This window comes from Martes martes (assembly GCF_963455335.1).
Source record: "Martes martes genome assembly, chromosome: 9".
Classification (NCBI taxonomy): domain Eukaryota; kingdom Metazoa; phylum Chordata; class Mammalia; order Carnivora; family Mustelidae; genus Martes; species Martes martes.
The window spans coordinates 138585758-138655308 of NC_137896.1; the positions used below are offsets into that span (position 1 = coordinate 138585758).

At 63.3% G+C, this 69551-nt stretch overlaps 1 protein-coding gene across 1 annotated transcript; it reads right to left on the reverse strand.

The window, feature by feature from the left end:
- Positions 1–3051: 3051 nt before the first annotated feature.
- TPO (thyroid peroxidase) lies at positions 3052–51781 on the reverse strand (the record flags this gene model as incomplete). Its single annotated transcript, XM_080813702.1, has 20 exons — positions 3052–3102; positions 3228–3485; positions 7001–7647; positions 7954–8072; positions 10972–11165; positions 12686–12818; positions 16675–16774; positions 17095–17226; positions 20110–20277; positions 21559–21767; positions 22219–22456; positions 23295–23465; positions 24058–24316; positions 27520–28029; positions 28767–28973; positions 30658–30787; positions 36356–36488; positions 38381–38550; positions 45649–45733; positions 51652–51781. The coding sequence occupies 20 exons, from the start codon at positions 51779–51781 to the stop codon at positions 3052–3054; spliced, it is 4044 nt and encodes a 1347-aa protein (XP_080669828.1).
- Positions 51782–69551: the final 17770 nt, after the last annotated feature.

Sequence of the window (69551 nt, forward strand, 5' to 3'; positions counted from 1 at the left end):
GCATTTTGTGCAGGAACGCCCTCGCCAACGTTATTCCTCCCTCTGGAAGGTCCACAGGCCGGGGAAGGGGGTGACGCTGAGAGCAGGAGGTGGGGACCCAGTTCTTGAGCGAGTGTCCACCCCGGGTGTGGTCCAGGAACCGCGGGCCCTTCTCTGGCTGGTCTGGGCCGGAAGCGCGCCCTCCCACTCCAAGAGCCCCTCTGTCTGGGACCATTCATCCTCCAACTTCCCCGCCGCCTCCGAGGTCAGGTTGTGACGTGGACGGTGGCGCTCTGTACTTGTGGGCATTTGGGTTGGCTGGTGGGGAGGGGTTGGCTGGTTGGGGGGAGGCTGGCTGTGGGGGAGGGGGCGGGCTGGGGGGAGGGCCTGGTGGGCTGGTGGGAGACCCACACTCCCTTCTGACATGCACTGATGGCCATTTGCTGCTTGCACATTTGGTCAACCAGAGTGACCACCAGCACCTGGTGACCAGTGCACGGTCGTCCTCCTCTCCTCCCTCACCTTCCGTCTCAAGGAAAAGAACACTCTGGAACCACGAAGTGATGCTCAGTCTTCTGTTAAGTCCCTTGTTTCCATCTTATTATGAAATGTCCCAGGTTCTTAGGGACACCCAGGGGCAGTCCCCGAGCTGGAGCTCACCAGGGACGGGGGCGGTGTCCGTCGTTCCCAGGTCCCAGTGGTCTCTCCACGGCATGTTTCCCTTGGTGACCCCTCGCGCCGTGGGCGGCTGCTTCACGCTCACACAGATGCCGACAGCCTGCGTGTCCGAACGCGCACCGGCGAGGACCCCGTGGAGATGCTGGGGGCTCTGCGACCCTTCTCCCCGGTCCTGGCTGCTGGTTTTGGTCTATTTCCTAGTTTAAGAGTCTCAGACTCGATGTGTCTTCTAGTTTGACAGTCCTCCACGTTTGCATTATTTTAATCCTTTTTCTACTGGTTTTAATCATACTTATCAGAAAATTGAGCCTTGATTTTGGGCAGAAGTGGTTTTCCTGGTAATTTATTTCCCCGGGAACGCATGTTGGCTATGCCCCGTTGGAGATGTCATGTCCATCATCTTCCCGGCAAATAGCAAAAGTCCCACGTAGAATTTCCTGTCACCGTGACTCTCTCCCCGTGTGTCCCCGGAGTTTGGGGACGCTTCTCTCTCGGGGGCCTGTGCTTTTCCTCTGCCCGTCCCCGGGTTTTCCTGTGATTCTGTCACCCTGGAATTTAGAGTCACCTCAGCTGCATCTCATTTCGTCTCAGGGACTTTTCTAGGACAGGTGAGCTCGCGGACACCACATCTGTCTTGGGTACCAGGGTCCCAGTGGGTTAGAATTGTGACCGGTGATGCCGCCCGCGTGTTTCGAGGGAAGCAGTGGGGAACGGTTCCTGCCCCTCCCTCCGGCCCGCGTCTGGGGGGCTCTGCACGTCCGCCTCCCACACGTCCCGCACACTCTTCCCTTTCTCACGCTCTAGCTCTGCGTCCGCCTTCCTGCCCGTCCGGGGCTGCGTCTCTGCTGTGGTTCTACTCATTCTCTTTCTCAGAATTTCCAGGAACCTGTGCCAGTTGTCCGCTTCTCGGTATCAATTCCACACGCCGTCCGCAGAATTAAACCGAGCCTTCCCCGGGTCTTGTAAGTGAAGCCCGTAAGAGCGAGCAACCCAGAGAGCTTGGAAAGCATGTTGTTCCCGGGGTCGTGGCCACCCCTCGCGGGGACAGTCATGGCGTCACGCTCCGATGAGGATGCCATGCCCAGGCCCTGGCCCACCCCGTGCACACTGAGCGGAGAAACTGGAGATTTCCTCTTCCTTTGGGTGACTAAGGTCATGGTGTCCTTGTCCCCAGGACCTCACTCTCCTGAGCTCCATCGGGGTTTGTCCATCAAGGGTGCAGCCTGCAGGGTGTGGTGGGCCGGGCCGGGGCGCTTCCCCGCTGGTTTCCCGCAGCCCCCGCTGGGCTGGTGGAAGGGGCGCTTGCGTGCCCATCCGTGAATAGACTCGGGGCCGCACGGCCCGTCACCCACAGCTTCACCGCGGGCGCACTGCGAGCCCGCGTTCTAGAACCTTCTGAGGGCGGGCCAGCCTCACCCCGGGGACGAAGGCCCGTGAGCTCTGGCCACACTCTCGCCCACAGGTTAACACAGCACCTGCCTGACGCGTGTCCCGTTTGAGGCCCCCATCCAGTGCAGACCGCCACTCGTTCACGCGGACTCACGGCCGACGGCGCCCGCACCGGGAGGAGGCACGTCTGACGCGCAGGTTTCTCCTGAGGTACCGCACGGCCGTCCTGCCCGGACCTGCCAGCCGGGACCTCAGCCCTGGGACGCGGGGCCAGTTTAACCCGAGAACGCCCCGCCAGCGGCCACAGCGCTCTCCGCCCGCTCTGCGGTTCCCAGGAGGCGGCTGCCCGCGTCCTGAAGCAAAATGACGTTTGTTCACGTGGGTCGTCTTCTCTCGTCAGGTGTGACACGCCAGAGCTTCACCTGCGGCCGCCCGGCCCTCCTGCCTCTCCCAGGTCCGAGCAGGGCACGGGCGAGCGGGCGGGTCCCGGGAGGCCCCCTGCCGCCGGCCGCCGCTCACCTCCCACGCAGCGTGTGGGTTCCTCGTGCGTTCAGTGACACACGCGCCGCTCCAGACCCTGTGGGGACACGGGCGTTTGTACACCCGGCGTCCACGCTCCTGTCCGCCCCGGCCCCGTGTTTCCGGCTGCAAACCCGCACCCTTACCTCCTCACCGTCCCTCAATTTTTGGGCTCGTGCTCACTGTTGCTTTTTAAGGAACATTTTTCCACCAAAATAAATAGCCTTTTTTCCCTAACAATTAGACACCCAAATGCCTGAGTCAGGGGGCGTCACCGTGGACACGGGGCTCGGTCCACACAGGGTGTCAGTGGGCACAGGTGGTGGGAGGTGGGGTCACCAGTAGGGCCGTGACAGCTGATGGGCAGGTGACCCTGGCGGGCAGGTGACCTGAGGAAAAGCACCACGATCAGCATCTCCTTCCAGGTGAACGCGCGCTGACGGACACGCACGCTCTCTCCGCGGCTGGACCTTGGGATGTCCTGTCTCACGTTGCAAAGCCCCCGTCCTCTCCGACTGCCTCGGACACGCTGGGACCCTGCGGGGGACACCAGCTTCGTGGCTCACCCGAGTGCTCCCCTCTGTTCTGGGCCGGCGGAGACGCTTCTGCCGAGGACGGAGCTGTCCTGGTCCCCGCCGCAGGCCCCGCGCCCTGGGCCCCACCTGGCCGCTCAGAGGTCGGCGCGTGGCCAGTGCAGCCACAGTCCCGGGGGGCGGGGCCCGCTCGGGATGAAGGCCGCGGGCTCCCGGCACGCCCTGGGGCGAGCTCCAGAGGCGGCCAGACCGATTCCCGGAGGTCTGTGGACACCTCGCGGAGCGCTCCCCGCCCTCTGAGAAGACAGCTTTTCCAGCTCCTGTCTTCAGTTTCAGCAGGGCCAGGTCGTGGGCCGGCTCTGGCTGCCGCAGGCCAGTGCGGGGTGCCTGTGAGAGGCCGCAGCAGGGCCGCTGGGCGACGCCGGCTGGACGGACCTGCCCCGAGCCCCGGCCAATACTCCACAGGCACCGCGCTCGGCCCCACGCACCCCTGCACTGCGGCTCCGCACCTGGATTTTGCAGACGAGCGAACCACACCCAGAAAAGCAAAGCGTCCTGCCCGAGGTCCAGGGCTGGGCGGTGGCCGCCCCCCAGAGGCGGTGCTGGTCAGTGCTCGCAGCCGGCTCTCAGATGGGGTCCCGATCTGTGGCGGCTTCCGATGTCACTCGGACCGACCAGCTCACAGATCTAGAAATTCAGCTCCAGCTCACCTTGCAGGCCGGAACCCCAGCCCCGGGAACGCAGGCCTCTGCGACCCCGGGCTCAGCCCTGGGGACTCCCAGCGGAGGCCCAGGTGGGCGCAGACGCAGGCTCGCTGCCCTGCCCCTGACCTCTCCAGCCCGAAGACCTCCCGGCATGCAGGTGGATTTTCATCACCCTCTGCTGTGGGGTAGCCGCGGCCACAGCGGGGGAACCGGGGGGGACATCATGTTTCTTGGGGACAGGGCGTGGGCTCAGTTCCAGCTGCTTCGGCTTGCCAGCGATCGGTGGGCCTGGCGGCCGGGAAGCGGTGGGAGTCGGGGCCGGGGAGGGAGGGAAAGAGCCCGGGGTCTGTACCCCACGCTCCATCCAAAGCCCAGAATAGCACCAAGCAGGCCCGCCCCAGAGGGGACACCTTGCCGGCTCTGGAAAGCGGTGGTGGCACACTCTGCCCTCTGCCAGCAGCACATCTGAGTGCCCACCGCGGCCACACTCTGGACACAGGACTCCGAAGTGCCCGGTGGGTGACCACGCGTGCCGGAGGACTGACCGTCTGGGCAGCAAGGGAGACATGCGAATACCGGACCTGCGATGCCTCAGGGAGACACAAAGCATCTGGAGGAAACAGAGAAACAGCCTGGGGCAGAGGTCACAACGGAGAGGGTGTGACGGGAGGCTTCCAGGCCGTCCCAGACCCCATGGGAGGAAGGGAAGGAGTATATGCTGGACAGAGGGGTCCGGAGAAAAACCCTTGGCGTCGGGACCAGAAAGGCACTCAGTCCTGGGACCCCTCCTCCGTGTGCGAGTGCTCCCGCCCCTGACCAGGACCCTCTTCGAGCAGTGGTGCGTGCTGGTGGGCGTGACTGGCCCCTGGGAGAACGGTTCCCGAGCTCGGGAAAGGCCATCCAGGTTGGGCGGTGAGGGCCCAGAGCAGCCGCCAGCAGTGCCGGGAGCTCTTCCTCCCACAGCAAAGAGGTCTCCACGGGGCCAGCCTTGGGGACCCCACACTTCCCGTCTCAGCAAATGTGAATTCAAGGCCACTCTGGGTTCCCCGTACACTCCCCGGAGTGGGCAGGACTCAGCGTTGATTGCAGAACCTTCCAGAAGGGAGGGTGTCGAGAGCAGGGTCTGGGGGTTTGGGATTCATGTGTCTTTCCGTGCCTCAGTCTCCTCTTGTGCCAACGGGGAGGAAGCGGCTCCTGCCTCTGTGTGCATCTCCCGTCCGGAGAGCGGGATCTCTGCAGCAGCAGGGATCATGCGGACGCCACACTTCGCCCTCCTGCCGTGAGCAGGGGGGACGGTGAGGACCAGGCTGAGTGCTGGGCGCCCCGCCCCCACCTGCCCGCTCATGTTAAAGCCCCTGTGGGAGCGGGAGCCCCACTCAGCGACCCGGCCCCCGTGCAGCAGGAAGCATGGGGTGCCCCCCCCCCACCCGCCTCGGCACCTTCCTTCCGGGGTCCCTCCCGAGGGCCACCAGCGGCAGAGGCCCTGACTCCAGAACAAAGCCCCCCCTTGCAGTGGGTGCAACGGTGTTTGCAGCGGCCCCCCTACCTCTGTGTCCGGAGGAGCTGCCGAGGCGTGCTCCCCTCGGGCCTCGCCCAGTGGGGAGGGTCAAGAGAGGAGAGGAGGCGAGCCCCGGGGAGGTCAAGGCCCCTGTGGCGGGCGTGGTGGGAGCTTGGCCTCTCGCCCTGCGGCAGCTCTGCAGACAGACCTGAGCGCCTCGCCCCGCGTCAGGGACTCTCCCCGGCCGAGCGGGCGGAAGATGACGGATCACACAAGGCCCGGCCGTGGGGCACAGGGGCCCTGGCTGACCCAGCCCGTCCTGACGGCCTCGCCTGCCCCTCCCACCTTCCCTGTGGCTTGAATCTGAGCCTCAACCCCTGGGAAGTGCTCATTTCCCAGGCATCCCCTGGGTGGGCAGGAGGCCGACGTGCTGATGAAGGTCCCCTGCCCTGTCCCTGTGTTCACCTGCCTGTTCCCGCAGGGGCCCCGCCCGAGAACCCGGGAGGGCAGGGGAACAGCAAACCGTTGCTTCGATGGGGACGTCCTCACTGGCAGGACACATGCATACCGGTCACGGCCGGATGCTGGCCATCCTGCGGTCAGGACAGGGACGGCCAGATGCTGGGCAGGCTCTGCCTGAACAGGTGCGGCCTCACCTGTTGGGTCTGTGCCTGGCAGGGCGGACGTGGTAGAGGACTGGCCGGCGTCCTGGGCCCCGATGAAAGTGATCGAACCCCTGCTTACTGGCCTGGGCAGCTCCTCGTGGTGGAGCCGGAACAGGTCATTTCCTCTCTTCTCGGGGGAGAGGCCAGTTCACGGGGACAGTGGTGGGTGACCTCACATCTGGGCTTGCGGCTGGGCTCTGCTCAGACTCCCCGGCCAGGTCCACCTTCTGGTCCCGCCTGGAGCGTGGAGGGACCTGCCCCGGCTCAGCAGCAGGTGGCCCGGGGAGGGCCCCGCGACCGCACCGCCCGCGGACACTGGTCTGCCCGCGCGCTGCCGCTTCCCTGGTTAGCACAGCCGCCCGGGGACCACCTCCGGAGCGGCCGGCCGGCGCCTGCCCCCGCCCGCAGCCTCGCCCACGGGCCGTGCTCTGGGGCCACCGGCACAAACCCCAGATCAAACCACACCGGAAAGTCCGGCCAAACCGGTGAACACACGCCCGCGCCCCAGAGAGTCCGCGCTCCTCCGGGACCCGAAACCGCACCAAGAAAACGGCCACAAGCCCGCTGCCGGGGCCTGGGGATCCCCCTCCGCGCCCCTTCCCCCTCCTTGGGGCGTGGCCTACCCGCCCCGTCCCCGTCCCCGCCCCGCCCCTCCGGGCGTGGCCTCCAAGCCCCGCCCCTCGCCCGGGCGTGGCCTCCCCTACCCCGCCCCTCCGGGCGTGACCTCCAATCCCCGCCCCCCGCCCGGGCGTGGCCTCCCCTACCCCGCCCCCGCCCCGCCCCTCCGGGCGTGACCTCCAAGCCCCGCCCCCGCCCGGGCGTGGCCTCCCCTACCCCGCCCCCGCCCCGCCCCTCCGGGCGTGACCTCCAAGCCCCGCCCCCGCCCGGGCGTGGCCTCCCCTACCCCGCCCTGCCCCACCCCGGCCCACGCCCCCGGCCCCGCCCCCCGCCGGGCGTGACCTCCCAGCCCCGCCCCCCAGAGGCCGCGGGTCCCTCCCGCAGAGCCGGCGTGCGCGGGGCCCCTGGTCGCCCGACCGCGGCCCCGCGGGGGCACCGGAGCTCCTGTTGGCGCGGACTTGCTGCGCGGGGCAGAGGCCTCAGGCGCAGCGGGAGCTCGAGCTCTGGGCAGCGGCGGAGACCGCGGAGCCTCCCGCGGGGCCTGCCCCGGGCGTCCCGGGGGCAGGGGGCGTGCGGAGGTCGGGGTGCCCGGCGGTCAGGGGACCTGGAGGTCAGGCCAGGGTCCGCGTGCGCTGAGTCTCCGTCCCCGCCTGGTCTGCCCGGGGAGGCGGCGGCGTCGCCCGCGGGTCCCCAGCACACGCGGCTGTGTCCACGCGTCCGGCCCCCCAGCTGCAGACTGGCCACCTGCGCCGGCTTCCCGTGGAGGCTGTCCTGGCTGCGGGGGGGCAGGCCGGGCCGGGGAGGGGACGCTGGACCAGGGCCGGGTCCCACCCTTGCAGGCGGCCCCACCGGAAGGTCCCACCGACACCGCGTCCTCAGTGCTGCCGCTGCGGGCGCGCGGTCCAGCCCCGCGGCTAGAAACCGCTGTCTGTGCCTCAGTGTCTCCCTGGTCAGATGGGGAAGGAGTGAGCTGGGAGGCTCTGCCCAGACCACGTTGTCCGGTTGTTTCAGCCGGAGGTTTGGAGCCTTGTTCCCGCGGTGGGTGCGGCCATGGGTGGTGGGTGCTGGAGGTCGGGTGGGGTGACCAGTGCGATGTTGGACGTCCGGGGTCGGCCCAGAGACCACACGCTGACCTCAGGGGCTGGGGTCTGGTCCTGCCCAGGAGGCACACTGGTCACCAGGTGCCCCCCGACCTGGTCACGCTGAGCTCTCCAGGGGCAGCTCTGCTAAGTGCCTCAGGCCTCCGGCTAGAGCCCTGAGTGAGCCTGGAGAAAAGGTGAGTCCGTTACCGCACTAGGGACATCTAGGGACAAATCTGTCCCATGTCCTGGCGGACCCGGGAGGTTTAGAGAGGCGGGGGGACTTGGTACCTTGCACGGCGACAGGTTTGATCAACTCGTGCTTCCCTCGCACTCCCGTGACGGGCGAGCTGCTGTTCTCAGAGGTAACGTCCGAACCAGGCTTTGCTCGAGAAGAGCAGCGCACACATCTAGGACCGTGTCGGCCTCAAGAGTCAGTCCAGTAGGGGCGCCTGGGTTAAGCCTCTGCCTTCGTCTCAGGTCATGGTCCCGGGATCCTGGGATCGAGCCTCACGTCGGGCTCTCTGCTCAGCGGGGAGCCTGCTTCCTCCTCTCTCTCTGCCTGCCTCTCTGCCTACTTGTGGTCTCTGTCTGTCAAATAAATAATAAAATCTTAAAAAAAAAAAAAAAGTCAGTCAATTACTGAGATTGGCAGCTGGAGCTGGCCTGCCCCAGACGTCCCGCTCAGTCCCGAGGCCCAGCTCGGAGCATGCTGGTGTGGAATGCGCCGTCCCGTGGACCGTGGGCTGGGTGACTCCTTTCTTAGGGGCTTCCAGGTGTCGTGGGGGTGAGGACCTTCCTTGGGGGGGGTCTCCGTCACCCAGGCTCGCTGCTGAACCTGGGAAACACACTCTGCACCTTCAGAGACCCGGGCCGGTCTCTGGCTCAGCCAGGAGCAGGCGCGTCCACAAGGGCCAGGTGGGCGGGCTCCTGCCCAAGCCCCAGCTGGCTGTCATAGAGAGACGAGTTTGGGGCGGGGTGGGCGGGGGAGGGCGTGGGGAGGTTGAGCGGAGGCACCTGCCTGTGCTGGTTCTTCGGTTTCCAGATTCCGAGAAGTCCCAGCCCCGCCAGGCTCTGCCCCCCGGCTGGGGGAGGGTGGCCGCGTGGGTTCATTCTCTTTTGCTTTTGCACCAAAAGCAGCCGCGACAAAAGTCCAAACATGTCGATGCTGGAAACCAAACCCTTTATCGGCCCGGACCTCTGGAAATAGGTCTGTAATAGGACATGATTTCGTTCCTCTAATTTATAAAAAATGCACGTTAATAAAAGCAAAACTTGCCCAGAATCACATTTTGTAAAGAAATGGGTGTCAACACCGAGTCGTACATATTTGCTCTGCTGGGTGGGTAAAATCGAAGCTGATTCGCGCTTCGCGCTTCACGCTACACGGTACGTGGCCTCCGTGGGGCCCGCCCAGGCCCCGGGCAGACGCTGTCCTCAGGGCGGCTGGACCCCACCGCTCAGGGCACGCGGCCTCGGCCGGAAGCCGCTACACAGTGAACTTCAAATAAGAAGGGGCAGATGTACTTCGTGGTGAATGAACACTTTACACGATGTTTTTGGTAAGTCCTTTCTTTCTCTTTCTGACGGTTTTTGTCATTGTCCCCCGGGGTCGCCTGCGGGGTGAGGGTTGCCACAGTCCGTCCCTCCCGGGGCACTTCACCCCCTAACAAAGCAGGTCCAGGAAGCGGCTGCCCTGCGCTGGGCGCTGTCCTGCTCGGGAGGCACCCGCGCCGCGTCCCAGAAAAACAAGGGGGATGGGTTGTGCTTCCCGCTGTGCCCAGCAGGTGGTGCTGTCGGCCAAGGAAAACGGGACATTCCCGGGCCTGCCGCCGGCCTTTGTCCTAAAGGAGAGGTCCAAGCAGGGGTCGTGCCCCACCCACAACCCTGGGCTCGCGCTGGGGCGCTCACGGGGTGAGGCTCACGCGATGGGCATGCCCAGCGAGGGGGACCTGGCTCCCACCGCGTGATCCAGTCTGATGGCCCCAAACAGCTCCGGCTCCATCGGGAGTCCGGCTTTGGTGGAGAGGCTGGGGCGGTCGGTTCCAGGTGGACGGGCGAGTAGATGGGCAAAGAGCCACGGGGACGGCGTTGCCAGCCGTCCTCGTGACGCAGAGCAGTTCCCAGCTCGCACCCGGGACTGAGCTCTCTGCTGCGAAATGAAGGGGCCCCACAAAGTGACCTTGGCGGGGACGTCTGGGGCTAACGTTGTGTGAGGCTGACTATCCCAAGGAGGCCCCCAGTTTGCACGGTCACCCTCCTGGGAACAGCCAAGGAGGAAGGGAAACGAGCCGGGGACAGTGACGCAGGGGCCTGGGAAGGGAGCGGATGGACCCCTGCATACTCAGTCCAAGTGCTTCGATCACAACGAAACTGTCGCCAGTCCTGACGGCGCGTCCCCCAGAACTCTGCCGGCAAAGTTACCAATACCCCAAACGATCGGACTGCACGAGAGTGAAGATTCCCTACAAGCGACAAGAGGGGAGCACATAAGGCCCAGCTCAGGGTCCCTGGGGTCGTGGCCCGTCGGTACTTAATTATCCCGGGACCCTCACGATCCGGGACGGTCCCTTCTGGCTCCCTGGTTGTTCGTCAGGAGCTTATGAGGCGACACGAAGCACACGGCACCACGACACGGAAGACCAGCTCCCGGCGCAGCCGCGCAGGGACGCGCAGCCTGATGCCTGATGCCGCTGGGAGTCGGAGCGGCCGCGGAGGAAGACGGACCTTCAGGGCTCTCTCCATTCCCAGCTTTCCTCCGGAAATCCCGCGGAGTCCGAGCCCGGGATGCCTCGCGTCCCAGGCCCGGGAGCGCGTGCCCCGCGATGTTTGCGGGCTCCGAGGGGGACGTGGGCTCCTCGCGGTGAGGGGACCCGTGGGCTTTCCCCGGGGGGCCTCCGGCAGCAGTTTAGTCGCTGTGACTGTCATACTGACAGCAGTAAGATCTGGGTCCCCAGCTCCTGTGCGAAGCAGCGCCGTGGGCAGGTCCCGAGCAGTGGGACCGTGTCACAGATGTTCCCGTTCCCTCCGCCACGTCCCCCTCCTGGCGCGTCAGGAAGAGCTGCCCCGGCCTGAGCGGGTCTGTCGCTAACTACGCTCCACGATCCGGGGCAGGGCAGGCTTCCCAGCTCCCATCTTCCCATCTCCCAGCCGGGCTGGCAGGGAAGGGCCACCGGGGCAGGGGACTCAGCCGGCCACTCGGTCATTAGTGTAGAAAACTAGGGCCAGGACGATCGCTGCTTTGTGGGGGTTCCCAGCCCCTCGATGCCGCTGAGGCCAGGAACCCTCCGAGGGGCGTCGGGCTGTTACCTGCATGCAGGGAGCGGGGTGAGTGCCAGGTGTCCGGAGCGGGGCCTGGCCGTCCCCTCGGGGCGACACAGATCTGAAGAGCCAACCTCCTCCCACTGCTGCCAGTGGGGAGGGCCGCCGGGGGGGACGCCGCCAGGAGAGGAAGCTGCCCGCAAGGAGGACGGCCGGTAGGGGACGCCGCCAGGAGGGGACACCTCCAGGAGGGGATGCAGCAGGGAGGGGACGCAGGCGTGGAGCGTCCGTGGCTCACAGGTGGCCGAGACGCAGGACGCAGGGAAGGGGGTGGGTCGGCAGGAAGCGGAGGAAGGAGGAGGAGCGGCGAAGGGACCCCGGGGAAGACAGACGTGAGTACAGGGAAGACGGCGTGTCCCGGCATGTCGGGTGGGACGGAGCGGCTTGTGAGCATGTGGACGTGTGTGGAGGCCGCCCCGGGAGGAGTGGGTCAGGCGGGTGCGCACAGCCCGTGGCCGCGTGGCCTAGGATTTACTCGCCCGCGCCGGGTCGTGACTTCAGCAGGCGCTAGGTCAGCCTCGATTTGGGAAACGGCCTCAGTGGTGATTTTGGAAACACGGAACTGTTGTCACGCAGTGACCCGGGTCAGGGTGTCCTGCTTGGCGTCCGACAACGGGCAGGGCCGCCATCGTCCACCCTGTCACCCACCCGTGAGAGCGAACATGGAGGACACGTGACTCTGGCTCGGGGAGCAGCGCACACTTTATTCAGGACGGAAATGCCAGGATCGAGGTTGTGTCCGGAGCGAACCTCCTCCCCCTTGTCATGCGGGAAGGGGGTTCTCGTCCCAAGAAGGACCATCCGCTCCCAGGAATCAGCCTGCGGCCGCCCTCTCACACCCGGCTTCCAAGCGTGTCACTGCGGTTCCTACTGGCAGAGAAGGATTTGGGATCCGCAGGCCGGGTCCTGGGGGAGAAAACTGGCTCTGAGCATGTGGACAGACCGGGCACCCGCCGGGGCCCCAGGGTCTCAGTCAGCTGCTCGGGGCCTGGGGACACGCGGGGTCCCAGGGTGCCTGGAAGGGTCCTCATGTGTGTGTTCCAATGGGGCGTTTCAGTTCCCTGCTTCGGGGTGGACGCGGGTCTGGCTCTGTGGCGGGACGCTTCAGGGGCAGGGCCAGCCAGCTCCGAGTGTCCCAGGGCCGGCCGCCCACCTAGGTCTCGGACAGGTGTGCGCACGCCCGACTTCAGTGTCACCCGTCCTGCGGCCACGCACACAAAGTAAAAATAGCCGCACGCGAGTCTAGACCAGCTGTCTCCACACTACTTGGGATGACTCCGTTTTTTTGTTGTTGTTTTTTTTTTAATAAAAAGTGCTTTCTGGAAGTCAACATTTCCTTTCCGTTTCTGGCTGTCATGTTCGGCCGAGACGTGGGGTGACACGGAGGCAAGCGCCTGCCGTGGGAGTCAGTTCGGACCCAGTTTGCACAAACGGGAAGCAATGCCCCAGCTCCCACCCCAGCTTACTCGTTCTAGAATGTCTGCACTTTTGAAACAAAGTAGGTTATACTCGTCACAAATCATCCTCCTGGAAGAGCGCGGCTCGCACGAGCCGTGAGCGCACAGCGAGCGTGTGCACACAGGACCGGACCGGCGTGGGCAGCCACGCGGGGTCAGGGGACCAGGGTCTCCGTGACGGCCTCCTGGTCTGAACGGGAATGTGGACGAGCGGGGCCCCTGCGCCCACCCAGGCGTGCACCCACCTGCCCTGCGTCCCGAGTGGCGGCAGCAGGTTGTGACACGCTCATGTCCCGGTGCGTGCCGAGACCCGGCTGGCATGCTCCTCTTCCCCCCGAGTCCGCGATGCACAGCGAGGCTTTCCGGCCGGCGTGTGCCCTGCAGAGAAGCACACACCTGCTGACAGAGGTCATGACTCAGGCGAACGCCCGGGGCCCGTCCCACACATTGTCATGCTGTCTCTGTGACTGGTGGGGGTGCTGGGACCCTGGGCGCCTCCTGATCCATCTGGGGAGGAGCCCAGGGCCGCTGTTAGCTGGAAGACAGCACCAGGTGCAGCGCGGCCTGCACCGTTTTCCAGTGGACGAGGGGTGTCAGGAGGCCACGCAAGCCGTCCCGCACCAGGAGCCCCGGCCGCAGCCCGCGAACGCCCTGCCCAGAGACACCCCCAGCCCCAGTCCCGCCAAACTCGTCTGATCCCACTTCTGACTTGTGCAGGTGGGTTCGGAAAATCGCCGTCCCCGGGAGGAGAAGCTGAACTGGGGGCAGGCCTCCGTGCCCGCTTGCTGTGTTCTGTTTTCCAGGCGACTGCACGCACGTGGCGTCTGGACACATGTCCTGAGCTGGGACAGTCTGGGAAGCGCGCTGTGCTCCTCTCCGGCTGGAGCCGGTCCTGGCTGCAGCTCTTGTCAGACCCTCCCAAAGCGGGGGGCCCCCAGGGTGAGAGCAGCACCCCCAGGGCGACCCGTGGCACCAGAGGGGTCACAGGGAAGTCAGGAAACGTGACGGGAGGAATGGACGTGGACAGGGCGCACTGGGACCCCCGGGCGCACTGAATGCCACACGCAGAGAGGGGATGAGCCAGCGACACGCGTCTGCGTGGAAAAGAAAGACTTCGGCTAAACCACATAACGTGGCGGCCGTGGGAGCCGGAGCCGGAGCAGCTGAGCCCGAGCTGCAGAGGGAAGCACAGGGACGCCAGAGCAGAGGTGACTTGGGGGTGCGGCTCGACCTCGCCCCCACCTCCACCCCCGCCCGCGGCCGTGAGCGGGGGACACCCAGATCTCTGTGGGGTCGGCGCCCCGGGGGAGCGGGAGCGGGCGCGTCCGCCACGGAGCCAGGACAGCGGGCCGCGCGCGTGGCACCATCCTCCCGGAAGCCCACCAGGCTGCGGGAGCTTTGGATGAAGCCATGCGGGCTCTCGGTGAAGGGCTGGGCGGGAGCGGGTGTCCCGATGCCAGGGCGTTTGTGGATTGCGGGTGCGGAGTCCCTGGTGTGGACACAGGGGGCCTAGGGGCCGGGGGAGCCCCACCCATGGGCTGTCCCGCAAGAGCTCCCGCAGACGGCAGCCCCTCGGGGCGGCCACCAGGGCCGGGGCCCCTCCCACTGCACCCTGTGCCCTTCCAATCCCTGCGGACAAATTCCTTCCCTTTCCGAGCTTCCCTCTCCCTGGGACGACCCACAACCAGGAAGCTTCAAGCTCTCGACCAAATTCAAGACCAAAGGCCTTCTGTTGTGGGGAGGGGAGCGGATCCCGGGCGGGGCGCGTAGGGGGACTTCCGGGCGTGGCCGCAGGTTCGCCTCCCTGAGGGCTTAGGTGCTGTCTGTCTGTCCCCACAGGGGCCTCGGGCCAGCAAGTCAGTGTCCGCCTGTCCGTGCCGCTCTGAGCGCCTCTGCGGCCCAAAGGCTCTGCTCTCCGCCGCCACAGGTGATCAGTGATCGAGCTGAGCTTCGGGGCGGGTATGAAGGCTCCAGAGTCCAGACTCCAGGGCAGTGGACACTCTCTTCCCAAGTGCCCATTTGACGGATGGCTGTCCGTCTTAACAAGAACCCCTTTTCCTTGCGTGGGGCCTGCGGCATCTTTGCATCACGGTATGGCGGCCGAGGTCTGACGGAGACGTCACGTGAACTTAAGTCATGGTGATGTTGGATTTTCACAGCGGACGTTCAGTCCACGGGATCGCAGCTCCCAGCCCCTTTGCAGGTGCGTGCCATGGCCTGGCTTGTTTTCACCACTTTGTTCTTTGGGTGGCCGGCTACGGGTTTCAGTTACTGCCCGTGTCGGAGCTTCTAAGACCAGGCGGTCTGTAAAACGGGCTCCTTCCTGCCACCAGCCCCGCCAGAAACTAGGGACGCCGCTCAGCAGTTGATGTGACAGCCAGCAGTCGGCAGGGCTGCCCCGAAGAGGACGTTGCTGCTGACCAGCCGGTGGTCTGTTGGAATGACAGCCTGACGGTCTCGGCTCTGACGGCGACGGTCCAGACGGTCATGGTCCGGATGGTGATAGTCCTGGCGGTCCAGACGGTGACGGTCCTGACGATGTAGTCACACTCAGGGCCAAAGCAACCCGGGAGGACGCCGGGGACGCCGTGGCCAAGGCCAGGCCGCGGACCCGACAGAGCGTGGGTCTCGACGCTGCTGTATCTCTTCCCGGCGCAGGCAAGTGACACCTTCCACCAGCAGACGCCTCAGCACTGCGGTATGCGATTCCTGGGGCATCTGTAACACCATGCCATGGCCCCATGGGCTTGGCCACGGAAACCTGTTCTCTCCCCGTCCTGCAGTGTGGACGTGTGGGGTCATAACGTCAGCAGGGCAACTCCTGCTGAGGTTTGGGGGGGTTTGTGGGGGACCTTTGGCCTGCAGACACGTCCCCGGTCTCTAACCTGATCTTCACCCGGTCGTCGCTCTGTGTGTGTCCCCGTCTGTCCCTACTCCCCCTTCCTGCGAGGACAGCCGTCCTTTTGGACCGGGGATACCTACTCTGACACAACCTCATGTCAACTCACTATGTCCCCAACGACACTGCTTCCAAAGACGGCCACATGGCAGGGTCCCAGAAGTCGGGTCTCCAACATGTGAATTTGGAGGACGTGTTTCACCTGTAACAAAGGCCTCATATGATCGAAGGGAGAGTTCAACGACATCACGGCTGGATTCACCAGGCCCGTGAGACACACGGCCGTCGCACGTCCCCCTTAGCTGGTAGAGTGAAGGAATTCCCGTCTGAACTGTGGTGTTTGTTGGTTCTGCCGGAAGTCACGAGTCTGTTAAAGGAGTGTCACTTAAATACCATCTACCAGGAGAGGTGAACCCACGTGCCGGGTGAAGAAGTGAGGACAGGGTGGTCTTGGAGCGTAAAGGAAGTGGGTGTTGGCTTTACTCCTGCGGCGGGATGCCTGGCCAGGAGGAGCACAGCCGTCCCGTCCCAGAGCCGCTGCTCCCAGGGGCTTGGAGAGGGGCCAGGCTGTGGCCGGCAGTGGTTGGGGACACCTCGGAATGTGATGGTGACCTCCTGGTGGTGACAGCTGACCACCAGGGCTCTGGGTTTGCGTGCAGCCATCTTGCTGCTGCAGAGGGGCGGGGGGACGGGGCCGTGGGTGAGGGCACCGCTGAGCTCCGTGGCGTGTCCCGGTAGGTGCAGGGCGGTGGGGTGTGGGCCGGCCCTGGCCAGACGAGGCCGTGCAGGTCATGAAGCCGGGAAGGTTGAACAAGACTCCGAGCTCGCGTCCTCGGAGCTGCTGGTCAGGAAGCAGGAGGACAGGTGAAGACCCACGTCCCGCAGAGACTCCCAGGTCCGCTCCGAAGGCCCCACCACGTGGCTGGTTTTGACGTAAAGGTCCAGCTTTACGTCAATCCAAGTTCCCGATTTGCAGGAGTCTGCGCCGGGGGCGGGGCCGCTGACAGCCGGTTTTATCCCGGGGGGACCTTTACTCTCCGAGACACCTGGGGACGATCTCGGCTCCTAACGGGAGCATCCCCGGCAACCCACTGCCACTGCCAAGCCCCCGCCCCGAGGCTCCAGCCACAGGCCGCGGACACCCCGAGGTGTACGGGTTGCATTTCCACCTTCACTGCTGAAGTCATAAGAAAGAGCCAGAAATCTGAGCTTTGTACAAAGTCGCTCTGGGGCTGCAGGGGTTCGGGGTGCCGAGCGTCTGCACCGGCTTCTGGAGCACATTAGCCTTGCCACAGGGGAGGAGATCGCCTCTGCAGCTGTGGGGGGAGGACTTACCACCTGCAAACCACCGTCCAGGTGAGACCTGCCAGGCCGCCGACCAGTAGGGCGCCCAAGGCAATGGAGACCCAGGATGCCTTCGGGAGTCTCCCAGAGTCTGGGGAGAGGGAGCGGGTTAGCGCGCCCCCCTGCCGAGGGCTGCGGCCGGCGTGCCCCGCGAGCCCTGGGCCAGCCTGGTCCCGAGGGGCTTGCCTCTGCCCGCGACTACCCAGAGAAGCCATTTCTCAGATGAGCTCTCACGGGCGCGAGGCGTCAGGAGAGCTGCCGGAAAGCACAGCCCGCCGCGCGGGACGGTGGCGGGACACACGTGGTCATGGGCGCAGTGCCGCTGGGAGGACGACCCCGCTGCCCCCCGTAAGGTGTACGGCCGCCCCGCCCTCCCCTCCCGCTGAGGGCGCGCGAGGAGTGTGCTCTCACCTACGCACGTCGTCCCGTCCTCCCCCAGCACGTAGGGGTCTGTGCACTCACAGCTGAAGCCGCCCTTGGTGTTCCTGCACCGGGCCGATGGGTGGCAGGGAGGGGCTGTCACGTCTTCACACTCGTTGACGTCTGCACAGACCACACGGAGGTCAGGCCGTGTCCCTGTCCTCCCTGTCCCCCGCTGCAGCCCTCACCCTGGAGGCGCCTGTCCACTCCCTGCTCCGTGGGCAAGAGAATCGAGAACCCCTGGTACCCTGGCAGCCATGTCCCTCTTGGGCCACGTCCGTCCCTGAGCACCCGCTTTCTTGCCGCCAGCGGGTGCCCTCCGAGGTCAGCTCGGCAGGCAGTCAGCCACGTCGTGACCATGCTGCACGGTGTGGCCGTGATCCTGTGGGGAGCCCCGCCCACACTGAGGCTGCTCCCGTCCCCCCCGGGCTGCTGCTCCCGTCCGCTCAAGCTCTGTGCCAAGTGCTCCTGCGTGAGCGGAGGTGACTGGGGCGCGGGCGGGTTGCGCCGCGGGGTCACCAGCAGCTCGCGGCAAGCTGGGCTCACTGGGCAGCTGGGCCCCGTTCTATGTGGGGCCAGAGCCTCTCCAGGAGGTTGGCACCTTCCCCCCCGAGTGGGATGTGGCCTGCTGTGGGACAGGGGTGGGTGAGAGGGGGGTGGCCAGGGCAGGGCTGGGTCTGTGCGTCCACGCGGACTCTTCCAACTGGACGGCTCACCCTCGGAGAGCGTGTGAGGCCTCAGGCCACGAGCCTCTGACCCTCGACCCTGGCCCACAGAAGAGCACAGGCTGCCCAGTGCGGAGTTGGAGCTGAGGCTCCCAGGCCCGGTGAGCCGGTGCCCATGGGTGGGCCGCCGCTGGTGAGGAAGGGGTGCTGCCCTCACGTCTCCTTCTGCCTGGAACCTGGGACCCCTCACTGGATTCCTGAGGCCTGTTTCCTGGTGACTCGCCAAGTCCGTTTTCCTTCAGATTAAACGTTTCTCTTCCGCCCAATTCCAGGAAACACAGGGGGGCTTAGTGTCAACAGACGCCGTACGTAACCGATCCCTGAGCCCGTGTTGGATGACACGACCATCACGCCCTCTTGGGCCGTCCTGTGTCCGAGGAACGAGGCGGAGTCACAGAGGCCGTGGGTTTGGGAGGCAGACTGGGAAGCCGCTGAGGGGGTCCAGGCCAGGCGCGCGGGGTCACGGACCGGGTCACGGCCAGTGGGGAGCGAGGTCCAGCGAGAGCGGGTCGGCCGGCCTTCTCAGACCCGACCCGCCCAACCAGGTCTTGGGAGCCTCGCGGGTCCCGACTTGGGCTGGGGATCCCGGAGCTGCTCCTCTGTTGCCAGAACCCCCACAAGCCAGGAACCATGCCCACGCGGCGGGCTGCACCCCAGCCGTCCGCCAGCATCACCCTGTCACCCCCAGGAGCAGCCGTCGGGCTCAGGAGGCTCACGGCTAGCGGTCAGTACGAGCCAGGCACGGGCCAGGCACCTGGTCATTTGCGGCCCACTTGAGGGGGGCAGTGGTTGTTGGTTTGCGGGGTAAGGAAGAGGAACGGCGTGACGGGTGGGCGGAGAGGGGACGTGAGGCATAGAGCTCTGGGGTCACAAATACTGAAAACAGCCCAAATCAACATGTCAAATGTGTTTAGGCAAAAAGGGTGTGAGGCACATGGCACGTAGGGTCCTGCGCGGTGAACTTTCTGGAAGGCGAGTCTGCGGGAGCTCTCTGGGCGGTCTCCCTGTCCTCATGGCTGAGGTGGCGCAGGTGCTCACCGGCCCAGCCGCTCATGGCCTGCTGGTGCAAATCCGGGAGCAAAGGTTTCCGCGTGTGGTCGTGCGTTTGGCATCGTGTCCCCGGCACTGGCAGGCTCTGACCCCGCTCTTCCTGGGCCAGCGGCTACCATCGGGCACTCCCTGGACCCGGTTCTGCAGCCGGAGACCCGGGCCGCCGTGGGGCCGCCGTGAGACGCTGCCGCGAGCCTGGCAGGTGCACGGGACTCGCGGGCCTGGGTGCTCACGGTCTCCTCCACCTTCCTGCAGAACTGAGCCAGAAGCAGGGGGCGCGGCCGCCCTCCCAGGACAGGACAGTCCCAACATCCGAAACTGAGACGCGACTCTTGTTCCGGAGGAGAAACTGCCTGTCGGAACCGTCTAACTGGGTGTGTTGCGACGTCCGTGCAGCTGTTACCAGCGCCCGTCCCCAGACCGTCGTCATCGTCCTCCGCGGGAACCCCGGCGTGAGCTCGTCTCTCTCCCTTGTGCCCGGCCGCACGCGGCTCCCCGCCGGGCACCAGGCTCTGCCGCAGACAGCCGTGGCCGTGGCCCGTGGGCCCGCGAGTGGGGCGCGCTCCCCAGGCCTCCACCTCCCGCCCGCTCTCGGGGTCACGCATTCCGGTCCTGGGTCCTTCCTGCGGGGGTCCCGGCCGCTCTCACCAGGGACCCCAACCTCAGGGTCTGGCGCCCAGAAGGCCCCCGGGAGGGGTCCCTCTGCCCGCCTCGCAGGGGGAGCGGCCGGGGGACCCAGGCCCGTCACCCGAGCGCCCCCCGCCTCCGACACCGTTCTGACCAGCCGAGCGGGGCACGGGGCCCCCGGGGCGGACCCGGGGGCTCCCACTCGCGCTCGCGCCGGCCGCATGGCCACCCTCAGACGCGTGCGGGGATGAGGACGCGGCCAGGACAAGCCTGTTCCGGGCCGTCCCGAGCGGAAGCCGTTCTCTTGGGCTTCATCGAGGAGGCTCGGGAAGCTCTTCCCGTGAGTCACTAACGCGTCCCCTTCCCGCCGGCGTCAGCCCGATGGCCGCGCTGGGACGCGACTGTCTCAGGGCTTCGTTATCCGGCACGCGGCGTGCAGGGCGCGTCAGCCTGGGGGGACGCCGGGCTCGGAGCCGGCAGGGCTCCGCGGAAGAGGACGACGCGCCCGGCCCCTTCTCCCGGCGACACCCGCTCTGACTTCCTGTTTGCAAACCGCAGATCTGGGGGGAAAGTCAGTAAAGCCGGCGTCTGCGGAGCCACTGACCTCGGCACACGGGCGGCCGGAGCAGGCCGCGGGGGGCGCAGGCCACCTGCTCCTGTCCCTGCAGCTGGAAGCCGTGGCGGCAGGAGAACACGAGCACGCGCCGTCCGGTCTCGCCGCAGAGCGCCAGGTCCCCGTTGTCCACGCCGTCGGGGAGGCCGCACGCGTCACCTGCACCAGACGGCGACAGACCCCACCCAGCCTTCGCTCCCGGGCCCCTCCCCGTCTCCGTGGCCTCCGGCCGCAGGGGCCCCACGTCCCGTGGTTCCGTCCGGGCTGCGCACGACGGGCGGCGGCGGCAGTGAGGGGGGCCCCCGCCGCGTCCGTCCCTGCCCTGAGCCGACCCTGCAGCGCGTCCTCGCCCAGCACGGCGCCCGGCCCCACGCGCCTTCCTCCTGCTCCGAGCCCTCTGCCCACCTAGCCCTCAGGGCCCTCACCCCCTCACCCCTTCACTCCTCACCCCTTCACCCCTTCACCTCCTCACCCCTGCACTCCTCACCCCTTCACCCCTCACCCGCTCACCTCCTCACCCCCTCACATCCTCACCCCTCACATCCTCACCTCCTCACCCCTTCACCCCTCACCCCTTCACCCCCTCACCTCCTCACCCCTTCACCCCCTCACCCCTTCACCCCCTCACCCCTTCACCCCCTCACCTCCTCACCCCCTCACCCCCTCACTTCCTCACCCCCTCACTTCCTCACCCCTTCACCCCTCACCTCCTCATCCCTCACCCCTTCACCCCCTCACCTCCTCAACCCCTCACCCCCTCACCTCCTTACCCTCCACCCCCTCACCCCCTCACCCCTTCACCCCCTCACCCTTCACCTCTTCACCCCTTCACCCCCTCACCCCTTCACCCCCTCACCCCTTTACCCCCTTACCCCCTCACCTCCTCACCCCCTCACTTCCTCACCCCCTCAGCCCCTCACCTCCTCCCCTGTCACCTCCCTCACACCCTCACCCACTCACCTCCCTACTTCTCTGATCTTCACCTTCCCCACCTCACCTCCCCCACCTCCTCACGTCCCTCACCCCTCACCTCTCTCACTTCCCTCACCTCCTCGTCGCCCCCACCCTCTCTCCCCCTTTTTAACCCACCACCTCCTCCCCCTCACCTCCCCACCTCCCTCACTTCCTTGACCTCTCCCACTTACTTGCCTCCCCCCACTCCCTGCCTTCCAGCCAGAGCCGTCTCGCCCGCAGCCTAGTGGGCACACGGCTTCTCGGCACCAGGTGTGTCTCTGCGGACAGCGTCACGGAGGCCTGGGGAAGCCCTGTGCCCCGACAGCCAGGTGCTCATCCACACACCTGCCCACCCCCCCTCGGGGGTCCCGGCCGCAGCGCAGACGTGGGGGGCTCACCTCCCCCTTTGGGCATGCCTTGTGGCACACGACAGTCTTGAAAACGCCCCACATGCTACAACCTAATCTCAAAAGTGCTTCACGTCACCTCGAGGAGGGGGCTCCCTCCACACGTCCAGGTTCAAACCCGGAATGTTCTCACACGCCTCAAAGTCGCGCGGGAATCTCCCGGTTTGGAAGGCATCAGCAGGCACGCTGGGGAGGCCCGTGTTGTCACAGATGAGCCGGGACAGGGAATGCCTCGCCAGCTCGCGCCGCTGGGCCTCGGTGAACACCCCGGGGCTCTCCCACCAGAACCTGCACAGGAGAGGAGAGCCCGCGGCTGAGGGCGCCTCCCGTCGGGCCGGACGGCGTGTCCTGCGCCGTCGTCCCCGTCCGAGTGCCCCCAGACCCCTCCGTCCTGACCCACCGGGCCGGGAATGAGGGGCTGGCTTCCTGACTCCCCCGGGGGCCTTCGCGGGACAGCGGCCCCGGGCACGCCGACAGAGGGGCGGCAAACCCGCCCCGCGCTCGGACGCCGTCCCTGGGCCTGGGCCTCCTTCCTCGGCCAGCGCCCCTGCCCGACTTGGCAGACCCGTGAAAGAACACGCGGAGAGGCTTTCTGGGCGTCACCACGCGATGGCTGCTCAGGCGCGAGACCCGGGCTCACGGCCCCACGGAGACAGCCGGGCCGCGTGAGGGCCCACGACCGCTGTGCTGGGGCCTGCGCGGGCTGGGGGCCGCAGACGTGCCCAGCTGAGGCACCTACCGGTCTCCGTCCCTCAGGGCCTTCATCTGTCTCCCAATGAGGCACGCGAACAGCGGACCCGTGCGCGCCTGGGGCAGGAAGGTCTCGGCCAGGCCGCCCAGCCAGACGTCGATGTTGTCGGGGTGCCCGTACAGGTCCATTATCCGGCCCGCGATGCTGGCGTTGGCGAGGGCGGCGTGCAGGTCGGCCCGCGTCTGCAGTCTGGGCAGGCCGCAGAACGCCCGCCATGCATTGTAGCCTGCAGAAACCACCCCACTACCTCGTGCCCCGCAGAACGGAACGTGCCGGAATGTTCCAGCACCACGGTTGGGGTCTTACTGGAGGGCATGCTCGCAGACACAGTAGGAAGACACCGTATTGTGCAGTGGTCAGGATTCAACCTCCTGGGGCTTTGAGGGGGAGGCCAGAGCAGCATGTGTCCTGACCGATCACCTGGCTCCCCGGGTGGGTCCGTGAGGGACGTGTGCGGGTGTGCCCTGACCTGGAGCAGCGCCCCAGGAGACAGGCAGGGGTGCACTCGTGGACCAGCCGGCTGGGGGCCTCGCACGGCTGCAGAGCGGACCAGAGAGCTGAACCACGGGGGCCCCGGGAGGAAAGGCCACGGGGGCAGGGTGTGAGGGCCGGCCTCCGGGAGCGGTGGGGAGTGTTGGGACAGATGTAGGGGATCGGGTTGGAGTGGGCACAGCAGGTGGGAGGAGGAGCGGGGACCGGCCTGAGAAGAAGGTTCCCGCTCCTGGAGTGGCCAAGGGATGGGACCACTGGTGAGAGACCGCCTGGAGGCAGCCGGAGGAGCGCAGGGGCCTGGGGTGGTGAGAGGGGCAGATGGGCGGGACAGGGGGCCTTCTAACTTCCCAACGTGCGCCAGGCCAGACCACCGCCTCTCCTGTTCGGGAACCGCTCCCGCCCGCCCCACGGGTCCCTGCCCTCCAAGCAACACTGGTCAGGCTCCCCGGGGACAGACCAGAGCTCTGGAAGGTGGCCGGGGACTGGAGACGCCGCTTCTGATAGAAGAGGCTCGGAGGGGGCCGCCCGCAGCCCCCGCGGGACGGGAGCAGGGAGGAGCGGGGCGGGCGCACCTGGCAGGCCGTGGTCCCGGCCCCGCTGCAGGTTGATGGACGCCAGGTCCAGCCCGCCCGAGCTGCCCAGCACGAACAGCCTCTCCGTCAGCTCCTCGTTCATCAGCTGCTCCGGCACCTGCCGCTTGGCTGGTCTCGCCAGGAGGCCCCTCACCAGGGGGTCCAAGCCGCCTGGAAAACAGCAGGGGCGAGAGGCGGTCATCCCACGAGTCCTGGTGGAACTCTGCTTGTTCTTAATGGGAAACCCTTCAAGATCGCGAATGTGAGGTCACGACTTCACTTTACGCGATTCTGAGGGTTTCTGAGTACTGCTTGGGTTCTGCCGTGGGGGTGGGTGAGCACCTGTCTGGGTTCCCGGGGACTGACCAGCAGGTGCAGGGGGCAGGCCTCGGGTCCGAAGGGAACCCCGAGAAGGAGCGCGGCAGTCCTGAAGCTTCCGTGTCGTTTCCCGCAGTGGGATGCCTGCAGGAGGGGAAGCTGGAGTCTAACGGGCAGGGGGGCCGGACAGAGGGGTGTCGGTCGGGGCACCTGCTCCCCTCACCTCTAAGGACCAGCCTGCCCCACGGGACCCTTTATGGAGAAGCCCACCTCTCGGTTCCCTGCCACCCTGATCACATGGGTCCTTTATCACGACTGTCTGGCCTCTGGGGACCCCCAGAGCAAAAACAGGGGTGGCCCAGGGCCATCGATAAACAGGGTCGGGGGGCGTGGTCCAGGGCAGCCACCCGAGGGAGGCCGAGCCCCGGCGTGAAGGGAGACGCACCTTCCTTGAGGAGCCTCCAGGGACTGAAGAAGGCGTCCTGCAGCCGCAGTGGGGGGAGGCCCGGAGGCTCCTGGAAGTGGGCGTCCAGCCGCCTCACCAGGGGGTGCACGGTGGCATGGCCAAAGCGGAAGGCAGCCGTGGAAAACACATTGGACACGGTGGGGTCCACAGCAGGGTCATAGCCCTCATAAGGGCCCACGTGCTTCTGGAAGGCCTCGGGGCCCAGGATTTTGGGGACATAATCCCTCATGGTGATGATCTACGGAGAGAGGAAAACAGGAGAGCTTCTGAGCAGGGGTGACCGGCAGCAGGGCCCATGTTCCAGACTTGGGCCACATCCAGCAACAGGGAAGGACTTTCTCCTGCACATCCGCGGGGGCCAGAGTTGTCCCAGGAAGGACACACCGTCCCGTTCAGGGAACAGGTGAACAGGTGAATGGATCCCAAGAGCCCCCTCACAGCTCTGAGACTTATGGGGTTTGGGGGGCATGTCAGTGACACCCCCAAACACCCCCAGGGCAGGGCAGGGCACGTAAAGCTTGGGGCACACCACACAGACTGGCTGCCACGCCGCACCCCTCCCCCAACCTCCTCGCCCCCTTCACCGCGGGCACCAGCAGTGCTGAGCTCAGGAGGCAGGGATCCGGGCGCTTCAAGGAGCCTGAACCGAGGAGGCCCAGGTCCCGACCCAGGAGGTCCAAGCCCCAGCCCCGACTCCGTGCCTGTGCGACTCTGGTGCGTGCGGAGGTGGGTGGCCTTCGGATGTGGCTTCCTTTTCCGGAAAAGCCTTTTTCACGCAGTTTTTGTGAGAGTAGAAAACATACACGGTTTTCTCTGTTGGGTCTGTTGTGTGGTCTCCGTACGGCAGATGGATTTTTACCCGGTGGGTCCGTGCGTGCTGAGGACGCCTCCCCAGAAGCTGTACGGAAGCGCCCCCCCCCACTGCCCCGTTGAAGGGCACCCGCCCTCTGCCTGGCTCTGGAAGACTGAAAGTGACGTCGGGACCCTGTGCCGCTCCTTCCTCCCCGATGCGTGTCTGCCAGCTTGGGAGCTCGTCACAACAGACACAGGAGGAAGGGGGCTGGTGGGGGCCTCACGGGAGCCCAGACCGGGCCTGGGTTTTGTGAACGAGGTCTTGTCCCGGTTTGGTCTCAGCCTGGAAGATACAGCGTGTTCTCTAAAGGGACAGGACGGGTGTGGCCCACGGGCCGTAGCGGGCATCTTTCATGACAGCAGGACCCCGAGGTCCGCTGACGGGATCGGCTCTCTGTCGTCGACCCGCCCTGCGCTAGGGCCTCCGAGTGACTTCCCAGAAAGGTGCCGGTCCGTTTGTTCTGGTCCTCGGGAGTTCTGCGAGCCAGATGCTGGCCCTTCGAGGGACCTGGGTGGGGCTGTGGCCGCCCGGGAGGCTGCTCGAGCCTGAGCACCCCGGGGGCACGACTGTGGGCGGCCTGGGTCTCTGATTCCGGTGCCCATGCCTCTGAGGAGCCCCATCAGCGGCAACAAGGCCACCCACCCTCGTCCTGTGGTTTCTGTTCGGTGCCCCCCGCAGGGTCAGGGACAAGGGCTCTGCTGGGAGCTCTACCAGTCATTCTCTTTGCCGTAAAAATCAGCATCAAATTCTTCCAGGATTAAAGGGATTTGGGTCAATAAGTGGCGTCCGATGAGGTAGAAGCCGAAAGGAACAGTTCTGTCGAGAACGTAAAGGTCTTTGGTTGTAGCTTCTCCGTGCAGCGGGCAAGCTACTCCTTCTCCGGTCGTTGGAAGAAAGCTCCCACCTGCACCCTCAGAACAGGTCCCCTCCGAGCAGGACGTGTTTTCTGATTTGCACTTCGCGGGCGCGCACCGGGGAGCAGCTGGTGTGCAGCCTAGAGCCGGCAGAAGGGTGGACGCACAGAGCCCCAGGCTGCCGCTGAGCCCGCTTTCAGCTCCGGGGTCTGGAGGCTGGTCCAGTGCTCCTTGTCTGATGGGTCATCCCAGAGCTGGTTCGGGGATGAGTGAGAAGCACCTGGGCCACTGATGGGTACGGAGTAGGGACGACTTAGTCACGCAGAACCCGGCCCTCAGTCCAGACCCCAGACGTGTCCGCAGCCTTCCCTGTACGAGAGCTCAGTGTGGACCTTGCTGCCCGGCGTGGGCAGGGCTCCACATCTGCTTCTTGTCCCCACAAGGAAAACGGTCTTCCTCTCCCCCGCCAGGAACACGAGGCAGCTTTAAATTCCAGTGGAAGAGATTCTAATGACCTCTGCTTCCCTCTCCCCTTCTCTGAAGCTTGACTTGAGGTCCCAGGGGTCATAGGGCCCATTGTCCTGACCCGCAGGGGCACCAGTGGAGACAGAGACCTTGGGGACATGCCCATATAGGGCTGTCTGTCCAGGGCAGGGGGTACCCGGGGGAATGAGCTGCTGAAGTTGGGGTAAATGCCTTGGTGGGGAGCACCATGGGGCTCTGTCAGACAGATTGGGGCTGTCGTGGGACTTTGCGGGTCAGGAGGCAGAGGCTTGCCTCTGCTTCGGGTGCGGGGGCGCGGGGGACGGGAGCTAAGGCCAGGCCACGTGTCCCTGGGCCTGGCTGCTCAGAGCTGAGTCATCGGCCGTGGGACTGAGCGTGCTCTCTGTCTTCTGACCTGCGGATGTTTCTTTCAAGGACATGAGGCTTTCCAGGAAGGGAAAGATCCAGACCACAGAAGCAGGAAAGACGGATGGCCTTGCGAGAACCCCTCCGACGCAGCCCACCTCCTGGCAAGGGTTTATCAACGCTAAACACAACCTCTTGTCGTTTTGGAGTTCCCGAGATATTTGCAAAAAACACCGAAGAGAAGCTATTGACTGAAAAATCACTCCAGGGAATCTGAAAGTGAACAGTGAAGCTGAGAAATGTGGCCCGGTCCTGGGCAGACGGGGGCGGGGCTCCTGGGTCACGGGACTGGGCTGCACACGCAACCTCCGTACACATTGCCAAGCGTCCACTGTGCGCGGTCCGGTCCAGCGGCTGGAGCGCAGTGCGAGGTTAGACAGCGTGTGCCACGGAGCCCTCGTTCGGGGAAGGGGCATGGGCACAACCAAGCCAAGCACACCGCTGTCAGGGGGACACAGCCGGGAGCCCCCCACGGCGAGGGAGGGGAAAGACCCCCCACCGGGAACCCCGGGAGCCCCCCGCCCCGCCCCCGGGGCCCCCGGCCACTTGTTGGAGTTTGGAGTGGGTCTGACAGGCTGTCTGACATACGACAGGTTTCCCGCCCTCCAGCTCTACCGAATCCCGTTCGCACGTCCGTGTGGTCCCCCGGTTCGCTTCACCGGCTCCGCGTGTGCTCACCTGCGATGCGAGGTCGTGACTCGCAGGGGCGCGTCCGACTGTGGCGTGTGTCCCGGAAGCCCCCCCCCCACCCTGTCTGCGTGCTGGGATCCCTCTCTCTGCTCCAACCCCGCCTCCGCGCCCCCAGCACCCCCGGGGACCTCGCACCTGGTGCAGGGCGCCCACCACCTTTCGCGCCTCCTGGTAGGCCGTGTGGGCGCTCCAGTGCGCGTTCAGAGCCTTGAGCGCCGAGGCCAGCCGGTTGTGCTCACGCAGCCACAGCGTGTGCAGGGCCGTCAGAGTGGGCACCTCGCTGGCTCGGCTGTCCCCCGCCAGGAAGCAGGGCGCCGCGGCCGTCCCGCGGGGGCCAGGCTCAGGTGCGCAGGCGGCGGGCCGTGTGAAGGGCAGGTAGGCGCGGCCGGCGTCCCAGTGGCGCGTGTTGACCCGGAGCAGCCCCTCGGGGCTCGTCCAGTTGCGCAGCTGTTTCTCCGAGGCCGGGGAGCTGCCGTACACCGTGGACGCGTCCAGGAAAGACGTCAGCCCGTTCATCTGCTGCCGCGGGTTGGCCGAGCTCAGGTTCCCGAAGAAGGCGCCTTGCATCCCGGTGCCACAGGCGGCAGAGGACCGGTAGAACGGCAAACAGGAGCCGCCCCCGCTCCCTGAGGTGTTGCCGGGCAGCTGCGGGAAAGGGAGACGCCGTCACAGCCTCTGCGGGCACCGGGGAGGCTCCAGGCTGGCCACGGTCATCGGCCTGGGGGGCGCTGTCTGACCCGTCCACTCCTGTCCCCTGCCCTCAGTCCTAGCCTGTCACGGGCTCCTGCCGGGGTCAGCGTGGTGAGAGGGAAAATGAGAACCGTATTTAGGAAGACCTGTTCTGCGGGATTCATAGCAACCACCATGGGCGCCGCCCTCTAGCTCTGCAGCCGAACCCCGGGCAGCTTGCCCGACAGACGGACACAGGGGCATGGCGGCTCGTGTCCGGAGGGGCACACTTCACTGCGCTATTTGTGTTGGCGTGAAAACAGCAAAGCTTGAAACATAAATGCTCGTGAGCAAGCAAATAGGTGAATGCGTTACCGTGCAGACTTTAGGAAGTCGAATGTCTGTCCACTTAACAATACGGTGCGATGTCGGCTAATTACAACAGGTTCTGAATGACACACACAGCAGGGCCCGTCCGCTGTAGGGGTCAGAGCACGCACACATGTGCACACGTGTGCACACACACACACGTGCTTGCATACGTGCACACACACACGAGGACAATTTCTGGACAGATGCACAGGATACTCCTCACAGGTGTTACCTCCCTGCCCCCTGCACGGGACGCATGGGGATGTGGACCTTCCCTGTTTGATTTCTAAAATGACATCTGTTTCTTTCATAGTAAATAGTCAAACAGTTTAAAATTCTACCTGTATGGGAAAACATGGGTTTTGGTTTTCACACGTCAGCTCGCAGTCAGCTCCTCCCCCAAACGCAGCCTTGCTGGTGCTCTGGGGGGTGAACGCAATGTCGTGGTCAATGTATTGTCCCCACGCTGCCAGGAGGTCGGAGTACTGCTCGTCCTCAGTGACGGCCTCGTTGGGGACCTGAATGACTTGTCTTGTCACCTCCCGGACCTGTGACAGAGACCAGCGTGTCACGCGGGATGGGAATCCGCAAAGAGGACACAGGGGGAGCCGCGGGTCGGGCGTCCGCTCACGGACGGGGAGCCGTTGGTGTGATAAGGGCCGTGACCCAGAGGGCGGGGCCGGGGGCGTGGGGCTGTTCTCAGGCCTCTACAGGTTTGCAGATGTGATTAGTGTCGGGACCTTGACACAGGGGCTCTTCTGAGGTTCCAAGTGGTCCAATGCAATCACATGGTTTTTAAAATCTGAGAGTCTCTCTGCCTGTCGTTGGAGGGGACGTGGACCTGGGGGCCCGGGAAGAGGATCCCCCACAGCCTTGCCCACGCCTGGCGGCAGCCCGGTGAGCCCGTCTCCTCCGGAACTGGAGGGTGGTGACGTGGAGTAGTCTGTGCAGGAACCCAGCAGCCCATGTTAACGATGTCTGAGCACCAGTCGTTGCAAGTAGCCACGTGATTCTGGGAAACACGGGTTTACAGAATCCTAGTCCCTTCACACTGAGCCCCGAGAGCCTTGGGGCATCGAACAGGATGGGGAAAGTGTGACTACATCTGTTAGGGACAGTCAAACGGAGGCCGAGAGTATCCTGCAGAAAGGGACAGGGACGAGTGCAGCCGGGGGGCCCATGCCCTCCCCCAGGGCCCAGCCACCAGCTCCGACGTTGCTCCCAGCTTGAGGGGCACCGGTCATCCTGCCTGGCGGCCATCCACGAGAACGGCCCAGGGAAGCTGGTCACCTCAGATGTCATTTATAAATCAAACAGGGGAGTGTAAGGGAAAGGTCCACATCCCTATTCATCCTGTGTGGGGGGCGGGGAGGTAACACCTGTGAGGAGTATCTTGTGCATCTGTCCAGAGATTGTCCTCGTGTGTGTGCACGAGGTCGGGGTCTGGGGACAGAGTACCAGTCTCCGAGCGTGCTCACACCGAACAGACTGTCACTATCATATTTCTGGAGCATTCCATCGTCATACGTAGTATAAGACCGGACAGACTGATTTATTCATGAAAGCAAATAAGCAAATTGAGGGCAAAATATCCACTTTTTAGCCAAATTGATCAGTGGATTGTATATGAGTTTTCTTAGCAAGTAATTTGCCTCCGGGAGTAAAGCAGCAACCATCATTTTGCACAAATGAGTGAATTACTTAACTTTTAAGTATCTTTGGTTAGACCTCCTCCTCTGCCTACGGGTAAAGGAATTTATATCAAAACGCAAAATAAGGGGCACCTGGGTGCCTCAGTGATCAAGCAACCGAGCCTTGGTTTCGGCTCAGGTCGTGATCTCAGGGTTGTGATGTCAAAGGTCACGCTGGGCTCTGGGACCAGCGGGGAGTCTGCGTGGGATCCTCTCCCTCTACTCTTACCCCCCAAATGAATAAATCTTTAACAAAAACAAACCCCCAAATACCGAAATGACTATGAAGAGCCGAGAGTCAGCTGAGCCTCAGTCTAAGTCTGCATTGTCCCCGTCACTGCTGGTGACGCTCATCTCTCCACCCCTCAGCCCCCGAGGTGGGAAGTGGGGTGCAAAGCCGCCGGGTGCAGGTCTGTGGGGACGGAGAGCACAGTGCGCGGGGCACACGCCCGGAGCCTGGGCGCAGCCGCGGGCGTCCTCCTGGGTGGGGGCGGTCTGGCAGCGTCACGGGGACCAGGTCCCGGGGCGGGGGGACACCTACCGGGGGCAGCGGGAAGCCTCTGTACAGGAAGTGAGGGTTCCACCCCCGGGGCTCACTGATGCCGTCTTCGTAGGCCGGCGGCAGCCATCTCGCCAGCGCCGTGTTGGACGCTCCCCACCGGGGGTGGTCTCTGCGGAAACAGACGTGAGACTTTCAAGCGTAAGAGCCTACATTCGGGAAACAATAGAATGGAAATATCCGTTTAAAGAGCAAAAAGAAATGAGAATCTTCTGTTGGGGATTTTTTTTTAACGGATAATTTGGGCGTAAAATCCTGACGGTGTTCGTGTTCCCTCGGCATTTGTGCGCCGCATCCACGTGGGCACCGGCCGCGGGGTGTCCGCGCGGTCACTGCAGGGTCTTTGCAAAGTGCGTGAGGCCGGTTTGGAGGTTTGCCGTGGACAAGCGTCAGAGTTGGAGAAGGTCACGTCTAGACTCTCCAACAAGCCCCCATACAGCCCTAGTGTTGACACTTGGAACATCTAAGTCGCAAAATCCAAGAGATTTGTGACAGGTCGCATGACTTTGTGAAGTTTTGGGAGTGTTCAAAAATATAAATGTTTAAAGATCCGTGGCTTTGTTTTGACACGTTGTCATCACGATTGAGGACGCCGCTGACGTGGACCCGTCCCCCGTCCGCGAGGCTGCTTGAGAAGCTCTGCCTGGGCGTGAAAGGCGCCGGGAGCTGCCGAGACCGCGGCCACACTCACGACACATGCACACATCGGAGGGCGAGACGCCGTGTTGGCGTCGGGCAGTTGGAACAGACGCGCTGGTCCAGGCGGGGCCGCAGGCTCCGGACACGGGGAGACGCGGTCACTCACGTCACCGCTGCCCCAGCCAGGAGCCCCGGGGGACTTGCCAGCGGGATGCGGGGTGGGGACACGGGAGCATCCGCAGGGCCGGGGTGGGGGACGATCCCGTTATCCATCGTTCCCGGAGCTCCCGCACTCCAGCCTGGCCCCGTCTGTGGAGTAACGCGCGACGGCGACGCGTCTCGTTAGCGGCAGGAAGTCCGCGTGGGGAGACCGCGTGCGCTCCCCGACGGCCGGAATCGTTACAGTCGGTTTATGTCTGTGGAAATTCCGCTGCTTGGGGGAGGTGCAAATTCACTCCGTTAAAAATAACGGAATGTTCATTCAACTGCATAGGCGATGATTTTTCTGCTGATTGACTTGCATTTCAGTAGCTTGTAGGCTGTCCTGAGAGCCCAGGGGCTCGCCGGTCCTTGTGGGCACTGGGAAAGGGTGTGCAGTCAGGCCTTCCTGGCGGGAGTCCTGGAGGGACAGGGCCGGTGCCGGGGCTGGTGTTTGGTGCCGTTGGGGGGTCTGTGCGCGGCGTCCCCACCAGGCACCCGGCACACAGTCGTGTCAGAAGACCCTCGGCCCAACGTGGGACCGACATCAAGGTCCACACCACCTGTCCATCGCGTTCTTGGCTGCGGGGAGGACATGGTCAGGAGCTGACGGGGTGAGCGGATGGAAACCTTCCCGGACAAGAGGTCACGGGGCACAGCCATCTCTGCCGGAAGCACGGGCTCTCCTCTCCGAGGCTCCAGTCCCCGGATGCTGAGAGAGGCAGGTCCAACGTCCAGCCTGAGGGGAGTGTGGATGGAAGTCCATGGTGGAGGCTGGGTGGCTCCCGTGGGTGTCCTCCTGGCTGCGGGTGGGTGTGGGCACGCGGGAGCTGTGTGTGGGGTCTGCTCGAGGAGCCACGGCGTCACCAAGAATGAGCTCGGAGCTCCGTGGTAGCGCATCCTTCCCCCACCCCATCCACGGGAGGTCCCCACGTGGCCCCAGGACCGGGGGCTGCACCTGTGGGCAGCGGGGCTGGGGATGGCTTGCAGACCCACACGGTCCCCACGTGGCCCCGGGACCTGGTGTGGCTCCTACCGTGCCCGACGCCCCATCCGCCGGCCGGAAGCGTGAGGACGCTCAGCCCCTGGCGTGCAGTCGCGGGCTGGAGCTCCCCGACGGCAGGCAGTGCAGACCCGGGTGGACGTGGTTTGACCAATGCTGTGCTTTTCCATCATGGGCCTGGACGCCATGAGCTCCAAGAACTCTGGAAACTTCCCTGTTCTGGCGTCATTTGTGCCCGTGTTATGGTCCCTGTGTCTCATGCAGGAGACACACCCCAGCAGCATCTAGGTTTCCTCAGACGCACGAGCGTCCTGGGGCCTCGGGGGCTGCGTGCACCCGTCAGAGGCTCCCGTTTGTCTCTGTCCAGGGGTCAGAATTGTGAACGACCTTCATGCTGCCCGGACTCTGCACGGCCCCTATCTGTGGTCTGGAGGCGACAGTTCGAAGCAGGTTAAACGCGGGCCTCCCTACGGGAGCCGCCGTGCAGAGGACGTCCCCTCCAGTGAGATCTGCAGGGTCACCTCTGCCGGACGGCTTCCCTCGCTCCGTCAAAACACAAATGAGAAGATGCGGTGAGAGTGGACGCGGTCACACGGCGGGTGTCCCGACGGAACAGGAGCTGAGAGTGAGCCTGCGGGAGCCGGTGTTCACACGGCTTTGGAAGACTGACCCCACATTTAGTTGGGGTTTGGGCAAGTGTTTTGACAAATTATGCAGGGAATTTTATGCACAGCAAGTTACACACTAAACCCAGGGAGGTCAGGGGCTCTGCGGGCACATCACATGCATGAACCAGATTTCGCCGGCAGAGGGCGTCGCCTCCTCTGGGAACTGACGGGTTCTGAGGTCAGAGACTCTCCAAGGGCGAGGAGGCTCCGCGCAGGATCACGCCGTGGTGCGGACGGGCCGCGTCCTGCAGCCCGCAAGGCCATGCCCAGCCTGCCTGTGTCCACGCGGGACGCCTGCTCGGCGACCCCGCGGTCCTTTCCCTCTGCTGAGAACGTGCCGCGTGCCGGACGCCGTCGGCGACAGGAGCTGACAGAAGTGTGGAAGGATTTCCGCGACCTTCGGGCTTTCCTGTCGGGGGACGGTTTTGCCGCCACAAGCGCGGCGCCTGCGTGGGGGCGGGTGGGGTGTGCGTTTCCGCCCGACCCCGCTCTCGAGTCGGTGGCTTCTCCTGAAGCCGGTGAACCCGTCCCTACGTGGGTGCAAACGTCGTCTGCATCTCGCTCCGTCTGGTGGGGGTCAGAGACGCCCAGGGCCAGGCTGGCGAGCAGCTGTCTGAGCCGGGAAAACTCTGCCGCGATCTCGAGAGCCGGCGTCGCCCCACGGGAGTCCCTGCGCTGCCTGAGCTGGGAGCCTTGCTCGGGGGAGGAGGCGCCTGGAGCCGTGTTCACGGTCCTCTGTGGCCAAGGCCTCAGGCGAGTCCCAACAGGTCAGATGCTGTCCGGTCATCCGTGGTGACGACCACGGCGTTGCACACCACACGCAAAGACCTTCAGAAATCCTCCCAAAAGGCAGGAACAGCTCTGTCAGGGGAGAGTCCTTCCTTCTCGCCGAGGCAGAAACAGGGCCCAGAATGCCGAAGACAGTCGTCCGATGGTCACCGCCCCATCCAGCAGCCCCCGCCGAGATCCGAACGTGCCGTGACGGATGAGAGCAGCACGCACGCCCACACGCTCACGCCCAGGATCACGGGCAGACGTGGGAACCTGAGGACCATCGAGGGCAACGCTCCCGAGAGCGGCGTCGGCCCGGAACCAGGCCCCGCCTGGCAGCGCCGATCCCGTCCTCCCGACAGGAAGGACTGTGGGTCGCGGAAATCCTTCTCCGCTCCTGTTACCTGATTTTGCGGGCCGTGTCCCAGCACTCGGCATCCTCTCCGCGAAGGGGCAAGGGCCGTGAGGACATCCTACAGCCGCGATGCCCACCCGTCACCCACCCGCCACCCCGCACGCAGGGAAACCGGCAGACGCGGAGTCTCCTTCCGATCCACCATTTGGAAATTCAGACGTTACACAGTCAAATTCCAAAACACATTTGCTTAAAGACAGAACGTCGGCCGACACGCAGCCCACGGGCGAGCCCAGACCCCGCCGTTCGCGCCAGGAAGCAGCAACGGGCTGAGACGTGACGCGGTTAAGGACAGAAAAGGAAGCAGAAGCCGGCCGCGGCGCATCCACGTCAGAGTCGCCGAGAAAGACGCCAACGGACAAACCCCCAAGAGATGAGAAGGAAGCGCTGGTGGACGTGCGGCGAAACGTAGGAAGCAACACGGTGGTAAAGACCAACGTGCTGGAGCCTGAATCCTGCGAAACCTCGCAAAGAAGTTTGACCACGGCGCGACTCGGACGAGCGGCAACCCCGGCGTCCTGCCCATGACAGACCTTCAAAACGGGAGCAGAAGGTGACCCTCTGACCGGCGGCAGATGCTCAGCTCCACGACCAGAACCATCCGGAAGGAAAGTGCTCTTCCTCAGGTAGAAAATACGTATCCGGAAGAAACCCCCGTCCTGTCTCTACCCCTCGATCTGAACAAACCGGGGTCAAACGTGCCGGGGGGCATCGCACAGAGTCTGCGAGTGGGCGGGCCCCAGGCCACGAGAGCACACACGTGTGGCGTGTGTCGCACAGACACGGCGCAGGGGCAGCCCCGAGCGGGCTGTCCGTGTGCACAGAAGACTCCCCCCCTCTGCAGCCTGGGCTTCAAGGGAAAGGCAGGGACAGAGGAGACGGGCCTGGCCGGGAGAGGGGCCAAGACAAGATTCCTGGACGGGGCTCCCCAGGACCGGGCCGGGGACGTCCTGCCCCTGCCAAAGAGACCCAGGCGGCTGAGCCGAGGGGCCCAGCCCTCCTGGGGAGGAGGCTGGAGGGGAGAGGGACGAACTCCTGGCGCAAGCAGCGGCTTCAGTGCCGGAAGGAAGTCTGGGCATCTGGGAGATCCCGCATCCCGGATGGTTTGGTTCGCTCAGGCATCACCTTCTGTCCTGAACCACAGATGAGACCCCACGCCCCTGCCTGTTGGCAGCAGCCCCCGTGAGCCCTGTGACCAGCCCCGTGACCAGCCCTGTGAGCCCCGTGACCACCACACGGCCAGCACCGTTCTGGGTCATTGTGAGATGCGCTCTGCGTTTCTGTTTCGTCCAGGACTACGGTCACCACAGGACCTAAACTTCAAACTGCGAAACTCTTTGTAACAAAAATGGGAACCAGTCCTGTTTATGCTGGACTCACTGGGCCAGGGGTCCCACTCGCCAGCTGCGGGAGGACGGGGCTATCGTGTTCCCCAACACGTGTCAGGGGGCTGGCTCAGAGCAGGAGGGAGGGAGGGAGGACGGCCATCCTGCCCCGGCCCCCACTCCGGGCACAGCCACAGCTGCGCTGCCCTCTGGGACCCGGGCGGCTGCTCTGGTGCAGACTTGCGTCATGGGTCCCGTGGCCGTCCTCCACCTGTGGCCCCACTGACATCCGGGCCCGATGGAGCCATATTCCTTGGCCCTTAGCCTTCCCAGGGTTCTGATCTCAGTTGCACCCACGGCTCCTGGGCCTTCCCGGAACCCGATTCTAGGGGATACTTTGAGGAAGGGATGCGGCAGCGTCCAAGCGACGCCCGCGGATGGCGTGGACAGGTGTCTATGGGACACCCACAGACGGGTGGGGCAGTGTCCAGGGGACACTAGTGGATCGGGTCACGTCGGGGACACACCTGCAGACAGGGGGGCAGGTGGGGGTCCAGGGTGCTCAGAGGTGGGACGAGACCCCGGCGGTCTGCAGCCTCCCGGGATGGAACGCCGCTGCCCCTGCCCCCCAAGGCGGGGCCCGTCCGGAGGACACGCCGACCTGTTGTTGCAAGCGCCCGTGATGAGCCGGTACTTGTCGGCCAGGCAGGTGTCCGGGCACTCGGGGGGCAGCATGTACGGCAGGCATCCGGACACGTTCGCGACTGTGTTCAGCACATCTTCCGGGAGGACGTCTGGGGAGGAAATCGTGTGTGAGGACGAGCCCACCCGCTGCCCTACACGGGGCAAGGCGGTCGCAGACGGCACCCGCCACGTCAGACGCGTCTGCTCCGGGGCCGGGGCTTCCTTCTCCTTCAAACCAGCGCTCTCGACAATGCCCTCGCACACCCTCCACACGAGGAAATGGGCTTTTAAAACCCATAGTTGCTGTGACCGTTCAGGAAAGCCGGTCAGCGCTCCGGGCCCCCAGAGACAGGGCACCCGCAGGGTCGCGTCCCTGACAAGCCTCCGCGCCCTGGCAGTGAGACGGGGCGGCCAGCAGAGCTCGGCCCCCGACGGGTCAGGGGTGCGGGCGGCATTCGCGCTGGAGCTCGGGGCCCGGCTCTCTGCAGCTGGACTGCTGGCTCCCTTCTCGCTCTCTCTGGGTTGGGGCCCAGAAAGCTTACGTACTTCCCTAAGACTGTTGCTGCCGGCACGCTTCCCCATGGGGTCCTAGAAGGACCCTTTGGTCACTTCTCCAAGACGATTTGTACAGGTCTTTGAGATAATGCCGTAAGGAGACCAAGGAGGGACCAGGGAGATGAGCTTCGCTAGGGGAGCCCTGGGAAGGACGCTTCCGTTTCACATGGAGAGAGAGAGAACGAGCATCCCCGTCAGCGGACGGAGCCGGAGGGTTTCATGTCGTGTCCGTGAGAGAACCACGAACACCGCGTGGTCTCACTTGCGCCAGGAATTTAAGAAACAAAACAGATGGGGCGCCGGGCGGCTCAGTCCTTAGACGACTGCCTCCAGCTCGGGTCAGGGTCCCGGGGTCCTGGGGGGGAGCGTCGGGCTCCCTGCTGGGCGGGGAGGCTGCTTCTCCCTCCCCCACTCCCCCTGCTCGTGCTCCCTCTCTCGCTGGGTCTCTCTCTAATAATAAATAAAATCTTAAAAAAAAAAAGCAGATGAACATATGGGAATGGGGGTGGGGAGAGAGAGAGGGAACCGAACCATAGGAGACTCTAAACGCTGTCGCGGAGGGAGGGGCTGCTGGAGGAGGGGTGGGGGATGGGCTCGAGGGGGGCTGGGCACCGGGCAGGCCCCTGCTTGGGGGGTGCCCAGCGTTGTCAGTGATGAATCACTAAGTTCTACTCCTGAAACCAATTTTACCGTATGTGTCACCTACGTAGAATTTAAATAAAAACTTGAAATAAATTAAAAACATAAAACTCAATAGAAGAAACAAAGGCTGAGTCGGCACGAAGTGTCTGTGGCTCTTTGGGGCAGGAACCCGGGGACCCGCGGCTTGTGACGCCGTGCTGGTAGGCCCCGGTTAGTCGGCCTCTCACAGACCCCGTCTTCTCGTTCCCCGTGCAGGGCTCTCGCACGGCCCCGAGGTCCGGCCAGCCGCGCCCCGTTTGCACCAACAGGCGGCCTTGCTCGGAGGCGGCCGCTCTGCCAGCAGCCACCGCTGTTCCCCGTTCCGAGTCCGGCAAACTGGTTCTCAGAGGCCCGGGGAAGTCACGGAGGCCACGGCCACGCAGCAGGGAGGGGCTCGCCGTCCTTGCCGGCTGCCCGGGCTGCTGCTACGGGAACGCACCCCCTCGCACAGCCCCGCGCACGGCTCCCGCCGTCCGCGCCACCCCTGCCTGCCCATCTCACCACCAGGGCACGGCGGCTCTTGGATGCCGTGACGCAGGCTGCCGGGGGCTTGAGCGGCCGCCCCTGGTTCAGTCTGGACTGCAGAGGGACTGTCACCTCCCGGGCGAACCCAGACGCATCCCACGCCTGCGGGAGCAGCGGGGACAGACCCACCGCATCTGCCTGGGAGCGAGCAGGGAGGCGAGCGAGAAGCGTTCTGCGCGGTTCCCTCCCAGCCCGGGGGCTGCCCCTGGGGCCGCGGCTAGGGGCGCCTCGGGGGGCTCACCGGTGGGCGGCCAGGGCCCCCGGAGCTCCCCGGAGACGCTCGTCCTCAGGGCCTGCACGGAAGCTTCCATGATCTCGGCCGCGCGGGAGACGGCTCGGCCGGTCGGCTCAGGGCGTTTGGAGAAAGACAGAAGCTGTGACGGAGACGGGATCCCTCTTTGGCTGAGGTCTCTACGGCCCAAGGGGAGACGTAAAGCAGGTTATTCGTCTGGGGCTGCTCTCGTAAGGAGCCAGGACTCACTTCAGCAGAGTACGTGCCCCGTGCGGGGTCGAGGACGGGCACACGCGGAGGTCGTGAGCCGGACAGGACTTGGGGGAGTTAAGCCTCGTCCGCATCGAGTTAGACGCCTGTGCGGTTCTCCCGCTGGTGAGCCTGGGGCCCTGCGCGTGCAGCCCTCTGGAGCTCCCGGGTGAGCCAGCGCTCGCGGGCTGGCCCTGCCCCCTGTCAGAGAACCGGCCCCCGCAGAGCAGGACAGGGCAACGGAGCCTTTGTGGTGGACAGGAAGCACCGTGCTGGGTCCCCAGCGCCCTGCGTCCCCGGCCTCTCGCATCCCAGCAGCTCCAGCCCTAGGGGATCCGCCCTGCCCCCTGCCATGACACTTTGGGGCCAGTGCCCTGGGGCTGGGGGTCCGAACTGGCCTCCGCCTGGGCGGGCCTGCAGAGTGGACCCCCGCGGCCTCGGGCAGAGCTGGCAGGAAGCCCCCCCGGCCGCCCTGAGATGTGCGGCTCATGACGCTGGCGACTTGGCGGAATCAGCCAAGCTCCTGCCACCAGCTGCGACCCCGCGGGCCACCACGTGTCAGTAAGAAGCCCGAATGTGCACCGAGCGAAAGGGGCGGCGGGTGCTGTGCCAAGAACCACTCACCTCAGGCTGTCACCCATGAAAACCTGGGCTGCCAAAGGCCATAATTACGCTCAGTTTACAACACTCCCTCATCGAGAGCCGAGTAGCTGGCATCGGGGGCACAGCCAGTGACAGACACGCAGACACAGCAGAGTGAACCTGACGTCCACACCGACGTGCGTGGCCTAGAACTTCCATAAAGAGCTCTGGATGTCACAGCCGCCTTATGCGCGTGACACCAGGTCACTGCGAAGTTTTCTTTCAAGATTTTATTTATTCATTTGACAGAGAGAGACACAGAGAGAGAGAGAGCACAAGCAGGGGCAGTGGGAGAGGGGGAAGCAAGCTGCCCGCCGAGCAGGGAGCCTGATGCGGGGCTCAATCCCAGGACCCCGGGATCACGACCTGAGCTGAAGGCAGAGGCTTTAACCCACTGAGCCCCCTAGGTGTCCCCGTCGTGAACTTTTGGTAGAAGCTGACACACCAGCCGGCAGAGACACGGGACCCCGGCCCCAGACACGGGCCACCGCAGTGCCAGCCGCGGCCTTTCTGGGGCTCCCTGAGACTGTGCGGGCAGGAGAACAGTCCCCCAAAGAAGTCCGTGTCCGAATCCCCGGAGCCGTGCGCAGGCCTGGCTGCATGGTGAGGGCATTTGGCTGCAGGCAGGACTGGGACAGCTAACAGCGGAGGCTAAGAGGGGCTGTTCCCGAGCCCTCCAGGCGGCCACACAACCACCGGGTCTTACGAGGGGAGGAGGAGGATGGGGAGGACAGGAGAAGTGGTCAGAGATCTGTCGCCGCCTGAAGACAGGGGAAAGCCCGCCAGGCAACACGGGCACCTCTGGAGCTGGGAGGGAGGAGAAAGGGAGGTTTCCCGGAGTCTCGGGAGGACCGCTGTCCCCGGACGGCGACTCTGGCAAGGTCCGTGCTGGCCCGTGACCCCTGATGGTGTGACGAACCATGGGTGCTGCGTTAAGCGGCTGGGTTTGGGGCCACGTGTTCCAGCAGCCCTCGGAGGCGAGTACTCCGCTCTTCACGGAGGCCCTGGGGCCCGTGTGGTGGCCTCGGAACAGGGGAGCAGGCCCCCCAGGAGCCCTCCTCTGTCACTTCAACAGGGAGCAAACCCTTCCCCTCTGTGCGGGGAGGCGCTCTAGCTTCCGCTTTGCCAACGTCCTTGGAACGTTGTCTGCAGTAAAGGCAGCTGGTGCCTCTTCTTGCCCTGTTTACAGCCAACAGATGAGCCAGTGAGCAGAGCCTCCGGGGGCCCAGACCTCCTGCATCGTGGTCTCCGGGCCGCAGCCTGGGGCCTGGACATCCCAGCACGAACTACTGAGGTGAAGCCCGAGGCCGCAGACCTCAGGGACACGGCCACATGAGGGGCCACGTCCCCACGGGCGCGGAGGCTGGGTCCGGCACTGGCAGAGTGGGCCACGCCGGCCGCCGTCCAAAGCGGTAAACGTCACGTCCGCCTCTGCCTGTCAGCCCGCGGAGCCTGTTCGTGCCTCCCACGTGTGTGCAGAGGTGACACGAGTCAGTGTCCGCGTGGCTCTTTAAGCAGGTCTGGACCCCAGACGCGACATCAGTACACGGTATTCAGTGTGGCTACGATCGGCAGTGCCTACCCAGGACTCGGACTTGTGGAATCATGTCTCTAAACACCGTAAACGACTCCCTCCGTCTTCTGGTGTGTGGGGAGCCGCGCAGGCGTCCCGAGCACTGACCCAGCAGGCATGAGCCGCCGAGCACGAGGCCACACTTCTTCCCTCGAGGATGGGAGACCATCGCAGTCCCCCAGAAGAGCGGACACGACGGCTCTAAGTGCGCACAACCATCTCGTTTCTCTCGCTCATGGAGAAGGTGCAAGGGGGCTCCTGGTCTCCCCTTCAGAGAGCGAGGAACAGGCCTACGCCCGCGGCCAGACTCATGCGACCTGGTGGCCCAGCCTGCCAGTTCGGGGGCAAACAGACACCGTCACTGCAGATTCATGCCCAAGAAACACACTCTGCTCCAGGAAAAACGTTTACATGCAGAAACCAGGGTGGTCACTGCGAGAAGAGCCATGAAGGTGTCCGGTAGAGGCGAGCAGGGGAGGGGATGCCCCGAGGCTGAGCCCCCAGTCCTCCAGGGGAATGAGGGAGACAGAGCTGCGGTTGAGGACCACCCTGGGGTGGGGGGCTCTGTATCCTGAGCTTGGGGCCGGCAGGCCAGGAGCCCCAGGTGCGAGCAGGCGCTCGTCTCCTCCCCCTGTGCCCCAGGGTTACCCCTGGGAGCATCAGGACACACACGCCCTGTCCCCCATGAGGAAAGGCCCCCACGAGTTTCCCACACAGACCTGGTCCCTCCACGAGAGACCGCACCCCTGCATCCCAGCTCGGCCCAGCCCAGAGAGGCCCCGTAGTGTCCGGTCCCCCAACAACACGGCGGCCTCGACTCCAGCTCCCTGGGGTCCGACACAGGCCAGTGGGGCTCCCTGCCGGGAAGGATGTGACGCAGCCGCACCGCCTCCACACCCCAGGCTCTGCACGTCCCAGGAGCTGTCAGAGGGAGTCCTTCTAAGGACTTTATTTACACCTCGTGATGCTGTGTGCATAGGTGTGCACGCACACGTGTGCTCATTCGATGGTGCGTACACGCACACGTGCAGTGACGGCAGCCCAGAGCTCACTGACAGAAGCGAGACAAAGCCCTGGGAGTCTTTGTAGTGAGCAGGTTGACGAGACACGTCCTCACATCCAGACCGGGGCTGGCCCAGCTTGGAGCTGGGAGGACACCAGACCCTGCTCCTGCCCCTCCCTGCCCTGGGCTCCTGCGGCCACGGTGCCCTGCCATGGCCCAGACGTGCCTTGGCTGGTGGCAGACCGTCTCGTGCTCCCCACGGAGGGGCGTCCCCAGCAGAGAGCTCCTCCAGGGCCCAGGTTGCTCATAGCTCACCGTGGGGACTCCAGCCCAGGGGGCTTCCCCGGGCCTCCTGCGGACCAGGGCACCCCAAGGCACCAAGGCGAGGCTGTGCGGCCCACTCCTCCATCGGGGTCCTGTCTGCCGGTTGTCGCACCAGGCACTGTGGCTGTGAATGGGAATTCTCTCTGGACTCTTCCCTGCGTGCCCTGGCTCTAGGGGGCTGCATCTCCAAACGCCTGCCTCCCCTGCCCCAGCATGGTCTCCAGGTGGGTGGTCCCTCGTCCGGGAACCCGTGTGTCGGGCTGGCAGCTCTGGCCATGGCAGGCTGGTGATGGCTGCAGGCAGAGCTGCCGGCCCGGGTCCCTCTGGGCACATGGGCTTCTCCCCACAGAGAGACTTTCAATGCAGCCACCTTCCCCCTGGAGCCACTTCGTGAGGACGGCGGGGATCCCTGCACGGCTCACGGTCCACACCACCGGCCACGGCTGCAGGTCGTCCCGAGGCCTCAGCTCTAGGTCAGTGACAGAAGATCTGATTCTGAGCTCAGACGGGAAGGTGGGCTCTCGCCGGCTCCGCGTCCTCTGTGTGATGACGGCCTCGCGGCCCGTCCGGGTTCCACCGTCCCCCTGGTGCCCAGGACACAGAAGCATCTGCTCCTGATGTCACCAAGTGTCCTCGGTCCTCTCTGCGCCGGGCACCACCAGAACCGTCTTTACATCCGCAGCGGACGGGACCAAGGGCGGGTGCTGACGGGGGGCTATTTCGGTTGAGCGACTGCCTTTGGCTCGGGTCATGGTGTCAAGGTCCTGGGATCAAGCCCCGCATCGGGCTCTCCGCTTGGCTTCTCCCTCTCCCCCTGCTTGTGCTCACTCTGTCTCTCTCTCAAATAAATAAGTAAAATATTTAAGAAACAAAGAAATGTAATAATTCTTTCTATGATTAGTAAGCAAATAGCAACTGGCTCATTAGTTCATTAATCCTAAATGAGACACAATTACACGTAAGGGGAACAGATCTTAGCATTTCCGGGGGGAGGGCGGCTTGGGACGTGAGGTCAGGAGCTCACGGGCCTGGCGGATCCACGAGGGAGGCTGCTGGGAGGCGGGGCGGCAACCACCAGGCCCGGACGGGCACGAGCTTCGTGGTGCCCGCCAGCCTGCGCCCCAAGGCCCGGCACGCGGCTTACTTCTCCGGCCTGCAGCCCAGCGCCCGCCCCTGCCCTGCCCCGTCCTGGGGGACCCACGGCGGCTGCGTGCCTCCACTGGTCAGCGTCCTCTCCGGCGAGCGAGGAAGGCCGCGGGCTCGGCCCCGTAAGCACCGCCCACCCCCAGAGCACATCTCCGGGCCCTCCGGAGGCTGCGTCTCCCGGATTCAAACCCTAAGGACCTCAAGTCAACCGTGAGTTTGCTTTGCAGCCTCCGTTCCTCCTTGTGCGATGCTGGTCTTCGAAGGTCTCTTGAAGAAACTTCTAGAAACAACCTCAGAAGACCTCACCGATGACCTTCTTGATTGGCGCTCTTGATTTTGCGTTTCCACGCACCATCACCACAAAAGCAAGGGGGTGAAAACCATCTGCAGCCTCGTTTCCGGTGCGCGGGGCTGGGGTTCTGCGCGAGGAGACTCACCAGGGCTGAGGCGCGACGACTTCCTTCACCGCTTTTGCTCCTCGTGAGCCCGGAGCCCCGGGGCCCTGACAAGGGCAGTTAAGCCCGAGGACCCCGTTTCTTTGTCCTCAGAGTTCATCGTCGGGAGGAGACTCAGGCCAGCCTCAGCTCGCCGACAGACCCGTGGACGAGACTGCCGGGTTGGGGGCCCTGAGAGGGCAGACACCCTCCCCTCCCCGGGTGACACCGTGGCTGAGGACAGAGGTCAGCTCAGAATCCAGGGAGAAGCCCGTGCGTCCCGAGGAAGCCCTCGAGGGACCTGGTCTGCGCTGCAGGGAGGATGCCACGCGCAGGGCCACACCCGCAGCCCAGAGTCATGGGGGCGGCCGCCGACCCCGGGGAGCAGGATGGGGACAAACGGATGCGATCCCAGCCCTGTGGCTCAGATCCACTGTCTGACCGCGGTCCCTGGAAGGACGGGGTCGTGGAAAAGTTTGCAAGACGCCAGTGTGACATCTGCATGGGGGCAGATACTACCGGGGGACAGTCTCCACGGCTCTGGGTTATTTCTCGACACCTCGCGAGACAAAGGGCGTTGACTGTCTTTGCTCCCGCCCACCCTCAAGGATGCTTTGAAAGGGGCCGCTCTGAGGGGCGCCTGGCGGGCTGTCAGCAGAGCCCCCACTCTCGTTCTCAGGGTCCCGAGTCCAAGCCCCACAGTGGGCATGGAGTCTGCTTAGAAAGGGGCAGCGTGGGAGGCAGAAGTGGCGTCTCCCTCCGTAGAACGGCCCTAGGGCCCACACAGCACGGACGCCCTCCTTTCCAGGGCAAAAGACAGGGGCGCGGACCCTCCCTACCACCGGCGTGGGTCCCGTGCCCCCACGGCCAGTGTGCCCAGCGGCGGGGCCGGGAAGGGACAGGAGCTTTAGACGACGGGACCACAGGCGTAGGGGGACGTCCCCTGGGACTCCGGACGCTGCCTCCGCGGTAGGCACGAAGAAGCCGACTGGGAAAGCACCGTCAGAGGGAGCGACGGTAAGACTGCGTGACTGCGCCCACCGCCATTCCAGGAGAGAAGGACCCCGCGGTGGCCGCCGAGGAGCAGGGCCTGGACCCCGGGCCCCCACGCGGCCCGTCCACAGCAGCGGGGCGAGCGGACCAGCCACGCTCTGCGGTGCACGGCCCGCAGGAAGCCTCCCTGGCAAGCGGACCGAGGACGGGTCTGTTGTACATACAAAGTGTGGGTCCGCGAGTGCATGGGTGGGTGACGCCCCGCAGGGCATCCAGGGGCAGGGAAGGGCAGGTATCGCCCTGGGCCCGGGTCTCTGCTGATCTGGCTCCCGGGACCACATGTGGACGCCATGGTCCCCAGCGAGAGCGTCTGTAACCATTAGTCAGCCACCAACGAGATGAGCTTGTGAGGACAAAACCGGCTCTTTAGCTATTTTGTTTGCTTTACAAACATCTCATGTGAAACCATAATGTCCTCAATACTGAGGTCAATTATGTATTAAAACCAAGGGGTTTCTTATGACTGAAACCAGCAGGATGGGTGGGCTTGTCCCACACCGAACGTCTGTGTCCCGCAGTGTCCTCTGCCCCCGCTCTGGTCTTGGCTTCTCCCTCGTGCCCCCAGATGAGTAGCCCCCTCTCCCGGGCCCCCCGTCCACCGCTGGGACCCCACCCCTGCTGCCGAGACTGCAGAGCCTCGTCTTGGCGATTACCGTGGTTTGCTCCGGGCTTCCCTAGAGACAGAGTTTGGGACTGAATACCGGTTCTTTCGGGATCTTGCCCTAGAAACCAGGAAAGTGAGTGAACGCACGGGAGTTCCCGATTGCTAAGGCGGAGATGGAGAGGCCGGTGGCGAGGCCCAGGCACCGTCCCCTAGTGACCTGCCCTCCCGTGTCCCCCGCAGAAAGCCTACCTCTTCACGGTGTGGTAGATGGCGCGATCCACCATGCGTCTGGTCTCCTCCACGATGCTGATGACAGGAGGGTCTCCGCTCTGCCCTGTGGAACAACGGACAGCACGGTGAACTCTGTCCGAGAGCAGACACCTCTGCCAGGCTCAGCGTCCTCCAAGGGCAGCGCGAGGCAGCGACAAGCCCACGGCTCCTGGGCCCCGTCTGGGGGGTCCCGGCCGGCTCCCCTGTGGGCCTTGTTTCCACATCTCACGGCAGGCACGAGCCCCCCCACCACTCCGAGAGCTGCCCACGCAAACAAGGAGCACAGGGACCCGCCCGCCCCCACCGCCTCCCTGCGCAGTCTCGCTCCCCCTGGCCCAGACCCCCTCCGTGACTGCAAGGAGCAGAGTCCTCTGTTCCCTAACCAGGACGCAGAAGCCCGTAAACTTTCCTCATTTTACGTTGTGCACTTACCAAAGGACACATTACTGAAATGTGCCGGCAGTCTCCAATGATAAGACTTGCGTTTAATTTTATTTCATGCTTGAAATGCTTCACAGGTCCTATGTTCACCTCCCTCGAAATTCGTGCGCGGAAGCCTCACCCAGCGGGACGATGTGAGCACAGTCACAGGCGGACCCCGTGGTGGGATGAGTAAGGCGGGCCGAGGGCCCCGCCGGCGGGACACAGCCCGGTGCGTCTGCCAGCCGCCTTACCCGATGTGAAACGCGGGGCTCCGGATCTGCACCTGCGGCGGCCGGAGCGTGAGATGCGTTCGTCTCCTGCGTGCACGCCAGCCGGTCGGGGCGGCTTGTTAGAGCGGCCCAGACTAGCCCACAACCCAAGATTGCGTTTCTGGGTTCAGATGTGAGGCTCCAAACAAATAACGTAAAGTGGGCAAGTGCTTCGAGGGGCGCCCAGGTAGCTTCTGTTACTAACGAATCTGGCATAATCAGTACTTCATGAAAGGAAATGCATAATTTGCGAAAGTAAATAGACTACCAGAATACTTTCAAACACATACACCTCTGTAGGAATTAAACTGTTTAGGATGGAAATGTCTACACTTAGGAGGAGGTGGACACAAGATACCCCAGAAAATCTACTGACGCAGTGAGTACTCTTGACGGCTCTCTTCTGTCCTTCTTTTTTTAATTATTATTATAGTCTCTTTACTTTGTTATTTGAGCATATAGACACACAATGTTACATCAGATTCTGATATACAACATAGTGATTCATTGTCTCTGTAAGTTTTGCTGTTTTTTTTTCTATTTCTTTTCAGCGTAATAAAATTCATTGTTTATACACCACACCCAGTGCTCCATGCAATCCGTGCACTCCCCAATACCCACCACCTGGTTCCTCCGACCTCCCACCCCCCCCCCCGCCCCTTCAAAACCCTCAGGTTGTTTTTCAGAGTCCACAGTCTCTCCTGGTTCACCTCCCCTTCCAATTTCCCTCAACTCCCTTCTCCTCTCCATCTCCCCATGTCCTCCATGTTAGTCCTTATGCTCCACAAGTAAGTGAAACCATATGATACTTGACTCTCTCTGCTTGACTTATTTCACTCAGCATCATCTCTTCCAGTCCCGTCCATGTTGCTACAAAAGTTGGGTATTCATCCTTTCTGATGGAGGCATCATACTCCATAATGTATACGGACCACATCTTCCTTATCCATCCGTCCGTCGAAGGGCATCTTGGTTCTTTCCACAGTTTGGCGACCGTGGCCATTGCTGCTATAAACATTGGGGTACAGATGGCCATTCTGTTCACTCCATTTGTATCTTTGGGGTAAATACCCAGTAGTGCAATTGCAGGGTCATAGGGAAGCTCTATTTTTAATTTCCTGAGGAATCTCCACACTGTTCTCCACAGTGGCTGCACCAACTTGCATTCCCACCAACAGCGTAAGAGGGTTCCCCTTTCTCCACATCCTCTCCAACACATGTTGTTTCCTGTCTTGCTAATTTTGGCCATTCTAACTGGTGTAAGGTGGTATCTCAATGTGGTTTTAATTTGAATCTCCCTGATGGCTAGTGATGATGAACATTTTTTCATGTGTCTGATAGCCAATTGTATGTCTTCATTGGAGAAGTGTCTGTCCATATCTTCTGCCCATTTTTTGATACGATTATCTGTTTTGTGTGTGTTGAGTTTGAGGAGATCTTTATAGATCCTGGATATCAGCCCTTTGTCTGTACTGTCATTTGCAAATATCTTCTCCCATTCCGTGGGTTGCCTCTTTGTTTTGTTGACTGTTTCTTTTGCTGTGCAGAAGCTTTTGATCTTGATGAAGTCCCAAAAGTTCATTTTTGCTTTTGTTTCCTTTGCCTTTGGAGACATGTCTTGAAAGAAGTTGCTGTGGCTGATCCTCTTCTGTCCTTTTTTGTCCTAAATCTTCACTAATGACCCCGTTGCAGGAAGAACCAGTCTCTGAGCTGGGAGGGGCATCTATGCGGCCCAAGACCACAGATGCCGGAGGTATCTCCCGGGTCCAGGGGGGCAGAGCCCAGCACAGACACCCTCACGTGCCCTCTCCAGCCCCCCGCACCCCCCACGGCCTCTGAGTGTGTTATGGGAAAGACACAATTCTGTGCACCATCCTGGGACTCTGGGAGACGGGACTGGCCAGTGAGCACTGGGGGACCTCCATCCACAAGGGCCTGGGGAGCATACCGCGGGGCAGGTGCTGCTCTGCTGGGGCCCAGGCCGCCGAGCTCAGGGGTTCTCACTGTGGGATGTGAACAAGGGGCCGCAGGAAGGAGGCGGAGACCCGCACAATAGGCAGGGGCTCCAAGGACCACGCTGGGCTTGCAGGGTCTCTCCCGGACCCGCAAGGACGGGGACAGGCCACGAAAGCAGGGACACAGGGCACATGTGAGTCCAAACCGCACGACCCGTGTTCTTACCCCCGAAGCCAGCACTGCCCTCCCTCGCTGAGGCAGCATGGCCCTGCTCACGGACTCTGTGCCCTGAGGTGACTGGCAGGGCTCTGGACACAGGCCACCATGGAGCCCATCTGAAGCTGGCCCCGCACTCAACACCGGGCAGATGCTGGGCAGCTGAGATCTCCACTCCCAGCCGGTCCACCCCAAGGGGCCTCACACCCAGGGTCACAAGCCCTAGGCCGGCACCTGCCGAAGGTTGCCCCAAGGAGGTTCCAGGACCCCCTCCTCAGCTCCTTAGCTGTCCGGAGGGGCGCAGGGAGCTCAGGGAAGCACGGCCTTTACTGGTTCACTCAAGGGTGCAGACCAGTAGCTCGAAGGAGAGACGTGTGGGGCGAGGCCCACAACAAACACGCATCTGTCCTCGTGGCTTGTGGGGCCGGCTCCGTGGCACGTGGGGAACTTCGGGCTCCCCAGCCCGAAGCTCTCGGAACCAGCGCTTCTGGGCTTTTACGGAGGCGTCGTCATGGAGGCAGAGAGGCAGAGACCCCGGCTGTGGGCATCTGATCACCCTCCCGGCCCCCCTCTTGTCCAGAGGCCGGGCTGGGCACCCCGGATAATCCCACCCTCCGGTCCCACGGCGCGTGAGCACACACTTGTGAAAGAGCCGCACGTCCGCTGTCTCCGAAGAGCCCTCGTTCGACACACGAACCCGGAGTCTTCCTCTCCTGGGGCCGCAAACCGCGCGGGCCCCGGGGTCACTGCAGATGGACCGTGGAGCTGGTTTGCTCGGAGCTCTGTGTTGGGATCCTGACGTGCCTGACCCTTTGCCAAAACCCGGTCACCAGGAGTGAAGTCAGCCAGTGTTCCTGGCTCAGTGCATCCCCGCCCGGCTGGGCCCAGACGTCCGGGTCTGCAGGCCGGTCTCTGCTTCCCACGGTGGTCTTTCGGCAGCGGCTGGAACTTGTGGGAACCTTTGCCGTAAGGACGCCTGTGCGTCAGTCTCGGCTTTGCACAAACAGTGCACACGCGTCCCCTCCGTGCTGACGAGCACACGGCTTCCGTGAGGACCTCAGGCTCCGCAGAAGGGCCTCAGCCTTGCTCTCGTAGACCCACACGGCCACGCGCACATCTGTCCGCAAACACGGCCAGCTCCTTCCTACCCAGAACCTCCGGCTGTCCCCGTTTGCTCCTCCCTGAGCTGAGCCGCCGGACGCTACTCTGGAGCTTCTCCTGAGCCGGACTCGAGCGGCACGGACACGCAGGGCGCCCTGGCCCTGCTCCCACCCCCACCGGACCACTGCAGGCCACAGCCTGACCGTCAGGTGTGCACGTCCAGGACCTACGGGTGTCCTTGACTGTGCCCCATCCGGTCTCCAGTCTGGTGTGTGGGGCTTCACGGAAGGACCCGAAAGGATAGTGAGCTTGGACACAGCTGTACCTCGGGCTCCTGGGGCCCTCCCGGGGGTGACCGGGCCCTGGATGCAGGCCTCTGGGGCCCTCCTAGGGCCAAACCTAGACCGGACACGCCGGGGTGAGGGCCCAGCAGCGAGCCCGCCGGCAGCCTCACCTCCCGGCTGCCAGCTCCACGAAGCCCCCAGCGCCGTGATGAGAACGCAAATCCCTGAGAACACAGAGCGGCATCGCGAGTTGAACTGGGGGCCGTGAAACGTGACCCGTGACAGTGATCTTTTGGCGGAACTACGGTGAGCTGGTGGTCGGCCGGGAAAACACTGTCCTCTATCAATGAACGTGAGATTAGACACAGTGAGAGAAATATTCTCCAAATAAGTAATTTGTAAACGATTAACAAGTCAGCCTCAAAATGCTCCCGTTGACCCTAAAACGCCCGCGACGCGGCATCAACAGCCACGGATAAAACTGACGGGATGCGTCCTCGTGCGCGATCGGGGGGCCGGCTCCGCGTCCCAGCAGGCGCCCGTCGAGCCCTCCGACGGGCGGTGGCGTGCGGGGCTCCAGTGAAGCAGCAGAGATCACGTGCCCCGAGTGTGTGGACTGTGACTTCCACATCTGACGTGGGTGTGACGGTGTGTGGGCACCTCCGACCCATGACAACTCGGCCACCATAGCCACGTGACTCCTAACTCGTGTCACTATGGTTTTACGCAGGTGGGGCCTTAATGACTGTCAGCTAGAAGGACAGATTAGTGAATCCAGGACAGCCGCCGGACAGCACAGGGACCGCGGGCTCACATGGGTGAGACGAGCCCCCCTTCCCCGCGGCGCCTGAAACACGCGTCTGGTGTCCCTTCCTGCTGTCGTCCAGACGCAGGGCACTCGGCACGGCGTGGCGTGTCGGGGGTCCCCGTGACGGACGTCCCAGCTCCTGCGCGTGGCAGGCGTGGCGAGGGAAGGGGCACGTGCGGACCCCTGTTCTCCGAGCCCAGCACTCGCCTCAGGCTTCCCGCTGCCTGGGACGCGTTAGGCGCTTTCTTAGGGTCACGGGGGTCTGTGAGGGACGTTGGTGCGACTTTCCACGAGGTCACGAAGCCCCGAGTCCAGAGGAAGTGGGAGAAGCGGGGCCCGGCATGGGCGGACGGGGGCTGTCAGCGCGAGGGCCCTCCCACCCCGCGGAGTCTGTAGACAGCCCCGCCGGGCTGCGGGGACGCAGGAGCCCTCTGGGGACGGTGTGTGTCCCCGGGGGGCAGCCAGAGGCACCTCTGACATTCTGCTCAAGGCAAATGCTTTCAACGTATTTGGTGCCTTTTCTTTCTTTCTCTTTCTTTTTTTTTTTTAGCCAAACAGATGCAGAGCTTGAGGCGTGGCCATTGCCAGCACCCGACCCGCTCCCGACCACGCTTGACACTGCAGCACCCCGTGTCCCAGACACACACCATGCCCGGAAAAAGGAACCAGTGATTTCTCCCAAAGACAGTTTTTTCAAATAGTCAAGCAGGTGAATGGAGAGTTTCGTGGGTCGAGACCCCGAGTTACTCTTCAGACAGGACCGAGGTGCGATCTGTCCACCCTCCAGAACCACGGCTCCCTTCCCGGGACGCAGGAGGAAACACGGCCCGCACCTCACCCGGCTCTCAGGGCCGCCACGCCGCTGCTTCCGTGGCTGTGGACAGTGGCTCCCTGAGGCCGGAGACGGTGTTGACTCGTTACTCACCCCACAGGAGGTCCGGGCCTCTCAGGAGGAAGGGGAAGAGGCCGTGGGCGCAGGCCGCCGCCAGCGTGACGCCCAGGACGGCGAGCGCTCTCCTTCGGACGGCGGAACCGGCGGAGAAGAAGCGGCCCATCAGGGCGACGTCCGCACGAGCTGCTTCTCTGGGACCTTGTGAGCTGGCCACTCTGTCATCGGGCTCTTCACTCCACGTCCAGCACCGCGCTCAGCGTCCCCCCAGCTGGGTCTGAGGCCCAAAGACTCCGACCTGCCTCCCGGACGGCGGCTGCCGCCCTATAAACCCTCCTGCACTTCCGTGCCCGCTCGAGCGTCAGCGGCCCGGCGGCTCCCACGCCCTTGGGTTGGCGCCAGGCCCCGGGATGCGTCACGAGCAAGCGTCCCCTGTCCAGGTCCTCACGGGCGGAGCCCCCGCCCCCGCCAGGAAGAAGGAGAAGACGTGTGTGTTGAGGGGAAAGAAGCTACAGTCACCCCCTCCTCTCCTTCCCTTCTAGAAAAGGACCTCGACCTTCAGAGGCCGACCACATGCTGGTCCCGGTGGGCCCCCGGGGCCCGGCTGCTGGAGCCGTTATTCCCTCCTGCCTAGATGGTGAACAGGCGCCTGTCCCGGGGTCTGGCGAGTAAGGTGTGTGCAGGAGGCAGAGCTCCCCACGCCGACCCCGGCGGGTCTGCATCGCGAGCCAGAGATGGGCACGGGGCTCCCTGCGGACGCCGAGGGAGGGAGGGTTTCCGTGGGTGGCCTCCTCCGAGGCTGTGCGTCTCGGCAGGAAGGTGGTCAGCCCCGCACGAGTCCGCAGCGGCTCTCTGGCTGGCGAGGACGCCGCTGTCCAGCCTTCCGTCCCGGCTGCCTTGCGGAGGTGCAGGCGCGGTCTCCCGTCCGAGCCTCCCGGGCTTCTGCGGCGTGGAAACGGCCTCCTTTCTCCTTCCTTCTCTTCTTTCGCATTCGCTCCGGCAGGACCGCGCCTTCTCCAGGGGAGTGGCCCCCACGCCCCTCCCCACGCCCTCCTCCCCCGCTAAGGAGAAAACAGGCAAGAAGCTCCAAGAGAGACAAGGAAAGTCCTGGCGGAACGTGAAGCAGATGTGGGAAGTGGTGGGGGTTACAGCAGGGATGAGTGAGGAGGGGCCCCGTCCCGGGATCCACACCCCTAGCGAAAAGCCAACCAGCGTCACCTGTGACCGTCGTGGGGTCTCGGAGCCGACGCCCGACGGCTAGGGGAGTGAGCCGCTTTGGCCGGCGTGGGGCGGCCTTTCCAAGTGCGAGCACTGAAGGGTCGGTGGGAGCGCGGGCCTGGGGGTCCCTGGAAGGCCCGGGCGAACCCACTGTGACGGGAGTCGCCCCCGTCCCGGGCCCCACCACAGGGCTCCCAGAGGGCACCCCTTTCCCCGGGGCCAGGCTCTTCCTTTTGGGGGTTCCACGGGGATGCTACGGTGGCGCGACACGCTCAGACCAGGAAAGTTACTTTCACACAAAATGCTGGCACCCGGATGAGTGTGGCTTGCCGAGAAACAGCACATTTTTAAAAAGTATGCATGTCTGGTGTATTTGGGACATACTATACTCAGAGTTCGTCCAGTGCTTTTTAGAGATTCAGTATTAGCAGAAATCCCGGGCCCGTATTTGAGAAACCCAGCACCGCACGGTCCCAGCGGGGGAGCGAGAGCAGACTTGAGGTCAGCTCCGCCGTCCAGCCGCGTGGACGTCACCTGCTAGTGGATCAGGGGCTGAGACGTGTGTGACGGTCACCTGGGTCTACACCGCAGTCCCTTGCCCCCTCTGGACGTGCCGTGCGCCCTCCTGAGAGGCGCTCCGCGGGGAGCCGTGGAGGAGAGTGCTGTCGAGCTGTCCCGGGGACACTGGGGTGGTGGTGGGACTGACGGCCCCGCGGACGGCTTCTGCACAGCTAGTCCTGCTGGTCCCTGACGGCTTCCCTCCGGCACAGCGAGGCACGCGGGGACAGGGGAAGACACGTCCTGAAACACTAGGGTCCAGTGCAGAAAAGGCCAGGCCTGGGGACGTCCCCGAGGAGCTCACACTTAAGTCGCAGCATTGAACGACGTTGTCAGATGATCTAAAGATCTACAAGGGCTGAAATTAGGTCGAGAAAGTTGGCTTTTGGGAATGAAGGGAAGGAAACTTCTTTCTCTAACCGGGATCTTCCCACAGGACAGGCAATCGCGCGGACGTGAGACGGATGAACAGGAGAAACACGGAAGCTTTACTCGCCGCGCCCGGAGGCCCAGCAATGACCTTCCGACCTGAGGTCGGCCCGAGGCAGGCGGTGTGCGGGCTGTGCAGAGAGAGGACGAGGACCCTGCGAGGGGCTGGAGGACAAGGGGCTTCCGACCCGGTGAGCTTCCGGTCGTGAGGAATTCCACATGGGATCCGGGGGCATCCACACGGCCTTCTCGGCTCTGAATGTCCTGCCCTGGCAACAAGGACGTCCCCGCTTGCCACGGAGGGCACCCCTCACCTGGGACACCTCCTTCCCGCTCCCAGGGGGACAGAGGAGCAGCCGAGGCCCCTTCCCGCACGGCTGTCCCTTCAGTAACTGTTATTGAGAACCACCGTAGGCCCAGGCGGCCTGTTTTGGGGTGGCCTTCCCTCGGCCCCCTCAGGGACAATGATGGAGGCCCCCCCGCCCAGCCCAGTGGGATTAAACTGGCTGAGTTGACACAAAGTGAACAGTTCAGCCGGCGTCAAGGTCCACCAGGTCTTTTCCTTGCGAAGGACAAGTTCTGGTCGCTGGTGTGTCTTGTCCGAAGCGACGGCACTGGGCGGCCCTACGGTCACCGTGCTGGAAGTGGACACCACCTGTCCCGCGGTCCCGTCCGTCTTCTCTTACCTGACGGGTCCAGGTCATGGGGGCTGGGAGGACCTTGTCCTCAAGGTGCAGGAAACCCTTGGCGACAAAATCCAGGAAGAGCCCGGGGCTCCCGTGGGTGCTAGCCGTGGGGGTGGGTTCCGTGCTGGGCCCTCAGGGGATCGGGTGGGGGACACAGGGTCCTGGAGTGCAGGGCAGGCTCGTGTGGGGCAAGGGGACCAGGAGTTTTCTCCCACGTTGGCTTCTGCTGGAATGCCCAGGACTCTCCCAGCAAAAACACATTTCAGTCTTTTCTCCGAAGCTCCAAGGACAGGACGAAGCCGGCGGGACGTGGAGATAGGACGGGGACGTAAATCATCAGAACGCGATCAACGCCAGGGAGGCGGGTCAGAGCAGAGCTCGGGGGCCTGCATGCCTCTTTCCTGCAGGTGGCTCTGACCCGTGGTGAGGCCTGGACGGAAGCCACGGGGCACGGAGACACGTGGTCAGGGGGCTGCGTGGCCTCGGGGTGCGGGAGGCGGATGGGAAGGGTCTGGGAAGCTGGCCTTCTCGCCGTCATCGTCGGCACCATCGCCTGCGTGCGGAGGAGGGGCTGGGGTCTCTGGCCTTCCACAGGAACGAGGGTCTGCACAGCCACCTGTGTCCTGGGGACCCGTGTTCTTCAGTGGCCGGGAGGGATGCCCGGTGGGCCAGCCCAAAGGGAACAGCTAGTGCTATGTGCCGCTTGGGCTCTTGTCTTAGAGACGATGGGAGGGAGGCTTGTGGGGACAGCGACACGGGGCTCTGGGACTTCCGGTGCCAGCTGGAGGGGACACAGAGGAGACTGGTGGGTCGCGGGAGGCTCCGAAGCACGGACCTGGGCCCTGGGGGAGGTGACACTGGGGACTTCAGCAGGGCGGAGAGGAAAGCCTGGAGTTCGGACCTGGTGGGTGCTTTCACCGATCCTTTCCACTCTGGCTCACTGGCTGCACACACAGATGCCAGGACCCCTGCCACCCCGTGACGGCGGCTCCTGATGGCCGGACCCACTCCTCGCTCTTCCAGCGTCCACTTCTCAGTGGCCTCCACATGCCCTGGGGACACAACCTGACCATGAGGTCAGAGCGGAACCCTGGCTTCGACCCACCTCTTTCTCGCTGCGGACCTACCAGCATCACTGCTGAGACTGCGCTTACGCATTTGTAAATACATCTGGTGTGCACACACACGCATGTGCACACATGCACACGTACCTGCATGCACACATACACATACATGTGCCTTCACTCACACCAACTGCACGCACACGTGCACACAGCCACATGTGCACACACTTGCATGCACACACACCTGTCCGTGCACGTGCACAAATGTGCAAGAACTCACATGTGCACAACCTGCCTGCACACACATGTGCACACACTTGCCTGCGTGCACATGTGCACAGACTTGCACATGCACCGTTGCACAACCTGCCTGCATTCACACGTGCACACACTCACACCGCCTGCACACACATGTGCACACTCTCACACACACATGCGCACACGTGTGCACTCACAGGTGCATGACCTCACCTGTGCCCACACACGCACACACACAGGCACGGAGCCGCAGCACCTGGTGCGGCACACATGCATGAATGGGAAAGACGGCTGCAGACACCCCTCCTCAGCTCGTGCACCCCGTGCGGCATCCCGGACATTCCTGGTGCACACGTGGCTGCCTCACCTGTGTCCATGTCTGTCCCACGATGGTGCCCGCGTTGTGCCCGCAGGACAATGGCCACGACCGAGGTGCACACGCGTGCGAGGTCTCTGACACAGTCTACACGCCGGCCTTCGAAGAGAGGACTGTGGGTTTTGTCCTCAGAGAACTCATGTCCTGAGAAAGCTCTTGTACAAGTTCAAGCACTAGTTCTGGGTGGTTGTTCTGGGAGTCGGGTGTCCATGAGCCGCTCGTCCGAGTGGGGAGCTCTGGGTCACCGACGCTTCGGGGGACGCGCGGTCACGGATTTCCAAAGCGTCCGGCTGGTGAAGAGCATCTTCCCTCCTGCTCTGCAGGTCTCATACCTGCCGCTCCCTGAGCTCTGCGGGCAGGTGTCATGCCTCCTCTGGGGGATCACCCCCACTCCGAGGGACACAGGGCCTGTGGCTGCACTCAAAACCCGCCCACCCCGGCGCGGCCCCCAACCCCGTTTTTGCAAACCGAAGCCCATCCGTGCCCTTCACTCACCGTCAGCCGCGTCGTCTGTCCTTCCGTTTGCCAACTTGTGCACAAGTTCCTCTTTGTAAAGGAAAGACCGTCACCGATGGGAAGAGAACAAGGGCACTCGGGAACGGCATCCCCATGGCTTGGTGTCGGGGTGGGACGCGCGACCACAAGCGGGGCTCAGTCAGGAGGGCGCGTGGGCCCCCGTCCCCGTGCTGCGCCGTCAGTGACGCCGGGGGCTGGCAGGAGGGGCGCGGGCATCCCCGACCACCGTCTGACTCTGAGGTCAACCTACAGTCGTCTTAATGAGCTCCTTTTTAAGAAGAAAATGAAATCCTGGGATCCAAACTCAGCTAACTTTCCTTATAAAGTTAGAGTCATCATCCAGGCTTCGCCCGCGGCTCTCCTGACAAGCTGTGGCCGTCCGCCCGGACAGGTGCTCGCGGGAGGCCCGCAGTGTCCAGAATTCAGCCTGGCGCCGGCCGCCCCGGCCCCCTGGGGCCACACCGGTCACACACCGCAGGCTCCGAGCAGGAGGCGGGGGTCTGCGGCTCATGCTGTGGCATCAGCGGACTCTGGGAATCTTCACACGCGGGCCCTGAGCACCGGCCCTGAGCACCGGCCGCCCTCTGGCTGCATCCCTGGACGTGAGGGGGGGCGCGGGAGAGGCTGGGACGCGGTTACGGACTCGTGACTTCCACAGACAGCTCACGCGGCTGCGGGCAGGGCGTGGTCACGGCAGCTCACCCTCCGTGTGCAGGGACGGCGGGTCCTGCCATCGGACGCCAGTGACCTCCGCCGTGTGGCAGGAGACCTTGTGTTTGCACGGATGCCCGCGGAGGGAGGAGGAGAGTCCCCGGCTGGCTGAGCCTTCTAGTAGTTTCCAGTTCACGGTCATCCCTCCTCCGCTCTCCCGAGGATTCAGAGCATCACCAGATTAAACAAAAACATTGGAATTTCATGGACCGGGATGGGCACTCCCCGCGTCTCGGTGCACTGACTCCTGACTGTCCTGGGGGCGGCTTTCGAACAGAAGCTTCTGGAGATGAGACTCAGGAGGGCACGTAATTGCTCTTACTCTCGTAGTGAATTTAAATTCCTTCGAGGCCTCAGAGAAATCCTAGTGGATGTGAGGAGGGTTTGCTAGCTCGTCCGTCGACCGTGGTTTGGTGGTGTGTGTACGCACCGGTGTGCGGTGAGCTTAAACCAAACGCTGTGCCGTTCCCGGAAGGCTGTGTCATTTAAGTAACTGCATAAAGGCAACCTAGAAAAGGGAATTGTTTGGAAGATTTAAAAAAAAATGTGTCATTTTAAGGAAGAAATCAAGAAAACATTTTGGTGCGTGTTAGAGGAACACGACACACAGAAGACTTTCCGAGGTCAGTCTGCACCAAGCCAAGAGCAGCTCTTGGGAAAGGCATCCAGCCCCTTTCTAGTGGCCCTTGGAGACCCCAGGGCTAGCGTCTGCTGTCAGTGTTCACGAGAATATTCTAGAACCTCAGTAATGCGAGGTGGCACCCCCAGTTTCCCACCAAGCTCAGGCCGCAGTCGGGTTGGGGAGAACGTGGGACCGGTGGAATGTGGAAATGTGCTCGTTGGCGTGACGTCGTTCTAAAGGTATCCAGAAGGTAATGGTACAACCCAGTGTGCCAACAGCTACGTGTCCGAGCCCCACGAGGACCGGTCCAGGGGACACACGCACCCCACGTCTCTCGGTTTGTGTGGCTCGGTTACCACACTGATAACCGCATGGCTGATCCCCACGACCTGTGCTCGCCGCGGTGACAACGCAGGTCTCCCCGCCTCCACTCCCGGAGCACGGCGCGTTTGTCCCTGTCGCACACCAAGGGCGTTTATTCAAAGGTGGGACGACAGCTGGATGCATCCCAGGGTCCTCCCCGGTCCCGGACCCTCCACGCGACGAGCTCGGAATGATTCCGTCCTGTCATCCCGACAGTGGGCGGGGGCAGCTCGCCTGCGCCGGGACCCTGGGGCCTCTGACAGTCACGCCGTCCCCTCATTAATGCAGCAAAACAGAGACTCGGTTTCGCTTCCGGAGGGAAAACCAACGCCTGCAGTTGCCGGAGGCTGCTAAGGGGGCGACCTCTAAAACGGCTCACGGTGTCCACTTCCCAGTGCGGCCCTTACCCCAACGGAGGGGACGGACAGACGGCATCCTTCTGTCGATGACGCGGTAGCATGCAGGGCAGCACTGTGACGAGCGGGGGCCGATGGGGGCACCTGTCATCGTCACCGTCGAGGAAGGGCGGCAAACGCAGGCCAGGCTGCGTCTGACGGCGGAGGACCCGGTGCGGAGACTTCCTCACGGGCGGCTTGTTCTCCTGCTGGGCTGAGCTCTCCTCATGCTTCTGCAGAGACGGGAAACAGAGCACCTTCCCCGGGGAAGGGACAGAAAAACATGGCTTTTTTTTTTTTTTAATTTTTTAATCTCTTCAATGTTTTATTTCCAGTGTTCCAGCTCTCACTGTCTCTGCCCCATGCCCAGCTCTCCGTGCGATACGGGCCTCCTTAGGACCCGCCGCCAGCACTGGGATTTTTTTTTTTTGAAGATTTTACTTATTTATTTGAAAGACAGAGATCACAAGCAGACAGAGAGGCAGGCAGGGGGGCAGGGGGGAGCAGGCTCCCCGCTGAGCAGAGAGCCGGATGCGGGGCTCGATCCCAGGACCCCGGGACCATAACCTGAGCCGAAGGCAGAGGCTTCACCCACGGAGCCCCCCGGGCACCCCTAACGTTGGGATTTTAAAGAAATGTCACGTGGGTCAATGCAGCAGCCCCGCCAGGTTCGGAGGGGGGAGCTCCTGTAAAGGGCTCGGGAACCCAAGCGCACCGGAGCGCGGGGCTTCGCTCTCCAAGGGTGTTTCTCGAATCCGAGCAGTGACGGTCAGTAAACGCCCCTGAGTGATTTCCAGGGGAAAACACGTCCAAGCCCCCAGCTCCCTCCCGACGTGCAGGCCCCCAGCATTTCCTCGGGAAACGTGCCGAGGCGTTTCTCCCCTCTGAGCCGGAGGCGTCGCTCACACGGGGACGCATCAGTCAATTCAGTCAATTAAGGGAAACAGCAGAACACGAGTGGTAAGTTCAATGTCACTTTGACCCACCTTCAGTCCGAGAGATACCTGTCCTCTTTCTAGCTGGACTCGGGCTGCATGTGTGGTGACAGTAAAAACACCCGCAGAGGTCATAAAAAAAAGGTCTGACAATCCCGTTGAAACATCCTACACTGACTCGTAAAATAAACGGTACTTGTTCCTGGGCCGACCGGCAACCACCGCACGCGCCTTCACCCCCGGGTCCTGAGCTGGACGGATAGGAACAGACGTAAGGTGTTCTCCCCGCACTGACCCAACGTGCCGTCCGGGCAGGAGGACGAACGGGGAAGTCATTTCTGTGGAGTGTGACGGATCCCTGTGAAAATCCTGGATGTGGATCGTGGGAACACAGAAGTGCAGAAGGGGACAGCAGGTGTGACGAGGAAAACCCGCTGGGGAAGAGGACGTGTGAGTGGGAAGCCGACTGGGACAGAGAGAGCGCGCGAAATTCCGGTTAGCGGGGGCGGCAGGACGGCTCGCGAAGTCGGTTTTCTTTCTTGCTCTGTCCATGGTGCCGAGAAAAGGCGGCACGTGTGAGCCCTTGACGGTGTGACAGAGCGGCTGGAGGCAGGGAGGGGCGGTGGGGGGGTGAGTGGACGGAAGGAGGGACGGGGGAGGGAGGGAGGGGTGGGGGAGGGACAAGCGGAATCAGTGAGCGTGTGGACGAACACGCGAGCGAAAGAAGGACAGATCTAAGGCGCTGACCGGGTCGTTCGGAGAAGGGACCACAGGGAGCCACCAGGAGACCAGTGACGTGAAATGAAGCTTGGAGGGCAAATTAGCAGCAGATTGCAAAGGATCTCACATCTTTTCATGATAAAACCCGTAGGAGACTTCAGTAAAGAACCACGTGTGAAGCCGAGGAGGAAGGGAAGTCTGGTGTCGCTCCCCAGGGTCGTCGGGACAGTCAGCACGGAGGTGGGGCCTGAACCACAGAGACGTATTCCTGGCGGAGCTGCTGGTGGGGCGGCTGAGACCCGGGGCGGCTGAGATCCTGGTGTCCGAGATCTGGGTGTGGGCAGGCGGGTTTCCCTGGAGGCCTCTCTATGGGGTCGGGCCGGCCCCCCCACTGTTCTCGCACAGCTGTCCCTCCCTGTGTGTGTGTCCCAGTCAGCAAGTGCTGTCAGGACACGGTCCCGCGGGAATACGGCCCGTTCTGAAGCCCTCACTCAAGTTCCTCTTGAAGGACCCCATCTCCGGGTGCCCCCGAAGGGCGGAGGTTAGGGCTCCGGCGGGTGGATTTTGAGGGCACACGGGTTAGAGCACAGCAGACCGAAGGAAGCCGCAGCAAGACGGCCCCTCCCCGGGGGCCCAGCACGGGACCGCTGCGGGACTCTCTTCTCCTGACGGCAGTGGAGTCAAGCCAGCCCCTTCGGCACTCACGGCCGGCCACGGGGAAGCACGGCCATCCTTATCGCGGGCCGTGGTGGGTAAGAGACACGCGAGGAGCTGCCCGGCAGGTCCGTGCACCGGGGTCCCCGGAGGACGGAAGCGCACCCCCCACGTTGCCATGCCTCCCCTTGGTTTCAGAAGCACACGGAGCCTCATTTCACCTCTGAACACGGATCGTGCTTGGACCGTGTGGCTTTTTGTGACCCAATAGGTTCTCTTGCCGAGAGACGTCCACGTAGCATTGACAGGCGTCCAAGCAGGACAGCGGGACGGAATCCAGGTTCAGGCCAGCCCCCTTCTGCTGCAGGAACGAGCAGCCACATTGCAACTGCTGTCAACACGGCCGTGGGGTCCACGCGGGATCTGCCCTCATGGTCATCCAGGGACCCAGGCTGTCAGGACGGGCACTCGACTCCTGCCACTTTCTCCTACCAGCAATGCACCCGCCCCAGCCTGTCCCTGAACTCCCCGCTCCCTCCAGCTGCCAGGAAGCCCCCCCGGCTGCTCTCATGTCCCTCAGGACCGAGGGGCTGCCCGGCCTCTTTCTCCACCAGAGCACAGGGTCGGTGCTGCTTCGCCTGACTCCAGCAGCACGCGGGCCCGGGGAGAACAAGCCTGTAGGGGAGATCCCTGAGTCTCCGTTCTGGCTGAGGCTGGGACCTCCACAACCTGGGGTCCCGTCAGGCGAGAGCTCACAGGGCCACTTAGTGCAAACAGGAGTCCCCAGGTGGCCACAGGGCTGGGGTCTTCTCACGTGCGCCCCAGGCTCCTGGGTTCACGGGAGGAGTCACTGATGTGCGTGTGCCTGAGGCCCTCGCTGCCTGCCCGTCCACAGGAGCCACTGTATCTGCTCCTCTTGGGGTCTCCGGGCCAGTGGTTGACTTGGACTCCCAGGTCGCTCCCGACCCAGCCCACTCGGGGGGATCGGGAAGGACCGCTGTGTAGGCTCAGCTCTGGGGGAGACCCGCCGGCCAGGACTCGGGGTGAACGCTGCCTCGGGAGGGCTGCTGCCGACTGGCCCTGTGCCCTGCTCCCCTCAGGGCCCGGACGCACTGCCCTCCCCGCATCAAACCAGGAGGAGGACGGCGTTTGTCGACCAGCAGGGGGAAAGCCAGTCGCTTCAAGGTGTGCAAGTTGGCCGGGTCGGGGCAAGGGGCAGGAAAAGGAGACCTTCCCAAGGGTTCTCTTTTTACCTGGATTGCTTAAAAATGTGCCACGAGGGTGTGTATTAGAAAACCGTCTATATTTTTGTAAACAACAGAAGGGATTTCAAAAAGGTCTCCTGTGCGCGTAGTCGCTAATGACTGACTGGTGGAGGCGCGAAGACTAGACACGGGACCAATACTCAGTTCTGGCTAAAACCCCCGAGTCCGTGCGCACCTTTCACAAAAGCACACGTCGGCTCCCTCGCGACTGAAGAGACGCATTTCTCTCGGTCTGTGTGGCTGATCTCACGCCTCGTGGTTCTTTCCCTGAGACACACGCAAGCTCGGGTCAAGATGTTTCGGGGTTTTACCTAATAGCCAATCACAACATCGTGTGTGTTCTGGATCCCAGGAGTTTCCAGGCTGGTTTTTAATAATATTTCAAAAATGAGTTTTCTGAGTGTGAGAAATGTAGGACACAACACGGAAGGAAGGAACGTCTGTGCGTCCAGCAGGGAGGGCGCCTCGCCTGGCCCCGCGGTCAGGTGTGTGTTTCCTCGTTTGCGGGTGGGACACACGGCACGGACTTGGGGCTCACGTTCCATGCACAGAGACAGCCTCTGAGATGACTGGTGTCTGTGGGCTCTGCACACGTCCGTCCCGCGGCCTCCGCAGAGCGTCACCGTCCAGCTGCCCCCACATGTGAGGGCCAGCCGTGACTGCCGTGTCCTTGCCAGCTGCCGAAATCGGCAGGTCGTGCAGGGTGGAAAGCCATCCTACCGCCGAACAAGCATGAGACATCGCAGAGTCCGCGGACGGCACCCGCGCAGGCATCCAGGGGTTCCTCGTGCCGGGGGCGGCGCTGCGGGTAACCAGGGTGGTCACGCGCACAGCGCAGGCCGCCATCCTCAGACGCCGCGTCCTGGGGTCCGGGTCCCGAGCTCCTGCTGTGAGACGGGGGCTCGTGCACCTGCCCCTCCCGGAACTCGTGGGCTTCGGTGTTCCAGGACGTTACGTTTCACCCACGCCTGGTGGATCTCAGCCACCGCCATTGCCTGGTTTTGGAAGATTCATCCAACCTTCTTCCGGATTCCTGGGATGCTGGCTTCCCTCCCGCCCCTCCTCCTGCCGGTCTCGCGGCCGCTGTCCACCTGTCTGGAGAGCTGGTCTGGGGCGCACCGGCCGTGCAGACCCCCGTGGGCTGCTCTCTTACTGACACTGTGAGTTTTCCAATTAGTGAACATATTTTTTATCAAAGAAGACCTCAAAAGCAATTAACATAAGATATTCAGATTACAGATGAACTCAGTCTCGTCTCGCTGCCCAGCGATACAGGATCCGTCCTGGACAAAACCACCTGTTACGTCTTGTACCTCCTTACAATGAAAATCATCAACTTCGTACGTCTGTCAAAAATTACACATCATGATTTACTTGGATCTTTTCATGCTAGACATTGTATAAGGAACGGTCTCCAGATGCCCCGGCCTCGTTTCATTTTTGCGCTGGAGGTGTCCCACGATGTTGCGTGCTCGAAGCAAATGGTGCCGAGTGAAGGGACACTCCAGGGCTGCGTGCCCCTCTGTGTGTGGCTGGGCATGGGCTGTGTCACGAGGTCACGGGGGTCAGGGAGCAGGGCACAGAGGGACTGGCCGCAGTGACAGAACGGAAGCCGAGAGGGAGGACGAGAGCACGCCGGGGCGTGGCGGGAGTGCGCAGGTGCAGCTGGTGGGACGCAGAAGGACGCGGGTGGACGGAGGACCAGGGAGCAGGGAAGGCGGGGAAGGTTGGATAAGCGAGAAATGATGAGAGAGAGCTTCGGACTCAGGTGAGAGCCCCTTGTCTTCCTTAGGAATTCTGAGAGTGTTCCGGGACGTTGTTTTCTTTGCTTGTTTACGGTCTGTGTCCTTTATGCGTCATCATTCCTATGAATTTCCAGAAGCTGCCGTCACAAGAGCCACTCACAGGCTCAGTGAGGCCAAGTGCCCCATGCCCCCCAGGGCAGGCTTGCATCCACCTGCAAAGGGGCACACACACCCTTCTTTTCATGCCGTCACCGTGTTCCAGAACATTCTGTTTCTTCTAAGAAAACCTCTCTGAGGTCATCGACCTTCCCGCTGGCGTGTTGCCAATGCTGAGAGAGAAACACGTAGGAAGTTCTGAGGCTGACCCACGGTGGCCCCCGCAGGAGCCTACGGGAGGGCGCCTGGGGCTTCTTCCGTGCCCTTCAGGACCGCGTCTGTGCTGGGAAGGGCCGGGCGAGGGGGCGGGCGTCTCGCCAGCTCCGGGCCGCCTTCCCGCACACGCTGGCCGTGAGCAGATGCGCGTCAGGCAGCCCGGCCGCCCGCGGGGCGCTCATGCTGAGTCACCCTCCGCGGCCTCCGGGGTCAGAGGCTGCACCGTGGCTTTGCCCACGTCTCCGACGCGCTCAGTGAGGTCTTGCTGGACTTAGGCGTCCCTGACGCTTTTCGTCAAGGCGGGCGCCGGTCTAGTCCCATTTGGGAGAACATGCCGTTCCCCGAGCTGACGGACTGACGTGGGCTGACCCGGGAGCGGCCTGGCCCGGGCAGACCGACTCCTCTCCCTCTGCGTCGGCCTCTGGTCTGGAAACGCCACACGACCGCACACACCCGCCGTCGAGACAGAGGGTGCCGCACGCCTAGTGGCTGGCGCCCTGGGGCCCCGGGGGTCTCGGCTGTGGCTGGTGCGGGCCTGACACCTCCGCCCGCCCCCTGGTGACGCCACTGGCGCATCTGGGACCCCTGGGGCGGAGCGTCCCGAGCGGGCTCCGGGCTCTCGTGCTCGAAGACAGACAACAGCTGGCTGTACGTGCCTGGTCCTCGGCGACCGTCCTGATGGCCACGGCAGCGCCCGCACGTTGTGGGAGTGAGGTCTTGGCCCAGACGGGGTCTGTCCTCCCTCGGGCGGGCTGTGGCCGGGGACAGCCGGTCTTTCTGGCCACGCGAGCTCCGGCGAACAGCCCGGCTCCTGGAGCTGTCCTGAGGCTCCTCTGGACCTCGGCCCCACAGCCGCCCTCCTGCGCTCGTGCCGTGCCCAGAGCACCAGGCCGCCTCCACCCCGGCCGCCGCACTCCACGCGCCCGATCTCTGCGGCCCTCGGTCCCCTGACACGCGCGTGGGAGGCGGCTTTTCCCGGCTCCGGCTCCGGGGTCCGCGCTGAGGCGCACCGGGGCTCCCAGCTGGCTCTCAGCGTGCGGCCCTCGCAGGAGGAGGGCGGAGCCTCCTCAAGCCCCTGGGGTCCCCCAGCCGGGACAGGCAGCTTGTGGTCCGTGTCCACCCGTCCAGGGGGCTTACGGTCCCTCCGGAGACCTGGGATGCACACAGCCGCATCCTCGCCCCGTCGGCAGCGGTTCACGGGCGGGCCCCACGCCCACGGCTCCGCCACTCTCTTGCCCTCACGTGCGCCGCTGCCCTTCCCGCCTCCTCCACACACGGGCACCTGTTGGAGGAGTAGCTCCGCCCTCCCCGCCGTGGCTGAGGCTCGGCGAATTTCTAGAGCCCCTGGGACTGCCGGCCGCCTGCTCCGAGCTCCGGGGCATCCTGCCGGAGGCCGTGTGACGGCCGGTCTCCCGGTGTCTCTGTGGCCGCCGGGCAGCCCCCGGAGGAAGGGTTTGGTTACGTGAGGTTTGTGCTCAGAACTCGCGGCGGAATCGTGCTTAATGAAGTGACGGATGAGGGGTCCTGAGGTGTCACGATGCCCAAATGCTTGGCAGCCGGCATTGCCTCGCTCCTGGGGCCCCTCCCTCGCTTCCCTGCCCGTCTGAGGTCTGCAGACCCCGAGCCACCGGAAGGCCCCCAAGTGCTTCCTGCCCTTCTCAAGACCTGTGCTCCCCTGCTCTGCTCCTCGGGGGCCTGGGCCTCCCTGCTCCCCCGTCCCCCTGTGGACACAGCACAGAGCAGCCTCCCTGGGCCACCAGGGCCAGAAGGCTCCGGCACGCTGTTAACCGTGCCTGGGGGTGGGCAGGCACCGAGGGCACCTCTGTGTCCCCAGCCCCGAGCGTGTCCACGCATGGCACGTGCTCGGGAAATGCTTTCTGACGAAGCAGGAACGCGGCCGCGGTGTTTGAGCGCGGAGCCCGCGGCGCAAGGTGACCGAGACCCCAGCGAACCCCCCAGCCCGGTTCTAATGAGGCCGCATGGACAAAAGCCGTCCCCGGACAGATGCGGCCCGCGGTCTGCGGCCTGCTGTCCCCTGCTTTCAAGAACTTGAGGGTTCCCATTGATTCAAAAAGCCGAGACAGCCACGGCAGTTGTTTATACGACACCTGCCATGACCCCAAAATGCTCCGCCGCGGGTCCGGCCCCACCCTCTGGAGCTTTCCCTTTAGGGCAGGAGAGAGGCTCAGGGTGAGGCCGGCATTATTTCCTCCGTCTGGAGGACGGAGGATCTGAAGACCAGGCCTGGGGCCCGACCTGGTCCTTTTCAGATGGGTCTGGGTTCACAGTGAGCTCTTAGGAAGGCACAGAAAATCCCTCATTCATCAAAGAACGTTCCATAAAGCCGCCAGCAAGCCTCTTGGCTCCCAGGCTTCCGTGAGAGGAGGTTTTGCACAGAGACCTCCGGATCACCTTGAAGCTGATCTCAGCAGCCGTGACGGGCAGTGGTTCTCACACATTAATCTGTAATGTTCTTGGAATCTACCCACCACCGAGTCTACGAGGGTCAGGCTCTGTTCCAGGGTGTAAGTCAAGGTTAGACAGAGCCGGACATGTCTACCTGAAGGAACACGGCAATGCTGGTTTCCCCAAGGGATCATTCTGGATGTTTTTTTTTGGTTTGCATTTGCCTTGATTCCAATTTTAAAGGAAAAGTTTATTACTGGAGAACAGTTTTTCTTAGGATAAATATATATTATTTAATATTCTCAAATCTGGTGTATATTTATACTAGGACACATGAACAAGTGCTCCACATCAGTCGGCATCAGGGAAATACAAATCAAACCACAGTGAGATCCCACCTCACACCAGTCAGAATGGCTAAAATTAACCAGCCAGGAAATGACAGATGCTGGCGAGGATGCGGAGAGAGGGGAACCCTCCTACACTGCTGGTGGGAATGCAAGCTGGTGAGGCCACTCTGGAAAGCAGCATGGAGGTTCCTCAGAAAGTTGCAAATAGAGCTACCCTACGACCCAGCGATTGCACTACTGGGTATTTACCCTAAAGATACAAACATAGTGATCCAAAGGGGCACGTGCACCCGAATGTTTATAGCAGCAGTGTCTACAATAGCCGAACTATGGAAAGAACCCAGATGTCCATCAACAGATGAATGGATAAAGAAGATGTGGTATATATACACGATGGAATACTATGCAGCCATCAAAAGAAATGAAATCTTGCCATTTGCGACGACATGGATGGAACTAGAGGGTATCATGCTGAGCGAAATAAGTCAGTCGGAGAAAGACAACTATCATATGATCTCCCTGATCTGAGGAAGTGGAGAAACAAAACAGAGGATCACAGGGGAAACGAGGAGAAAATGAAACAAGACGAAACCAGAAGAAACTCTTAATCATAGGAAACAAACCGAGGGTTGCCGGAGGGGAGGGATGAGACGGTGCGATAACTGGGGGACTGGCAGGAAGGAGGGCGCGGGATGGACGCAGCGCTGGGTGTCCCCTGCAGCTGACGGACCCCCGAGCTCTACCTCTGAAGCTAGTAGCGCACTCCATGTTAAGTAATTGCATTTAACTTAAAAAAATAATATATTCGTTACAATAAAAATTACTGTTAGGTACTAATAAGATATATATCCTTTTCTCCCAACCAAATTCTGTATTATATTTTGTCATTGCCAAGATACAAAATAAAAACTTTAAGAAAGAACTCACGAAAAGCTGCCTTTAGTGACTCCACACCTGTCCGCGGCCAAAGCCCTTGGGAGATACTTGTAGAAACGTGGATCTGGTTTTGCTTTTGCCAGAAGCATTTCAGTGTGTTCTGCTTTAACAATAATAACATTAATTTATATGTGACTATTACATTATTACGTGTTTGTGATAAACGTCTTTACTCTTACTTCATAGGGAAAGGCTGGGCCATGGGTTCGGGAGTCAGACGACGACGTGACAATCCCCTCCCGGTCCTCTTTGCCTCAGCGACGCGGTTCTGTCTGTGCTGTGGCCCCTCGTCTGCAGGTGGAGAAGAGGAGGGCCGGGCGGGGGCAGGACCCGGCGGGCTGCCGGAGAGCTTACAGCCGCGCCGTCCCCATCAGGAAAACAGCAGCCCCCACGGAGGGCGCCGCGGCTCTCCGGTGCGCTGAGCGGCCCGTGAAGACCGCGAAGACTGCGTCTAGCTCTCGTTTTATGACAAGGGGTACTCTTGGATCAAGTTCTAAGCAAAAAACAAAAACCAAAACAATGTCTGGGGGCACAGCGGAGCAGCTCCTCAACGGCGCACTCGATCCGACTGAGCAGACTTGGGAACGCGTCTGTAACGGACCGTGGAAAGGAATGGCCGGCCATGCCGTGCGCCTCGTCGCGCGTGCGGCTGTCGCTGGAGAGGGGTCGGCGGGAGGCTCTTCTCTTTCTCCTCCTCCTCCTTCTGCTTACAACTCTCTCGGCACTTACCACCGCGTCGAGAGGTGGACCTGACCTTTTCTGACTCAGTTCTTTTCCTGTGTTTATTTTAGCCGCCGGCCGGTCGGCACACGGCGTCCGCTGCCGCGACCCTCGCCTGCGTACCGACTCGGTGCTCGCCACCGGACCGTGCTCCCCGGGCCGCGTCCCCACCCCCACGGCCGGCCGACGTCCGAGGGTTTTCCGTCGTTCAGAGCCTGCTTCCTGGCTCGTTTCTCCCTCTCTCTGGACTTTCCCCCTTGACCATTTGTTTCTTAAATTCCACAAGCGTCTGTTTCTCTGACTTACTTCTCTCCGCATGATACCCTCTAACCCCACTCACGTTCTTGCAAATGGCAAGATTTCGCTCTTTTTGGTGGCCGGGTAGTGTTCCATAGTGTGTCTACCCCACACCTTCCTCATCCACTTGTCGGCTGGTGGACAGTCGGGCTGCTCCCATGTCTGGGCCCTTGTGGATGCCGGAGACATCAGGGTGCCCGCGTCCTTCTGAGTCAGTGTTTCTGTCCTTTGGGTAGCTACCCCGTGCTGTGACTGCACTGGGTCCGCGGGCGGCTGATAGAGTCTGCTCTGCGGCCACCCAAACCCGGAACACTCACGTGAACGCAGTCACTGCACAACA